The sequence below is a fragment of the Carcharhinus amblyrhynchos genome, chromosome 18, assembly GCF_965287045.1.
Source record: "Carcharhinus amblyrhynchos chromosome 18, sCarAmb.v2.hapA, whole genome shotgun sequence".
NCBI lineage: Eukaryota > Metazoa > Chordata > Chondrichthyes > Carcharhiniformes > Carcharhinidae > Carcharhinus > Carcharhinus amblyrhynchos.
This window is the reverse complement of record NC_137341.1, coordinates 32,342,328-32,397,226: the sequence shown is the minus strand read 5'-3', so window position 1 is coordinate 32,397,226 and position 54,899 is coordinate 32,342,328. Positions and strand designations below refer to the sequence as shown.

Below are 54,899 nucleotides of genomic sequence, written 5' to 3'. Positions count from 1 at the left end.
ATTAAATGAATTCTAAATCATTTGCTGGTGGGTTACACACCTGGTGCCTTTAAGAGCTCCATTCAGCTGGGTGACTGATTCATCCTTGTGGTCAGCTGAGCAGTGTATCATTAATGTTTTTCTAACTATGCAATGAGTTCTATTTTCGTACACCATAACTAAAGGTTGGAAAAGGGAAGGATTGCAGTGCTTAAAATTGGTGAACTGAATGAGACAGGACTCTGAAGGGAGATCCAGTGTTTGAAAGTCTGCCCTGTCCTGACTGGAAGGCAGGCGGTGCGGTTTGTGACCAAACCACAGTCCAGGTGTGACTCTTTAAAAGTGAACCTGCATCTCTTCTGAGCCTGTGTATGTGTAAAAATAAATCAAGTTGGATGATTAATCTGAAAAGAAATAAAATAAAGATTGTTTACCAAATCTAGTCTTTAAAGCAACTTTTAATCTGTGTAGATGGGTAGATATTGGTATGTATCTATCCTGCAATGTAAACCCACCAAGAATGTTGTGGAATATTGCAACTAGAACTTTACTTATCCCTAGTTGTACCTGCCCTGGGAATGTTTGATGGAATCGATGTAGAGCCGATCTGGGCAAACAATTGCTGCACTAGGAAAATCAAATAAGGTGCGTGAGCCGAGTGCACATCTGCAAATTCCTGGTACATGGCTGACTGGCATCCGGACATCTGAAAATAAGATGCAAATCTTGCAGAGCTTCAAGGAATGTCCTCAGGGTCAACTTCAGGGTATATTGAAGTTGGCCATTGGATCAGAGGCAGGCTTTTCTTGGGGAGCATATGTGGCTGCTATGCTAAAACAGGCAAGGGTACATGCAGTAACACTGAGGTAAGTGCAGCCATTACATTACTGTGAACATACTGGCAAAACCAAAATGAAAATAAAAGCTGCAGTAATGTCTGAATGTTTTTTTACAATTGTTTTAACACGATTTAGGAAGTCAAGTCAACTCCCGTAAGATTGTTCCTCATTTCTCTCATTCCATCATTGAAAGGGCTGATTCTTGTGATGTTTGTGTTACGACAGTCCTGAATTTGAACCTGGGAATTTTCAGGTGTGCACTGGCATAGTAATACACCTAAGTGTGCTTTTATCCAGTAGAATGATTCTATCTGTAATCTATTAAAAACTTGCATGTGCATCTGTCCTGTTAATCTTTTGTATTATGAATTCCTATATAGAACACTACAGCACAAACAGGCCCTTTGGCCCACAAGTTGTGCCAATCACATCCATACCTACCAAGCCATTGAACTATCTGTAACTCCCAATCCCATTAAATCCCACATACTCATCCAGAAGTCTTTTAAAAGACCCCAGTGAGTTTGCCTCTACGACCACTGACGGCAGCTGATTCCACTCACTCACTCACCACCCTGAGTGAAAAACTTACCCCTAACATCTCCTTTGTACTTGCTTCCCAGCACCTTAAACCTGTGTCCTCTCGTAGCGACCATTTCAGCCCTGGGAAATAGCCTCCGAGAATCCACCCTATCTATTCCTCTCAACATTTTATAAACCTCTATCAAATCACCTCTCAACCTTTGTCTCTCCAGGGAGAAGAGACCTAGCTCCCTCAACCTATTTCATAAGGCATGCCTCCCAATCCAGGCAACATCCTTGTAAATGTGAGGTGATGCATTTTGGCAGAAATAATGTAGGGAGGAGTTATATGATAAAGGGTAGGCCTATAAAGAATATAGAAACGCAGAGGGACCTGGGGGTGCAAATGCACAAGTCTTTGAAGGTGGCAGTACAAGTGCAGAAGGTTGTGAAGAAAGTTTATGGTATGTTAGCCTTTATAGGAAGTGGTATACAGTATAAGAGCTGGAGTCTAATGTTGCAGTTGTATAGAACGTTGGTTAGGCCGCATTTGGAGTACTGCGTCCAGTTCTGGTCACCTTATTACCGGAAAGATGTGGAGACCCTGGAGAGTGTGAAGAGGTGGTTTAGCAGGATGCTGCCTGGTATGGAAGGACTGGGTTATGAGGAAAGATTGAGCAAATTGGGGCTGTTTTCCCTTGAAGGACAGCGACTGAGGGGAGATCTAATAGAGGTATATAAGATTATGAAAGGTATAGATAGAGTTAGGGTGAGGGGGTCGAAGAATAATTCGGATGTTAGACGGAGATTTTTCACACAGAGGGTAGTGGGGGTATGGAATTCTCTGCCAAGCAAGGTGGTGGAAGCAGGCACACTGGAGTTGTTTAAGAGTTACTTAGGCACGTGAGCAGGATGGAGACTGTTTTAAATAAAGTTCAGGAGCCTTGGGACATCCCTGGGAATCAACTGATTCCTATGGACCTTCCAACATATTTTCTGGCTCACTTGTTTCACTTGGGGATTCCCTTGAATGTGTGTATAAGGATGTAGATGATACTGATGTTTTTCTCTTTTAATCCACAGGTGCTTCGGTCCGCCTTGTTGTCCAACAAGGGGCATATACGCGTTGGGTCGTATGAGGGCTGCTCTTGGTTGTTTCAAGAATAGCCTAGTACTTCACATTGCTGGTGTATGCTTAAACTGGACCAGATGCTGGGCAACACGACAGCTCAGTGACTATCACTGTTTGCTGTGCAGATACATGGATTTGGGCCAGTGTCTGCAGGAGTTTGCACATTCTCCCCGTGCTTGCATGAGTTTTCTCCGGGTGCTCCGGTTTCCTCCCACACCCCAAAGATGTGCTACTAGGCTGATTGGTGTAACAAATTGTCCCTAAATTTGTCTTCCCTCAATGTGGAATGCCATAAGCATAGACAAGGGTCACGGGTGGAGAGGGGACTCGTATTGTTAAAATGGCAGTGTGGGCTCGTTGGGCCTGTTTCCCAGGCTGTTTTGTTCTTTGTAAATCTCCTCTGCACCCTCTCAATAGCCTCCACATCCTTCCTGTAGTGAGGTGACCAGAATTGCACACACTACTCCAAGTGGGGTCTGATAAGGGTCTTATAAAATCGCAGCATTACCTCCCGACTCCTAAACTCAATCCCTCGATTAATGAAGGCCAGTACACCTTCTTGACCACATTCTCCACCTGCAAGGCCGATTTGAGTGTCTTATGGACCCGGACCCCGACCCCAAGATCCTTCTGCTCCTCAACACTGCTATGACTCCTACCCTTGATTTGGACTCCTTCATCCCATTAGTCCTGCCAAAATGGACCACTACACATTTATCCGCGTTGAAGTCCATCTGCCACTTCTCCGCCCAGTCTTGCATCCTATCTATGTCATGCTGCAACTTCTGACATCCCTCCAGACTATCCACAACACCACCAACCTTCGTATCGTCGGCGAATTTACTAACCCATCCCTCCACTCCCTCATCCAGGTCATTTATGAAAATGACAAACACCAAGGGTCCTAGAACAGATCCCTGGGGCACTCTACTGGTGACTGACCTCCATGCAGAAAAAGACCCATCCGCAACCACTCTCTGCCTTCTTCAGGCAAGCCAGTTCTGGATCCATAATGCCAAAGCCCCTTGGATACCATGCCCTCTCACCTTCTCAAGAAGTCTTGCATGGGGGACCTTATCAAACGCCTTGCTGAAGTCCATGTAAACCACATCCACCACTCTTCCTTCGTCAATGTGTTCAGTCACATTTTCAAAGAACAAATATCTATATTTATAATGATACCAAATAGGTGGAGCTTCAGTTAAGTGGGAAGATGAGAAAAGCTGGTTTTGTTTCCTTTGGGCAGAGAAGGATAGATTTAAGAGAGGTGTACAAAATTATGAAGGATATTAATTTGGTGACCATAGATAAACTGTTTCTGGTAGAAGATACAGCTTTAATGTAATTGACAAAAGAACACAATGTAAACCAGGAAAATCCTGATTGATAATTCTGCTAATGGACAATGGATTGAGATATTGAAACACAAATACTGCTATTTACAACAAGGCCTTAGAGGAAGTATGAACAAAGGTCATTTCTACAAGCAATCTTGGTTAAATATTTTGAAATTAGCATTTCATTTGATGCCCTTCTGAAAATTAGAATTGAAAAAGTATTTTCTGGTCATGCCAGGGATGCAGCTAAGATTTAGAAGGATGATGATGAACATAGTAGGAAGTGAAGAGTATGGGGTTTTAGGTTAGGATTGCATTTTTGAGAAAATTGTGAATAAGTAACATGTCCTCTAATGCGCATGGAACAAATTACAGACGCACTTGATAGCATCTCTTTTAAAACGTGCCACAAGATTTTTAAACTTCATGTTAGATTGGGAGGTATAGGGAAAGGATGTAGATCACTGCACTCCCCACAAAATGTGCCAACTGCCTCTGTGATACTTCTTATCTCTCTACATTTTCTTTCTTAGAACCCCTAAGGGGAAAAACAATAAAGCAGCATTTTCATGAGCAAGACAAAAGCAAAATATTCCAGATATTGGAAATGTAAAAAAAACACAATATTGGAAGCACTCAGATCAGGCAGCATCCCTGGAGAGAAAGAAAAAGAGCAACTTTGATGCCATAGTAAAGAGGGGTGACCAACTACACTTCATATGCAGTCAAGAAAAGGTGCAAAAGGTTTGGTCTCTCAAACGTAAATCATTAGGATGGTATAATTATGTGTATATTTATTTGCACCAAAATTAATCTTTGTAATTGTTTGTTCCTTGAGTGCTTATGGCCACACTTCCCCCATACAACTTCCATATCCAGAGATGGCCCTCAAGCCAAAAAGTTAGCTGACAGATGTAGTGTGAAGCTCTCTATGTAATCCACACTGACAGAGTGTTTAATACAACAGTACAGTGGAGGCCATACTGTGTATTGAACCTGTTCAGTAGGAATGTTTGATGGCCAAAGGTAACCAGCATCTGACCCACAAGGTTGCAATGCTTCACTTTGGTTTCTCAGATTTGAGGGTGCTCAGTTTTGAGTCATGCAAAACACGGAATGCAGTAAATGCACCAGAATTAACTTTACAGGACAAAAAAATGTTCATTTATTCACCTTTTAGATATAGACTGTCACAGAAGTGAACACACCGCTCAACTCAAAACAACAGAGAAATAAGGGCTTCAAGTGCAATATTCTTGTGTCCTTATTCAGATAGATGGTTAAAACAAGGTTCCAGTTTGAGATGAGGCAGTCATTTTCCTGCCTGTTAAACCTGCTCCTTAAACACTGAGAATGTGAAAATGTAACTGAGAACAAATGAAAATCAATAGCAATGGCAGTATGAAGAGTAAACAAACAGGAAACCTGAATTCTGCAGCAGCTTTTCCCATGTGCGCCCCCCCACCCCCACCCCCACCCCAATCCCCCTCACTGATTCTCTCTCTATATCCAATGGTGACACTGGCTTAGAATGAACAGCACTCAGAGCTTGAGAGTGGGGTTCTGGGAAGACCAGTCCTCAAAATACGTTTCCTAACTCTTATTTACATGATCTGCTTACCATTCACCAAAGCTCTCTAACTGGAAGAATGGCAACATCCCAATACATCAATCGCTAACTGGCAAATGCTACACAATCCACTTCCTGGACCTACATAAATTTGTAGCCCAGGTGCAACTGTCACAGTGGGAAATGGGTATGTCCATTTGCATGGTGAGTTTTGAGCACAAAGTTTGAGCAGGAAATTCCATGAAAGTGATTCTCAGGCACAGGTTCCCTGGCTCAGGAAGAAAACCCAGGTCTGTGATATAGATTTTCATCACATTTACTTCAATTACCGTACCGTTATTCAGAAGAAATTAAACCGGAAGTGACATTGGTGGTCTTGGTCAGACTCGCTCATACATTGAATTGCACTTCTCTCCAAATTCATGGACTCAGATTCAGTAAGGGCCCCATCCTTTGTCACTCTGCTCTCTGATTTTCGGAAGATTTTGCTCTTTGATGGCTTTTCAACTGGTTTGATGTTGGCAGATTTTGTAGCTGGAAGAAGTGAGAAAAGCAAATTGCTATTATGCCAATGTCCAGCTCATGACCCAATCATCCTCAATCCTACCAGTCGATCTCAGTGAATATCATAAACAATTTGCTCCCGACAGTTGGTCTCACAAAATCAAAACATACATTTAAACTCAATTATTAGTGCCCGCCCCAGCACAACACTGCTCACATTTCCCTCTCTCACTCTTTGCCCTTCCTGCTGGAGCTTTGATGACATCCCTAAACTGCACCTGAGTAGCTCCACTGACCTGCAAGCATCAATTTGAATTGTTTCTGCCACTCCTCCTCCATCTTTTTCCTGTAGTCTCCAAAAATGGACCTCATCACCTGCCGCTTCTTCACAAGTGGCGCTTTCTCACTGCGGAGGGTTCTCAGTGCACGAAGAGCCCCATCAGCTGCAATACAAAAAGCATCACGGTATTCATTCTCTGCGCTCACACACTGCCTATTCAACCCAACACAGTAAAGGGCCTGTGAGGCAGATGGTTATCTGACAAATCATTGGTCTAATTTGCACGCTGCTTTGGAGAACAAGGAGAGCAGAAAGAAATGAGGAACTGACTAAGCTAATGGATGCTGTGAGTACAACTGCTGTGTGTGTTGTTCTTTGATTGCAGTTTTGCATACTCAGCAGATTTGACAGCAGAGTTGAAGAAAGATTTAGAGTAAATAAAGTGAAACTGTTTCCAATGACCAAAGCACAATGTCCAGAGGGCACAATTTAAGGTGACTTGCAAAAAAAGGGGGTGACATGAGAAAAAACTTATTTATGCAATGAGTGGTTAGGTTTTGTAATGCATTGCCTGATAGGGTGATGGAAACAAATTCTATAATAACCATCAACAGGAAACTGGGTAAATACTTGAAGGAGAAGAAATTGCTGAAGAGTTCCTCTTTAAAATCTGGCGTGGACTTGATGGGCCAAGTGGCCTCCTTCTGAGTTGTATCATTGATTTATTGTATCTATCTTGTCTGTAACAGCCTGTACTGTTTGGATAACGTACATGATTTTGTTGGATACTGCACTCCTTACAGGGCAATTTATAGATGAAGAAAGGTTTGGGGAAAAGGCCACTGATGTACGTACAGAAGCTTTGAGAACACACCTTGTTTCTGTTTTGCTTTGTGAGTGCGCAGCCCAAGTTCGAGCTGCTCAATGCACCAGTCCAACTCCCGCTGCAGTTGCTCTTCTGAAGACTGAAAGAGAAAATATCAGCAAGTTACAGCAGCACATTGAGATCAGGTTGAGACATTCTAACAAGGAATACTCCAATAAGCATGTTCGTTATGACTTTGCTCCAAAAACTAGTAGTTTTTCAAAGTGGAGGCCTGTGACCAGCAGTGTGCCTCAAGGATCAGTGTTGGTCCCACTGTTATTTGTCATTTATATTAATGATTTGGATGAGAATATAGGAGGCATGGTTATTAAGTTTGCAGGTGACACCAAGATTGGTGGCATAGTGGACAGTGAAGAAAGTTATCTCCAATTGCAAAGGGATCTTGATCAATTGGGCCAGTGGGCTAACGAATGGCAGATGGAGTTTAATTTAGACAAATACAAGGTGATGCATTTTGGTAGACTGAACCAGGGCAGGACTTACTCAATTAATGGTAGGGCATTGGGGAGAGTTACAGAACAAAGAGATCTAGGGGCACATGTTCATAGCTCCTTGAAAGTGGAGTCACAGATGGACAGAGTGGTGGAGAGGGCATTCGGCATGCTTGGTTTCATTGGTCAGAACACTGAATACACGAGTTGGGACATCTTGTTGAAGTTGTACAAGACATTGGTAAGGCCACACTTTGAACACTGTGTGCAATTCTGGTCACCTTATTATAGAAAGGATATTATTAAACTAGAAAGAGTGCAGAAAAGATTTACTAGAATGCTACCAGGACTTGATGATTTGAGTTATAAGGAGACGCTGGATTGACTTGGTGTTTTTTGTCTGAAGCGTAGGAGGCTGAGGGATAATCTTATAGAGATCTATAAAATAATGAGGGGCACAGAACAGCTAGATAGTCAATATCTTTTCCCAAAAGTAGGTGAGAGTAAAACGAGAGGGCATAGGTATAAGGTGAGAGCGGAGAGATACAAAAGTGTCCAGAGGGGCAATATTTTCACACACAGTGGTGAGTGTCTGGGATAAGCTGACAGAGGTAGTAGTTCGGGGGGTACAATTTTGTCTTTTAAAAAGCATTTAGACAGTTATGTGGGTATGATGGGTATCGAGGGATATGGGCCAAATGCAGGCAATTGGGATTAGCTCAGGGGTTTTTAAAAAAAGGGCAGCATGGACAAGTTGGGCCAAAGAGCCTGTTTCCATGCTGTAAACCTCTATGACTTTATGACTATATGTAGATTATACTACTGTGTGACTGAGAAAGACATGAAAGTGCACCTTTCATCCACTGCACTGGTTTGGAATTACTGGTAGCCACTGCGTCATGCGCCACCCCCTCATTACAGCCTTGGCCCAAACAAGGTCAGAAGAGTTGATGTTAAGAGATGAGGTTGGAGCGACTCCCTTTGACATCAAGGCGACATTTGACCAAGTGAGGCGTCAAGGAGCTGAAGTCAATGGGAGTTGGGGGTGAAAACTTTCTACTGGTTGGGATCATATCTTGTTGTTGGATGTCAATCATCTCAGTCCCAGGACATCGCTGTAGGAGTTCCTCAGGGTAGTGCCTAGGTCTCAGCTACTTTAGATGCTTCAATGAGCCTTCATAAAGGTCAGAAGTGAGGATGTTTACTATGAATGAATACACATCATGCTCAGTATCAGAACTCCTCAGACTTGGGCTGATAAGTGGCAGGTAACATTCATGTCACATAAGTACCAGGTAATGACTATCAATAAAAAGAGAATTTAACTATCTTCCCTTGACATTTGGTGGCATTAACATTGCTGAATCCCCCATAATCAATACTCTGGGGTTACCACTGACCAGGAACTGAGCTGGACCAGCTACATAAATAATGCGGATATAAGAGCAGATCAGAGATTAGGGATTTTGTGGCAAATAACTCACCTCCTGACTTCCCAAAATCTGTTCACCATTTACAAGGCACAAGTCAGAAATGTGATCAAATTCTCTCCACTTGCTGGTTCAGCAAGGCTCAACAAAAAACTCAAAAGAAATTCAACACCGGCCATGACAAAGCGGCCCACTTGATCAGTACCCCATCACACTGTAAACATTTAAGTGTGTACCATACTCAAGATGCATCACAGCAACTCACTAAGCCTCCTCAGCCTTCCAAATCCACAACCTCTACCACCTAAAAACCAAAGAACAGCAAGCACATGGGAACCAGCAAGTTTCCTTCCAAGCCACATGTCACCTTAGCTTGGAACAATATCATTGTCCTTTACTATCACTGGATCAAATCCTAACAGTGCTGTTGGCATATCTGCACCACATGGACTGCAGCACTTCAGGAAGACAGTTCATTATCACATTTTCAAGGACAATAAGGGATGGGCAACAAATGCTGCCCTTGCCAATGACACCCACATCCTATGAAAGAGTGAATAAAAGCATATTTTACATTGTCCCATCAAGTACTCCCAGGGCAGATACAGCACAGAGTTAGACTCAGAAAAGTAAAAGCAAAATAATACGGATGCTGGAAATCTGAAATAAAGATAGAAAGTGCTGGAAAAACTCAGCTGATCAGGCAGCAGCTATGGAGAGAAACAGAGTTAATGTTTCAGATCTAAATGATGCTGCTACAGAACAAATGGATTGCCACAGGGATCAATGCTGGGACGTCAAATATTTAGGATCTATATTAATGACTTGAATGTACGATAGCCAAATTTGCTGATGACCTAAAGATAGGTAGAAAAGCAAGTTGTGAGGATACACACAAGTTTCTTCTCTGAGGGTTGTTAGTATTTGGCATTCTCTTCCAGACAGCAGTGAAGGCTGGGTCATTGAATATATTCAAGCCTAAATTAGACAGATTTTTGAATTGTAGCGAAATCAAGGGTTATAGGGAGTCAGGCAGGAAAATAAGAGTTATGTCACAGGCATGATCTTACTAAATGGTAGAGCAGGCACAAGGGCCAAATGACCCACTCTTGGCCCCTTTTTTAGTGGGATCGTAGCCATCAATCACTCCCAGGGAAGGTACAGCACAGGTTAGATACAGAATAAAGTTACCTCTACACCATACCATCAAATCAATCTGAACTCTATCCAAGAAGTGCCCTGTTATATTTCAATTTCTCACATCAAAATGGGAACACCTGCTGAGCAGGAGCTGTTTTATGGTGTGGGGGATTGTGATCTATAAAATAGCAGGCTGAGACCATGCTAAACTAATTTTCTAATCCGTTTGTTCAGCATGTGATTTCAACCTGGAAATCATAACATGCCTCCCTCCCCATAACAAGTCAAGAGTTGCAGGTTCCCAAATGGTTGCCCGTGTGTCCTTACCAGGCACTGTCCTTCTCTGTGAGCTGTGGAATTCCTCTCTCTCCCATCGCTCTCCCCACTTTGTCTCTCTACTCCTTTCACAGGTTCAGCTGTGCATTTACTGCTCCGTGATTTCCTTTTCTTTTTCTGAGAGGGCACGGAATCCACAAGCTGTTTAGCCTTTTGATGGCATAGTGGCATGGGATCTGCCTTTGCCTGCTCTACGCTCTGAACCACAGGCACAGGTTGTCTTATACACTGTCCCCGCTGCGGTTCAGTATCAGCCTCAGGGATTGCAAAATTAAATTTAAAATCAGACTCTTGGCTTTTAGCTTCTCTGAGGATTTTCAGCTGCTCCTCCTCTACAACCTGTTCAGAATCATTTACAGCATCACCATTGCCATCTTGTGGCTGCCTGTTGGAGTCAGTGGTGTCAAAATTCAGGCAGCCACAAGCTGGATGTGTTTCAGTGGAATCATCACTCAATCCCTTGGGTCCAGAGAAACTGCACTGAAAGTCACTGTGTGACTGGTCGAGGCCTCTGGTGCATCCCTCACGTGCTATGTGCCTACGGTCAGTAGAATCGACTTGTGGAATTGCTGCAACGAAAGGTTCGGGAGCTGTTGAAGTAAAAAACAACGGGTCATTCAACTACAAGGCATTTCATAAAGGAAAAGACCAACTTGTCCCTGAAACAATGCCGCATATATCCTGCATTTATTTTGAATTGTCTCCGAATCTCATTTTCAGGTAAATTACTCAATTTGTCTAATATATTTATTCTGAAATAGTTTTCCCACTTCCTGATTTATTCAAATCTGCCCTATGGTTAAACTCTCCAGCAGCTTGAACACTCCCTTGCTCTCTTGATGAATTTTCTCAATTCCTTTCAGTATTTTGAAAAGGAACAGTAGGTTTTTGGAATTCTCTTCCACAGAGAGTCAAAGGCCACAATCAGATCAGCCATGAACAAATTAAAAGGCAGAACAAGCTTGATGGACTAATGGCTACTTCTGCTTCTTCTGACATCAGGAAGATTTTGTTATTCAAGAAGAAACAACTTTGTTATTCAAGAAGAAACAACTTTGTTGTTTCCTCGATGAGGAAGTGGAGGGATGGGTTAGTAAGTTCGCCCATGACACAAAGGTCGGTGGTGTTGTGGGTGGTCTGGAAGGATGTCAGAAGTTGCAGCAGGACATAAATAGGATGCAAGACTGGGCGGAGAAGTGGCAGATGGACTTCAACGCGGATAAATGTGTAGTGGTCCATTTTGGCAGGACCAATGGGATGAACGAGTACACTATCAAGGGCAGGAGTCTTAGCAGTGTTGAAGAGCAGAAGGATCTTGGGGTCCGGGTCCACAGGACTCTTAAATCGGCCTCGCAGGTGGAGGATGTGGTCAGGAAGGCGTATGGTGTACTGGCCTTCATTAATCGAGGGATTGAGTTTAGGAGTCGGGAGGTAATGCTGCAACTTTATAGGACCCTTGTCAGACCCCACTTGGAGTACTGTGCGCAGTTCTGGTTGCCTCACTATAGGAAGGACGTGGAAGCTATTGAAAGGGTGCAGAGGAGATTTACAAGGATGTTGCCTGGATTGGGAGGCATGCCTTATGAAGATAGGTTGAGGGAGCTGGGACTCTTCTCCCTGGAGAGGCGTAGGTTGAGAGGCGACCTGATAGAGGTTTATAAAATGTTGAGAGGAATAGATAGGGTGGATTCTCAGAGGCTATTTCCCCGGGTTGAAATGGTCGCTATGAGAGGACACAGATTTAAGGTGCAGGGAAGCAAGTACAGAGGTGATGTTAGGGGTAAGTTTTTCACTCAGAGGGTGGTGAGTGAATGGAATCGGCTGCCGTCGGTGGTGGTGGAGGCGAACTCGCTGGGGTCTTTTAAAAGACTTCTGGATGAGTGTATGGGATTTAATGGGATTGGGGGTTATAGATAGGTCTATGGATTGGTGGATATTGATGTGATCGGCGCACCTTGTGGGCCGAAGGGCCTGTTTGTGCTGTAGTGTTCTATGTTCAACCCTGAGACACAGGCAACAGGGGGCATGAGGGCAAGGGGTAGAAAACAGTTTGCATGAGGGGCATCGGAGGAAGGAAAACAGTATGTAAGAAGGAATGTAGAGCATGCAAGGGGGCCGCGGGACGGTAAATGGCACATGCATGCCTGGAGAATGGCAGGGCATGCTGCAGTGCGAGGTCGGCTGGCTCAACAAAACACTCACATGTGCCGTGGCATGTTCCTTGACCGCAAAGTCTCATTGATCTCTTTCACTACATTCGAGACAGATAATCCAACACTAAAATGATTGTCCAAAGTTATAAGGATTGGATCTCCTCTGTCCCATATTGTATTGTTCACCTGCTGCAACATCATGCCAGATGTGTCCCCTCTGTCAGGGTAAATGCATGGAGTTATGGGAATAGGGCCTGGGTGAGATTGTGGTCTGTACAGACTCAATGGGCTGAATGGCCTTCTTCTGTATTGTAGGGATTCTATGGTTCTTTGATATTAATGTTTAATGGTAGGGTGAGTGGGTGATCAGTATCACACCCCATGAACAGGACCTGGTGCTGAAGTATTGGTAACTAAGCCTTCTTACCACTTACTGGCCCTGGGCTGTGGGCCAGGCCACACGCCTGACTACTTACCTTGTTCTGGTGACAATTTGAGCTGACAGATTCCAGTCTCCATCTGTTGGACACCCCAATCCAGCTCCTCCTGGATGGTCCTGTTGAGAGCCTGTAACAGAGAGAAAACTTTAGCAAACCAAGCTGTGGACAACAAATAGAATGGAGGAGAAGCTGTTCACCTCAAATCTCTCACACCAACCTAGCAACAGCTTAGCAGTGCCCATCGAACAGCTAGCAAGAGAGAGAGCCAGTCTCATGCTGATAAGCATTTGACTGTGATTGATCAAACTCATTTCACAAAGGATCATTACAGCCTTGTGAGATTTCCTCCCATCAGTCAGAGCTGGATATGACCTGGGGTCCTAGGTGAAATGCCTAACCCCCTGCAGTGCACAGTTCCCCATAGGAGGTCAGTATTGAGTCATGAATGTGTAACGTCAGAGATGAATCACATGGGGAGACTGTGGTGTAGTAGTAATGTCACTGGGCTGGTAATCCAGAGATTAGAACATAGAACATTACAGCACAGTACAGGCCCTTTGGCCCTCGATGTTGCGCCGACCAGTGGAACGAATCTAATGACCCTCTAACCTAAACTATTCCAATGCTATCCATACATCTATCCACTGACCATTTCAATGCCCTCCAAGTTGGCAAGTCCACAACTGCTGCAGGCAGGGCATTCCACGCCCTTACTACCCTCTGGATAAAGATCTTACTTCTGACATCCATCCTATAATTACCACCCCTCAGTTTAAAGCTATGTCCCCTCATGTTAGCCATCACCATCCGAGGAAAAAGGCTCTCACTGTCCACCCTTTCTAACCCTCTGATCATCTTCTATGCCTCAATTAGGTCACCTCTTAACCTTCTTCTCTCTAACGAAAATAACCTCAAGTCCCTCAGCTTTTCCTCATAAGACCGTCCCAGGCAACATCCTGGTAAACCTCCTCTGCATCCTTTCCAATGCTTCCACATCTTTCTTATGATGCGGCAACCAGAACTGTAAGCAATACTCCAAGTGCAGTCGCACCAGAGTTTTGTACAGTTGCAACATAATCTTACGGCTCCGAAATTCAATCCCTCTACCAATAAAAGCTAACACACCGTACGCCTCCTTAACAACCTTATCAACCTGGGTGCCAACTTTCAGGGATCTATGCACATGTAAACTGAGATCTCGCTGCTCGTCGACACTACTAAGAGTTCTTCCATTAGCCCTATATTTTGTACTCCTGTAACTCTTACCAAAGTGAATCACCTCACACTTTTCCGCATTAAACTACATTTGCCACCTTTCAGCCCAGCTCTGCAGCTTATCTATGTCCCTCTGCAAAGTGTAACATCCATCCTCACAGTCTACAACTCCTCCGACTTCGGTGTCGTCCACAAATTTACTAACCCATCCTTCTACACCCTGATCTAGGTCATTTATAAAACTGACAAACAGCAGTGGCCCCAAAACAGATCCCCGAGGCATACCACTAGTAACTGAACTCCAGGTTGAATATTTCCAATCAACCACCACTCTCTGTCTTCTATCAGCTAGCCAATTCCTGATCCAAACTACTAAATCACCCTCAATCCCATGCATCTGCATTTCCTGCAGTAGCATACCATGGGGAACCTTATCAAATGCTTTGCTAAAACCTATATACACCACATCAACTGCCTTACCCTTATCCACCTCTTTGGTCACCTTTTCAAAGAACTCGATAAGGTTTGTGAGGCACGACCTACCCTTCACAAAACCGTGTTGACTATCCCTAATCAATTTATTTCTCTCTAGATGATTATGAATTCTATCTCTTATAATTCTTTCCAAAACTTTGCCCACAACAGAAGTAAGGCTCACCCGTCTATAATTCCCAGGATGGTCTCTACTTCCCTTCTTGAACAAGGAGACAACATTTGCTATCCTCCAGTCTTCCAGCACTATACCTGTAGCCAGAATTAAAAACAGAATATACCTTGGAAAAAAGCTCAGGTCTGGTTGTATCAGTGCAAAAAGAAACAGGTTCACATGACTCACAGCTTCACAGCAGATCTCCTCTCCACAGCTTCCAACTTCACAATTCCCTAACTCTGCATGGCCCGCTTCTGCCTTCTTTCCAAAATCCACCAACAGGACTGCCCTGGTAGACCAATTGCTTCAGCCATTGACTCTTTGTCAAATCTCCCTCTCCTGAGCTACCCAGGCCTTCTGTTATGCTCTATCTCTCCCTTCAACAATATAAAACTCATCACATTTTTACCTCTCTTCAACCATGAAGTTGTCATACAGATTCAAAACATTAACTCTGTTTCTCTCTCAACTTATGCTGCCAGACCTGCTGAGTTTTTCCAGCATTTCCTGTTTTATTTCAGATTTCCAGCACCTGCAGTATTTTGCTTTTGCTTTAGTAGTCCAGAGATACAGACCAATGTCCTGGGTCATGATGGAATTTAAATTCAATTCATGAAATCTGGAATTGAAAGTGAGCTTCAGTAATGGTTATTAGATTAGTGAACATCCATCCATCAAATAAAGCAGCAGAAAACCTCTGACGATTCACAATAGTTTTATCACGATACAATACTTCAGCATGGACATGGGTCCTACTCTCCCTTCTGGATCCTCCCCCTCTCCAGACGCTCCCCTAACTGGGGAGAAGCCCGAAGCGCAAAGAAGAAAAATGACCAACTGATATGCAATAAGACCAGGAGAGGTAGAGAGAGCCATGAATAAGTGATTCCCAATGTGTCACTCACCTCCTCCATCAAAGTATCCAGAAGACCGTTGGCACTTTATCAGATCGGTGGTCAGCCTGGACACCTTCCCAGATCAATCAACGTCAGTGCCCTGAAGGGAAAGAAAAGACTCACTGTACAATTCCATTAGCTCTGTGCTCTCAGCGGTGAGTGACTCAGTGTTGTCACTAAGCTGTTGGTCAAGAATGGAAGAGTCAGTGTGGCATTTTGTTATTGTTTTTCTGCTCAGGATGATGTACTGTTCAAGTAAATACACAGCCCAGCAAATTTTTGTCATGACTGTAATTGTCAGCACTCAATACTAACCTCAGATCATCAAATCATGTCATTGGTCACATGGACATCCTCGAGGGCACTGGTTTAACAATTTTAAGACCAAGGACAGCCGACAGGAGGCAGCCAACCCTTCAATATGCAGCTCTGTGATCAGGAAAAATCAGAGAGGAGCGCGGTGCATCAGAGCGAGAAATCAGAGAGGAGGCACGGTGCATCACAGCGAGAAATCAGTTTTAAGTTTATTGATTAGTGTCACAAGTAGGCTTACATTAACACTGCAATAAAGTAATTATGAAAATCCCCTAGTGGCCACATTCTGGCATCTGCTCGGTTACATTGAGCATTACATTACATTAACATGGCCAATGAACCTAATCAGCACGTCTTTCAGACTGTGAGGGGAAACCAGAGCACCCAGAAGAAACCCATGCGAACTCCACACAGACAGTTACCCAAGTTGTGTGGTTGGAGATCAATCATTTCAGCTTCAGGATATCACTGCAAGAGTTCCTCAAGGAGTGTCCAACCATCTTCAGCTGCTTCACCAATGACCTTCCTTCCATCATAAGGTCAGAAGCGCGCATGTGCAGTCATCAGCGAACAAGTGTTCAGGCCATTCATGACTCCTCAGATACTGAAGCAGTTCATATCCAAATGCAGCTAAGACAATACTCAGGCTTGGGCTGACAAGTGACAAGTAGCAAATGTGCCACACAAGTGCCAGGCAATGACCATCTCCGACAATACAGGATCTAACCATAGCCCTTAACATTTAATGGCATTACCATCACTGAATCCTGTTGTAATGTAACCAATGGTAACATGCGGTGAGGGTCAGCTAACTAAATATAAATAAAAAGCAGATGGGAATGGTGGGGAGCTTGTATGGCCCAGGGTATGGCCTCAAGTGTTGGAGTAATGAAGTTTCTTTATTATTTACTTTCTGAAGTTAGCTCTTTTATTGCATGCTACTTAAGTATCCCTACTGCTGGATGAACAAATCCCCCACTATTAACACCCTGGGGGTTACCATTGACCAGAAACTGAAATGGGCTAACCACATAAATACTGTGGCTACCACAGCAAGTTAAAGGCTAGGAATCCTATAGTAAGTAACTCATGTCCTGACCCCGCTCAAAAGCCTGTCAACCATCGACAAGACGTAAGTCACGAGTGTAATGGAATACTCTCCACTTGCCTGGATGAGTGCAATTCCAACAACACTCAAGAAGCTCAATGCCATCCAGGACAAAGCAGCCCACTTGATTGCTACCTATTCCACATTTAAACCCTCCACCACCAAAGAACAGTGGCAGCTGTGTGTGCAATCTACAAGATGCACTGCAGGAATCTACCAAGATTCCTTAAGCAGCACCTTCCAAACCCACAACCATCTTGAAGGACAAGAGCAGCAGATACTTAGGAAAATCGCCACATGGACATTCCCTTCCAAGTCACTCACCATCTTTATCTGGAGCTATATCGCTATCCCTTCACTGTCACTGGGTCAATATCCTGGAATTCCCTCCTTAACAGTAATATGGATGTACCTACACCTCAGGGACTGAAGTTATTAAAGAAGGCACGTCACCAACACCTTCTGAAGTGCAAATATGGATAGACAATAAATGCTGATCTAGCCAGCGACCCCCCATATCCCGTAAAATGAATAAAAAATTAATTAACATTGGCCACAATTATTGCAGTATCTTTCTTAAAGATCCCCATTATTTCTTGCTTCATATGCCATCTTCTAGTGCAGCTGGAGGGAGCCTATAGGCCGCTTCTTTCCCTTGCTATTTCTTATCTCCACCCAAACTGATTCCTCCTCATGGTCCTCTGAGCCAAGGTAATTTCTCATGGCTACAATGAACTCATCCTTTATTAGCTGAGCCACCCTACCTCTTTTCCTTTCTGCCTTTCCTTCCAAAATGTCAAGTTTTTCTGAATATTCATTTCCCATTATATTAGCAAACAAGAAAGAGTGCAGAAAAGATTTATTAGGATGCTACTGGGACTTCATAGATCATAGCATCCTACAGTGCATAAAGAAGCCCTTTGGCCCATCGAGTCTGCACTGATCACAATCCCACTCAGGCCCTACACCCATATCCCTACATATTATACCCACTAATCCCTCTAACCTCCGCTACCCTGGACACTAAGGGGCAATTTCTTAGCATGGCCAATCAACGTAACCTGCACATCTTTGGACTGTGGGAGGAAACTGGAGCACCCGGAGGAAACCCATGCAGACACGAGGAGAACGTGCAAGCTCCACACAGAGTGACCCGAGCCGAGAATCGAACCCAGGACCCTGGAGCTGTGAAGCAGCAGTGCTAACCACTGTGCTACCATGCCGCCCTTTGATGGATTAAATTATAAGGAGAGGCTGAATAGACTGGGACTTTTTTCTCTGGAGTGTAGGAGGCTGAGGGGTTACCTTATAGAGGTCTATAAAATAATGAGGGGCTTAAAAAGGCAGGTAGTCAATATCTTTTCCCAAAGATTGGGGAATCTAAAATTAGAGGGCATAGGTTTAAGGTGAGAGGGGAGAGATACAAAAGTGTCCAAAGGAACAATTTTTTCACACAGAGGGTGGTGAGTGTCTGGAACAAGCTGCCAGAGGTAGTAATAGAGGCAGGCACAATTTTATCTTTTAAAAAGCATTTAGATAGTTACATGGGTAGAGAAGGATATGGTCTAAATGTGGGCAATTCCTCTTCAACCCTCCACAATTATTCAACTCTTTCCCTCTCTCCAACTTTCTCCCCCCTTCCCCAATTCTTCTCCAACTCTCTCCCCCCTTCCCCAATTCTTCTCCAACTCTCTCCCCCCTTCCCCAATTCTTCTCCAACTCTCTCCCCCCTTCCCCAATTCTTCTCCAACTCTCTCCCCCCTTCCCCAATTCTTCTCCAATTCTCTCCCCCCTTCCCCAATTCTTCTCCAATTCTCTCTCACCTCTGCTCTCACGCATGCACCACCGGAAGTTCTTTCGTGTCCAACGGTAAACCCTTCCTCCGGCCTGCGCCGGCGATAGACCACTTTCCGAGGAACACTGTGACGTACTTCCGGCAGCCGCCATGATTCCGGCCAAAGTAAATAAACAGAAAGGGAGAGCTGAGAACACTCTCTGATTAGTTCCAGCATTTTCTGATTTTATTTCAAATCTCCAGCGTTTGCTTTTGTTTTACTTCGGTATCATTCATCTAATTAGCTGCAGCTGGGAAACCAATATAAAATATTTAAATAAGGTCCTGCCGTTACATTTTGCAGAAGCTCCAAGGAGCGCTGTTATTGGGACATACAGCTTCAGAATTACTATCGTGGCCATTGACTACACTGTAAGCCAGAGTAATGCATGCCATGGTAAAATTAAATCAGGTAGGCCTCCGCCCAGCCCTACTTTAAACAAAAACAGAAAATGCTGGAAAATCTCAGCAGGTCTGATAGCACCTGTGGAGAGAGAATAGTTTACTTTGAAGAAAAACGGGCTTCTTACGCCCCTGAAAGACAGAGTAATTTATATTCCTCCAGCTAGGGTATTCTGCTGCGGGAAGCAACTTCAGCTCCGCAGTTAAAGAGATGGTGAGCGGGTGTTTCCTTGTAGAAGAAGTAATGTACGATCAGTTAATTAATGTATATTAACCCAGCTCAAAAAAGTGAGTAGTTGGGCATCTTTCAGTAGCTCTCATTACTGTTGGTGACATCCAGGTCAGTCATTTTTAGGTAATGACTTCAACTGCATCATTGATGTGGGCTGTGGACAAACTTAATTTGATTTGATTTGATTTACTATTGTCACATGTAGTAGTATATACCAAAAAGTATTGTTTCTTGTGCGCTGAACAGCCAAAGTATAACGTACATCGGGAGGGAAAGGAGTGTGCATAGATGTAGTGTTACAGTCATGGCTAGGGTGTAGAGAAAGATCAACTTAATGCAAGGTAGGTCCATTCAAATATCTGATGGCAGCAGAGATGAAATTGTTTTTGAGTCAGTTGGTATGTGATCTTGGACTTGGTATCTTTTTCCCAACGAAAAAGGTGAAAGAGAGTATGTTTGGGGTGCTTGACTTCCTTGATTATGCTGGCTGCTTTTCTGAGGCAGTGGGAAGTGTAGACAGTGGCTATGGATGGGTGGCTGGTTTGAGTGATGGATTGGGCTTTGTTCATGAACCTTTGTAGTTTATGATTTTGGACAGAGCAGGAGCCATATCAAGCTGTGATACAACCAGAAAGAATGCTTTCTATGGTGCATCTGTAGAAGATGGTGAGAGTTGTAGCAAATTTCTTTAGTCTCCTGAGAAAGTAGAGGCATTGGTGGGCTTTCTTAACTATAGCATCCACGTGGAGAGACAAGGAAAGATTGATGATCTTGACACTTAAAAATGTGAAGCTCTCAACCATTTCTACTTTGTCCCCATTGATGTCAACAGAGGCATGCCCTCCACTATGCTTCCTGAATTCAATGACAATCTCCTTTGTTTTGTTGACATTGAGGGAGAGATTATTGTCATTGCACAAGTTCACCAGATTTTCTCTTTCCTGTGCTGTGTCTCGTCATTGTTTGAGATCTGACCCACAATGGTGATGTCATCAGCAAACTTGAAAATTGAGTTGGAGGGGAATTTCGCCATGTAGTTAAAGGTGTATAAGGTGTATAATAAGGGGCTGAGGACACAACCTTGCAGAGTTCTGGTGTTGATGATGATCATGGAGGAGGTTTTGTTGCCTATCCTTACTAACTACTGTTTGTAGGCTAGGAAGTCTCCAACGTGGAGAACATACACATACAGACCTCTGATGGAAACAATGAATGATGCCAAGCTGCACAACTTCAGCAACACTGCAGAGGAAGTGCAGTGTAAACATACCTGGTCACAGCCAAATGGGTTCATCTATTCCAGGATAGACTTGGCCATTCGTGGTCAAATCCACTGACATCAGGCTTCTCTGACCACTGCCTCCTCCTGGCTGTCACTGCAGGAAGACCAGAGGGTTGGCCTGGGGACATGGAAATTAAACTTGAGTTTGCTTACCCCAGAAAGCATCTAGGAGCTAAAAGTAACTGCAAAGGTTGGACAACAACAAAACCACTCTTTGTCCCCAATGCTCTGGTGAAAGCCTATCAAGGCATATAAAGAGGTTCTTCATCCAAGTGTTCAGCAGATTAGAAACAAACATAGGGAAATGTCCCAACTCCAGAAAGCTTGCAGAATCTGCTCTGGCTGCAGCAGCCTGCAGCCACCACTTTCAACCATGTAGGCTGCAAGAACTTGCTGGGAAGCAAGTACAGAGGAGATGTTAGGGGTAAATTTTTCACTCAGAGGGTGGTGAGGAGTGGAATCAGCTGCCATCAGTGGTGGTAGAGGCGAACTCACTGGGGTCTTTTAAAAGACTTCTGGATGAGTATATGGGATTTAATGGGATTGGGAGTTACAGATAATTCTATGGCTTGGTAGGTATGGGTGTGATTGGTGCAACTTATGGGCCGAAGGGCCTGTTTGTGCTGTAGTGTTCTATGTTAACTTCACACCTGTTGGGACAGTTGCAAAGGACGAGGTTCCTCCAATTCTACCTTCTGGTCCCTGTACCTGCCTCACTCACAGTCTCTGATCAAATCAGGACTTAACCTAAGGAACTGCCTCCTGGTACAAAATGCTGGGTAACTTCCCCTTATTCTGATGCATCATAGTATCTGCAGTTCAGCCTTCAGCTCAATGAGTCTGAGTCAAAGCTTCTCAAACTGCAAACACTTGAGTTGACACTTCACTCTGAATCACCCTGGTTTCCAGGAATTCCTACAGTCCCCTCGAAATCAATTTTCAAGTTTGCTGATGACATTGCTGTTGTGGGTCAGATCTCAAACAATGACAAGACACAGCACAGGAAAAGGATAGAAAATCTGGTGAACTGGTGCAATGACAATAATCTCTCCCTCAATGTCAACAAAACAAAGGAGATTGTCATCAAATTTAGGAAGCATAGTGGAGGGCAAGACCCTGTTTACATCAATGGGGGCAAAGTAGAAATGGTCAAGAGCTTCACATTTTTAGGTGTCAAAGTCATCAACCTATCCTTGTCTTTCCACGTGGATGCTTTAGTTAAGAAAGCCCACCAATGCCTCTGCTTTCTCAGGAGACTAAAAAAATTTGTTACAACTCTCACCAATTTCTACAGATCCACCATAGAAAGCATTCTTTCTGGGCTTGATATGGCTCCTGCTCTGTCCAAAATCACAATAAACTACAAAGGGTCATGAACAAAGTCCAGTCCATCACTCGAACCAGCCACCCATCCAGGGGTACTGTCTACACTTCCCGCTGCCTCAGAAAAGCAGCCAGCATAATCAAGGAAGCCAAGTACCCCAGACATACTCTCTTTCACCTTCTTCCATTGGGAAAAAGATACAAAGTCCGAGATCACAACATAACACTGCCCTGCTATCTTTATATCATTAAACACTGCTACTCCCAAAAGCCTTTACTGCAAACAATAAAACCTTACAATTACAAATAAATTGTGTTTTGAAGATAAACAAAATATCCATCAATCAATCACTTATCCATTTTATTGTGTTGCCATTCTTCTTCCACCACTTCACTTGGTGCCACACTGAATTGGATATCTTTTCTAGGACATAATTACTGCCTCTAGGTTCTCTTTCCATGTGCTCTTCTAGATGCTGCTGACTGCCTCCAGGTCCTTTTTTCACCCACTCTTCTGGGTTGGCAGTTACTACCTACATCCTCCTTTAGATTGCCCCACAAATTGACACAGCATTCACCTTGCTTAACATAACAATCTCTAAATAAAAACGCTGAAAAATCTTATCCAAAATTTTATCCAACATAACAAACTGGTGGCTTAATGTAGTATCACTACAAGCAAAGAAACCACATTAGTATACTCCAGTTCCCTGGGAATAGCTCAATTTTAGACTGACAGCAACCAGGTCCAGCTTAGTGTGAGGCTGTGTGAAGGCTTCCCCAGGCCTGCTCTTGCCACATTACTGACAGAAATTCCTTCCACTTCTTTCATTTACTGCTTCTTCTCATCAGCCTCCTGGAGGATCATAGAATCCCTAGAGTGCAGTCATTTGGCTCAATGAGCCTGCACTGACAACAATCCTACTCAGGCCTTATTCCTGTAAACCCACATATTTACCCTGCTAATTTCCCTGACATTGAGACAATTTACCATAGCCAATCAACCTAACGCAGATGTCTTTGAATATTGAACAATATCTTGTGTGCTGAATGTCTCCTGCATAGTGGAACTGGCTAAAATAACTGCTTCAGCTCCTGAATTCACAGGTTCCCTCCCCTTCTCCTGAGATAGAACCTGATTGGGGAACAGTGAGAGAGGAAACCTGTAAATTGGGAGAGCTGAAGCAGCCAGCATGGGAGACAGAAAATGTGATTTGAAGGATCAGCTCTTTACAGATCTGGATGGAATTTACCATACAGCTTGCTGTGCGTTTCACAGCAGCTGGAGACAGCCTACCAGTGGCAGGATCTTCTGGTCCTGCCATTGTCAACTTGGTTCCTGTTGAATACATCCCTCACCGCTGGGATATGTACAACAAAGCTGCACTGTTAGCAGGACTGCAAAATCCTGCTCGTGTGAATGGTTATATAGTTCCGATCCCTGGCTCACCCACACCCACTGCTCTTCCAATCAAACCTCTGCAGTCTGGAGTTCCTGACAACAGAGGTGTTTTTTTTAAAAGCCCTGTACCATTGTTCTGTACAAATTTAACATAACCTACTTACATTGTACTCTCCACCCCTATTAATAAAGCCTAGAAAGATGTATGCTTTATTAGACACACTCTAAACCAGTCCTACCAGCTTCAATGATTCATGTACATGTACATACAGGTCCATCTGCCTCAGCATCCACTTCAGAATTGTAATTATCCAACAAAACCTTTAATAGCTGGGAGCACAGGATAAGATCTCATTTCAGACCTGGACTGATTCTTTCAAGCTGAGCTAATGCATTTGTGTTTACTTGGATGTCCCCTGGGGGTTTCAGCGTAGAGTTTTGATTAGGTTCATTGACAGAGACAGAGTCATGTGCTTAATGGGAGGAGCTAAGCTTGCAGGGAAGAAATACTGTTCAGTTTCGTTTTTAAAAATAAAAGCAGTTGCTGTTTTGGACTGCCAGGAGAAACATGCATCTGTCTCTCGTCACTGGAGGTATTCTGAAAGCAGGAGGCTGAGATAAGCAAGAATTCCTGTTTTGCTAACTAATTTTAAAGATACATTTGGGTTTACATCTGTAAGAGGAATAGAGTGATTTGTTAGCAATTAAGAATTATATCTCATCATGTTTAGTTTGTTATAGTTGAACTATGTTGTTAAAATAAAATTTGTTTTTATAAAAGCTCCCTAGTGTATCAGTGGAATCACACCTGGAGTGAATCATATCCTCACATTAATTCCAAAATAACTGGTGTCTAGTCTGACTTCATAATATACTGTGGGGTTTCTGATCTGGTTCCTTAACACCATCAACTTGTTTATGTTCTCAGTGCACACTATCCTCCACAGTTTACAAGACTTCCAAAATTTTGTATCATCTGCAAATTTTGAAATTCTGTCCTGTACACCAAGGTCTAGGTCATTCGTATATAGCACTAGTAAAGCCCAGGTTCATTGGGATTATCATCATATGGTGAGTTCAGGCAGCTTTCGCTTTGCTTGATTTACACCTCAAATCCTACAAAGTTCTGCTCAGTGGGTTAATGATGAACATGCTGAGTCATTTAATTGACTAGAAAAATGAAGCACGTACTGGAGAAAGTGTTATTTGTTAGAGTGGAGTGATTGTATCACAAGTCCACTTGTAAAACAATGAATGACACCACTGGTACATCTCATTTATTTCTCAAGAATATATTTCTTAATTTTCACCTAGTCAAGAATCTTCATTGTATTTACAGAGATATTTTCATACAAGTAAGAATCAACAAAAGAAAATTATAAGAACAAAGTTGGAGATCTGACAGTACTGACTTAGAATAAAAATCAGGCTTGGGAAGCTGGCAAGAGCTGCAGTATAGGTGAAGGGAGGGGGGAGTGTAAGAGATCTTTGATCTGGAGCTCCCATGTCAAGCAATCCAATCCACAAACCCAGGCAACATGATCCTGTTTATGCTTGTATTTGAGGAGGGGCTTCTATCTGCTTTGCTGTTTCATTGGTGGATAGATCCAAAACCAGATCTATTCATATCAGCAAGTTGAGCAATACAGGAATTAATGGAAATCAGAAATCAGAACTTTGATGGACTTTAATTGTACAGAGAACAATTAGGGAGATCTGATAACATACATTTGTTAACATTATGATTTATGGATTCACTAGGATAGATCGAACAGGGAGGTAAGCAGGGTGATGTTAAGAACAGTTCTGCACATTAGGATGGTGTAATTCTGGAATTCTCCCCCAAAACTTAATGAGGCTGGTAGACTATTGAAAATTTCAAAACTGAAATTGATAGTTTTTTTCTGGCCCAGGGTATTAAGGATTACAGACTATGGTGGGCAGAAAAAGTTAAGATTCAAATCAGCCAAGAATGAATGGTGGAACAGACTTGAGGAGTTGAATGGCTTCCTCTTGCTGTTAGCACAATGGAGGCAAAGTCCAGGACCATTTACTGAATAGGTGATATTCCTATCAGGACACTAAAAAAAAATACACCATAATTAACAGAAGTTTGAGCTGACTTTTCAAACAGTGAAATTTGCTCACATCTTCCCCCTCTTTGGTTTCACATGCTCCACAACATCTCCTGAACAGAAATCAGGAAATCAGCTCAAACTTTCATCAATGTACCTATATGATAGACCACTAGGAGTTGAGACTGTGTAACCTTGTCTGTCCCTTTTAGCACAGCCAAGATCAGAGAGATGTTCTTGGATGTGATGACTCATTAGACAAACCTTGTCACTTGTTGAGAATAAGTTGATGAATGAATGCAGTAAGCAGGATTGGCCAGTATGACAATGGCCTGCCCAATTAGTCATTTTACTGTCACTAACTAGTAATTACTCAGTCTCATCGCTGCATTGGAGGAATACATATCACTCCATCCAGCCTTTCTAAAATTTCTCCGAGAGTCTCTTTGGAAAGTTGCTGCAGTTCTTGGAGTTCTTTGGTTAACGCAATTGCTTCAGCTTTTAGCTGCGTGATCACTTCTAATGCTGTGACACTCCCAGAGTTGTGTTGAGTAGGGGGAGGTTTAGTCCTGACACTAGTGGAGTTGGCTTTTAATGCCAGTCTAACATGGCAGTGTCGTCTTCTCTCGTGATTCACTCTGGCTTGCACTGCTGCCAGTTTCTGCTCCAGATCGTGCTGTGTCAGGAATACTGCTTCACATTGTCCTGTAAGATCTCCCATAGCTCGCTCTTTGTCCTTAATCTATTTGCAATGTAAATGACAAATAGGTCAGTTAAGTGGACATGAACACAAAAGTCCCATTGGATCAGCAGTCCCTCAATACTGACCCTATGACTGTCCAACACTCCCTCAGTACAGAACCCCCCCTGAAAATGCAGCATTTCCTCAGTACTGACCTCCCAACCTTAATAGTGCCACCCTCCCCCACAACAGTGCAACATTCCTTCAGTACTGATTTCCTCACCTCCCCCATAGTGTAGTGCTCTCTCAGTACTTCCCCTCCTGACACTGCAGCACTCCCTTAGCACTGACCCTCCTGATAGTGCAGCTTAGTTTTTGTCCTCAAGTCTCTGAAGTGGGACTTGAACAAAGAAACTTTTGGCTTAGAGCAGAAATGATTCTCTGGATTTGAGCAGTTCCTATAGATTGGACAGTAGATAATGTAACCCCACTATTTGAAAAAATAGAGAGAAAACAGAATTATAGACCAGTGAACCTGACATTGGTGGGAGGGATAATTCTAGAATTCATTATCAAAGGTTTTTAGAAAAACACTTGGAAAACAGTGTAGGATTGAACAGAATCAGCACAGATTTATGAAAGGGAAATTATACTTGACAAATCTACTGCAATTCCTGAAGGATGTAACAAGGGTCGATGAAAGAGAGAGCCAGTGGATATGGTTTATTTAGAAGGCTTTCGACAAAGTCCCACATAAGAGATTAGCATGTAAAATTAAAGTGCATGGGATTGGCGTAGTGTATTGAGATGAATTGAAAATTGATTGGTAGACAGAAAGCAAAGACTAGGAATAAAGGGGTCTTTTTCCGATCGGCAGGCAGTGACTAGTGGGGTAATGCTGGGATCCCAGCTAGTCACTATAGATATTAATGATTTAAGTGAGGGAACTAAATGTAAAACATGGGATTTTACAGCTTTGCTCAGGCGAGACAGGAAAATCTCGCCCGAGGTCAACAGACATTTCCATTGTTTGCCCCTCACCTGCTCAGATTCCGTGGCAGAGAGGGCAGAAGAACTCCGGCTAATATCTCCAAATTTTCAAATGACAAAGCTGATTGGGAGGGTGAGCTGTGAGGAGAATGCTGAGATGCTTCAGTGTGATTTGGACAAGTTGAGTAAGGGACAAATTAATGGCAGATATAGTATTATTTGGATAAATGTGGTAGCAAAAACAGGAAAACAGATTACTATCTGAATGGCCATAAATTAGGAGAGGGGAATGTGAAACATGATCTGGCTTTCTTTGTACACCAGTCACTAAAGGAAAGAACACAAGTGCAGCAGGCAGTTTAAAAAGGCAAATTGTATGTTGGCCTTCATAGAAAGAGGATGTACAGGAGCAGGAATATCTTGCTGCAATTATACAGGGTCTTGGTGGGGATATACTTGAAATAATGTGTGCAGTTTTGGTCTCCTTATCAGTAGAAGGATATTTTTGCCATAGAGGGAGTGTAGAAAAGGTTTGTCAGACTGATTCTTGGGAAGGCTGGCATGAGGAGAGATTGAGTTGATTAGGATTGTATTTAGTGGAGTTAGAATGAAGGAGGATCTCACAGAAATCCTTTTAAATTCTAACAAGGTAGGTGCAGAGAGGATGTTCCAAATGTGGGGGTGCCCAGAACCAGGGGTCACTGTCTGAGGACACAAGGTAGACCATTTAGGACAGAGATCAGGAGAAATTTTTTCACCCAGGTCAGCCTGCAGAATTCGCTTACAAAGTAGTTGAGGGCAAAGCACTGCATGTTTTCAAGAAGCAATTAGATATAACACTAGGGGCGAAGGGGATCAAAGGATATGGGGGAGAAGGTGGAATAAGCTTTATTAATACTATTAATTACTATTAAAAGCATTAAGTTGGCTGATCAGACATGATCATAACGGATGGCGGAGTAGGCTCGAAGGACTGAATGGCCTCCTTCTGCTCTACTTTGTATATTTCTATGAGCCAAGGTTGGTTCCAACTTGTACTGTGTCCACTAACCGAACAGAAAACCCTTGACACTGTTTCAACTCCTGCCTGATCATGTGTTCTTCCTTGATTTTAGAACTGCCTTCATCCCACCTGCTGTGACCTGCTACACCTTGAACATCAACAGAATCGTGGAGAGACCTTCTTTTCCAAGGAAAAGAATGATTATCCATCGACTTGCCCACTCCTTGTGTAAACTTTCAACTGTTCAGTGATGCAAGTGGGTCAAAGTTTTGAATCCCTACGCTGCCAATACTATACATCATCCAGCTCAAGGGCAATATTAAAATGAACAAAGTGTTGGTGCTATGCAGTCCATAGTTATTAAGAGGTAAAAAAGGGTTAGGCCTCAACAAGAGAGTGGGCTCCACCCAGAGGCAAAATGACACCCTACATAAACCACTGAAAGCAATCATGCCTCTCATTGGAACCCACTGAGGTAGCAGGAGGCTGAAGGTATTGTTTGGAATTTGAATGCTTGATGGCACAGGACCAAGAGTGGTATATTGTAACTGCTGACATTGAATAGCCTTGATTATAGAAAGTAGGACATAGATTCACCAGGATTACATGATTACAGTAGGGAGAGAAACCTTCGTGTGAGGGGGAATAAGAGATCCAGGAACCATTTCCAGAGGCAGGGAAGGATGTGGGTCATCAATTTAAATGGTCACAAAGAGTGTCAGGAGACAGGTTAGGAGGGCTATTCAGTGTTTAGGAAGGACAGACAGAAAGGAAAAGGTGGTGGAATTGCATTGTTGATCAAAGATTATATCGATACAATATTGAGGAAAGAAATAGATGATGTGAAATCTACATGGGTCAAGTTAAGGAACAAGAAGCAAAAACCGTTGGTGGGGATGCTATACAGATCACCAAGCTATAGTGGTAATGTTGGGAAAAGCATCAGACAGGAAGTCAGAGACGCATGTGTTAAAGAACACCTGTGATTATGGGCGACTTTAATCTGCACATAGATTGAGAGTCAAATTAGTCACAGTACAATAGGAGGAGGAATTTCTGGAATGCAATCAGGATAGTTTTCTGGAGCAATACGTTGAGAAACCAACAAGGAACAGACATCCTGGACTGAGTGTTGCGCAATGAGAAAGGATTAGTTAGCAAGCTAGTTGAGGAAACTCTTGAGGTTGAGTGACCATAATATGGTAGAATTCTTTGTGAAGGTGGATAGTGACGTAGTTGATTCTGAGACCAGGGTCCTCAATCTCAATAAAGGTAACTATGATGGTATGAAGTATGAATTGACCATGACGGACTTGGAAACATTACTGAAAGGAAAGACAGTGAACAGGCAATGGAAGGTATTTAACGAACAAACAGGTGAACTCCAGAAGTTGTTTATTCCTGTTTGGTGCTAGAGTGGTAAATAAGGGATATTAGAGTGAGTATCAGATTCAAAGAAGAAGCATACAAATTGGCAAGAAAAAGCATAAGCCTGAAGACTGGGAGCAGTTTAAAACTCGAAGGAAGACTAAAGGATTGATTAAGAAAGGAAAAAATAGAGTATGAAAATACACTAGCGGGGTATAGAACTGATTGTAAAAGTTTCTGTAGGTATATAAAGAGAAAAAAGGTTGACAAAATCGAATGCGAGTCCTTTACAGTCAGAAATGGGAGAATTCATAACGGGGAATAAAGAAATGGCCAAGGAATTAAATTCATACTTTGTTTCAGTCTTCACAAAGAAAGTCATGAATAATGTACCAAAAATTCTGAGAGAAACAAGTTTTAGCGAGAACCTGAAGGAAATCAGCATTAGCACAGGATGGTTTTGGGAAAATTGCTGGGATTGAAGAATAAATTGCTAGGTCCTGATAATCTTCATCCCAAAGTACTTTAAAAAAAAGGGGCCCTAGAAATAGTAGATCCATTGGTGGTTATTCTCCAAAATTCTTTGGATTCTGGACTGGTTCCTACACAGTGGATGGTGGCTAATGTGAGCCTGCTATTCAAAAAGCAAGGTAGAGAGAAAATAGGAAACTACAGACCAGAGAGCCTGACGTTGGTACTGGGGAAGTTACTAGAGTCCATTAACTCAGCATTTGGAAGGCAGTGATATAATCAGACAAAGTCTGTATGGATTTACAAAACGGAAATCACATTTGACGAACCTATTGGACGTTTTTGAGGATTTAACTAGTAGAGTTGACCGAGGAGAACCAGTGGATGTGGTTTATTTAGACTTTCAGAAGTCTTTCAACAAGTTCTCAAAGACCACTATGTAAAATTAAAGCACATGAGATTGCAGATAATGTCATGAGATGGATAGAAAGCTGGTTAGCAGATAGGAAGCAAAGAGTTGGCATAAATGGGTCTTTTTCTGATTGACAGTCAGTGACTAGTGGGGTTCCGCAGGGATTTGTGTTAGAACCTCAACTGTTCAGATTATATATTAATGATTTGAAAGAGGGAACTGAATGTGTAATCTCCAAATTTGCAGATGATACAAAATTGGATGAGAGGGTGAACTGTGAGAAGGATGCAGAGATGCTTCGTGTGATTTGGACAGGCTGAGCGTGTGGACATATGCATGGTAGATGCAGTATAATGTGGATAAATGTGAGGTTATTCACTTTGGTAGCAATAATAGGAAGGCAGCTTATTACTTGAATGGTGTAAACAGAGAGATGGAGACTCAACGAGACCTTGGTGTCCTTGTGCATCAGTCACTGAAAGCAGGTAGGTACAGCAGGCAGTAAAGAAGGCAAATGGTATATTGAAAGGATTAAAAAATAGGGATAGGGATGTTTTGCTGCAATTGCATAGGGCTTTGGTGAGGCCACGTCTGGAGTACTGTGTAGTTTTGGTGTCCTTGTCTGAGGAAAGATGTCCTTGCCGTAGAAGGAATACAGGAAAGGATTACCAAGCTGATCCTACGATGACAAGTCTGTCATATGGAGGAGAGATTAAGTCTGTTAGGATTATATTTACTGGAGTTTAAAAGACTGAGAGGAGATTTCATAGAAACTTATGAAATTCTAACAGGGTTAAACAGAATAGATTCAGAAAGAATGTTCCCAATGGTGGGAGAGTCCAGAACTAGGGGTCATAGCTTGAGGGTAAGGGGTAAACCTTTTAGAACCGAGGTGAGGAGAAATTTCTTCACCCAGAGGTTGCTGAATTCACTACCACAGAATGTAATTGAGGCCAAAATGTTGTCTGATTTCAATAAGAAATTAGATATAGCTCTAAGGGCTAAAGGAATCAAGGGATATGGGGGGGAGTAGAGATCAGGATATTGGATAAGATCAGCCATGATCAAAATTAATTTTAAAGGGCCAAATGACCTACTCCTGTTTCCAGTTTCTATGTTTACACAGAAGGTTATTGGAATGTAGAATGTTTTGTTGTTGGGAGCAGTCAAGGTAGAGGTCATGATCCTTTTCCATATGACAAACTTATAACATATTCTATGTTCCTCACATTGTGAGTTTATGTCAGTTTTTCAGCTGCTCTGAGTTATGGCAACTATACACCTGATTGGAGGTGGCTGTCCAAACATTATTGAGTGGAGTATTTAACTCCGAAGTACAACAAATGGTTACCCTTTCATCTTTCACTGTTCTTCGGTCCTGCAGCTCCGATTGCAGTTTCAGCAGCTCACCACAGAGTTTATCTATTTCTCTGAAGAGATCACTTTCCCTGCAGTTCCCTCTCTGGTCTAATGAGTGGCCAGTGACTGGTACAACATTTACATTCAGCAGCTCCTGGGTAGCCTGCAGCTTGGCAGACAGCACACTTTGCTGAGAAGGAACAAACATTTGTTATTAATCTCAATCTGGGTTGCTGATCACATCCTTTCCTCCATGTTTAAGACCAGGCCAAAAAACCCAACAATCTCACTATCTCAAAGGTCATCTTTTAAACCATAACCTTGTAACATCAATGGAGGACATTTACTATCATTATGAATGCTGGCAACAGAAATAGTGGGAATTCCTGGAAAAGGGAAAAAAGGGGCAATAGGAAACCCTATGCAAGTCTCTTGCTGAATGTGGGAACATTGGTTAGCCTGATAGTTAAAGAATGCCCTCCATTTGGATGTGTATTTTGCAATGTGCCTTGATGTGGGTTCCAGCAGGACTGGAGAAACAAGACTGTGGCTGGTACATTGTGCAGGTTCTACCTCATCAGGTATAGCTGTACAGTAGAAGGAACAGGGCTGCTTTGCCTTTCAAATTCCAAAAACAGAGTGAAGTCTTGTCCCTTCTCTATAGGTTACTTCTACAGTTCTGTATAATCTGCCAGTGTATTCAGTCTGCATGAAGGTCTGACCATTGAAATCAATGGAATAAAATCAGTCCTTTAATTTCAAACAGTGGGGCAAACCTGTACAAACTCATTTCAACAGCAAGTGCAATAATTTGTAGAGTTACACCGTGTCTGTACTGTTACGAGCATACTGTGCAGGATTTAACCTAAGTAATGTTTCTGGCAACACTGCTCAGTAACACAATTGTTCTCTTACCATCCACTGCCAGTATAAGGGTTCCAGCCGCTTCCACTCCAGATAAGCCTCCAATTGCATGTTCTCATGCTCCAGGCGCTGCACAAACTATGGTATTGAAAATGGCATTAATAAAGGAACAGAAAGAGACAGACTTGTTTTGATAACCTGAAACAGTAGTCATATCTGTAGGGCAGGCACAGAAGACAGAACAACTTGACAAGATAAATCAAATTCTCAGAGATAGCACAGTCAGGTACAGTTAGCTGGTGTCAAATTGAGGAGATAAATTGGGAGAAATTATTTGTCTGTTGCTGTAAGATCCAATGTAGTTGCTGGATCTTTATATCCTGTATTCACACTACTGAATTAGTCTGGGCAGCATTCATCAGTACCTCTGGTTAAGGCAGCGGGCTGGATTCTCCGGCTATTCATATTAGCAGGATTTTCCCATCCCACTGCAATGGATGGACATTTGGCTGAGCACCAAATTCTCCATCCTCTCTGGCAGCAATGGTGAGGTGTGAACAGTCAGAATTCCAGCCAGTGAGTTGCTGAGCCAGACAGTAGAATTATTTTCGGTTTGAGCCCAAGTCTGGGCTGTTTTTTGATCTTAACCAGTGAGACTTAAGAGCGGTTAAATCTGGCCTCAGATCCAAGTGTTGAAAAATGAAAATATGATCAGTATTCCCATTCTCCATCACTATCCAGCAATCCCTGAAGTGCCCTGTACATAAACTGGTTTAGCTAATTTCAGCCTCAGCTGTGATGCTTCCAGTTAAATATTCTTCCAGTGCCAAATTTTTGTGTTCTTGTATGAACAGTTCAGTGAATGAGCCATCAGACAGTTCCCATTGAATTCCCCACCAGATTGTCATCACCCTCAAGAGTTGATATTTAAAAGCCTGAAGGGCAACCATCGCAGTTTGGTGCAGAATGTAGCTACCATTCAGTATTAGACAGTAGCAATGGTCACACATTCACTAACTAATGGGAGTCACATTCATGTAGTAAGGGAAAGTCTTGGTTTGGCAGTTACTATTAGCCAAATAGAGAGCACTGACAATCAATTAGTTGTGACTATGTTGCAAGTATTTGCATTCCAACTGTAGATACGAAATAGGTGAAAAAAGTAGGCCATTTGATCCCTCCAGCTTGCTCCATTTAATAAGAACATGGTGGATTTGTTTGTGTTGAGATCCCATCTATACCAAATAACCTTTAGATCCTTTTGCCCAATAAGAACACATCTACCTCCATCTTAAAAATATTCAGTTTCCCTGCTTCTACTGCTTTCTGAAGCAGGGTTCAGTGTTGCACAACCCTCAAATATCTCAGTTCCATAAAGCATTCCCTAATTTTAAGTGTGTCCCTCTCTCTGGACTCACCCACAAGGGGAAAACATCGTTTCAACATTTGCCTTGTCAAGACCATTCAGGATCTTAAGTAGGTCAATCAAGTCACCCCTCACTTCTAAGCTCTAGTGGAAACGATCCCAGTCTTTCCAACCTATCCTCATAAGACAACTCGCTCATTTCACGTATCAATCTAGTAAACCTAATCGTCTCCAATGCATTTATATCTTTTCTTAAGTAGATTTATTGACTACAGCTCAGCCTTTAACACCATTATCCCAACAAAATACATCTCCAAATTCTGTGGCCCAGAGCTTGGTTCCTCCCTCTGACTGGATTCTCAACTTCCTAACCCATAGATGGCAATAAAGATAGATAATGACACTTCCTCCACAATTATCCTCAACACCAGTGCCCCACAAGACTGTGTCTTCTTACTACACTCCTGCGTGGCCAAATTCCAATCCAACACTATTTTGAAGTTAGCTGATGACATCACTGTAGCAGATCCATCTCAAACAACGACAAGATGAAGCACAGGAAAAGGATGGAGAAACTGGTGAAATGTTGCGGTAACAACAATTTCTCCCCCAGTGTTAGTAAAACAAAGGAGATAGTCATTGACTTCAGGAAACGTAGCAGAAAACACGTCCATCTACATCAATGTAGGTGAAGTGGAAATGGTAGAGATTTTCAAGTTTGTAGGTGCTCAGATCACCAAATATATGTCCTGGTCCCTCCATACCAACACTACAGTTAAAAAAGTCCACAGAAGGCTAAGGAAATTTGGCAATTCCACTATGACACTCTCTAATCTTTAGAAATTGAACATAGAAAGCATCTTTTCCAGATACATCACAGCTTGGTGTGGCTCCTGCACTGACCACAATCATGAGAAACTACAAAATGTTGTGAATGTAATCTAGTCCATCACACAAACCAGCCTCTCATCCATCAACTCCATCTGATCTTCCTGCTGCCTCAGAAAAGCAGCCAGCATATTCAAGGGCCCCATGCAGCCCAGATATACTCTCATCTACCTCTTCCATCAGGAAAAAGATACAAATGTCTGAGATAATGTACCAACTCAAGAACAGTTTCTTTCCTGTTGCCAGACTTTTAAATGGTCCTATTATATATTAAAGGTGATCTTTTTCTTCGGTTATCTGTAATTCCAACAGTATATTCTGCACCCTATCCTTTCCTTCTCCCGTGTACTCTATAGACAGTACATTTTATCTGTGTAGCATGCAAGAAAGAGTACACGTATCAGTAAATTAAATAATAAATTAATACTGCATACAGTATTCATGATGCAGCCTCAGCAATGCCCTGGATAACTCAAACATAACAGTCACTTTTATATTCAATTCCTCTTGTAATGAAGGATAGCATTCCATTAGCGTTCTTGACTACAGTCTGCACCGGCATACTAATTTTGTGACTACTACACAAGGACATCCAAATCCCTTTACACTTTTGGTATTCTGTCACCCTCTATTTAAGTAATAGTTTTTTATTCTTCCTGTCAAACTTCAAATTTTCCCACATTATACTCCATCTGCCATATCTTGCCCAGTCAATTTTAAGTTTATTCATTAGTGTTACAAGTAAGCTTACACCAAGTTGTAATGAAGTTACTGTGAAAATGCCCTAGATGCCACACTCTGGCACCTGTTCGGGTATACTGAGGAAGATTTTAGCAAGGCCAATCCACCTAACCAGCACGTCTTTTGGACTCTGGGATGAAATGAAAGCACCTGGAGGGAACCCATGCAGACACAGGGAAAATGTGCAAACTCTGTACAGATAGTGACCCAAGCCAAGAATCGAATCTGGGTCCCTGATACTGTGGGACAGCAGTGCTAACAAGTATGCTACAACCTATGTCCATCTGCAAACTCCATGTGTCTTTTTTACAAGATATTTTCCTACCTACGTGTCATCAAATTTGTTACCATGCCTTTGCTTCTTTCATTTAAGTCATTGAGGTAAATTGTAAAAAAGAGTTGAAACCCCAGCACAAACCCCTGCATGACTGCCACTTGTTACATCCTGCCAACCACACCAAAGGCACATTTTTGTACACTAGTTTTCCGCTTGCCATCTAGCCAATCTTCAATCCAAGCTAATATATTACTCCTTATATCATGAGCTTTTTGTTTGCAATCACCTTTGATGTGGCACCTCATCAAATGCTTTCTGGAAATCCAAGTACGTTACATCTGCAGGCTCCCTTCTATCCACAGCTACTCCTTCAAAAAACTCTTAAATAGGGGAAGAAATTTAACCATTCATAAAATCATGTTTGACTCTTCTCAATTACCTTGAGCTTGTCTAAATGCCCAGCTAGAACCTCTAATTCTAAAACCTTCCCCAAGACAGACAACAAGCTAACTGGCCTATAGTTTCTGTTTTATGCCTCGCTCCTTTCTTGAAGAGGGGTTATATTTGCTACTTTCCAGTCTTTTGGAACCATTCCAGAATTAAATGAAGTTTTGAAAATTAACACCAACACATCTACCATCTTATTCACCACCTCTTTTAAGACCAAGGATGAAGTGCACCAGAATCTGGAGGCCTGTCAGTCCACAGCTTCATCAATTTGCTCAGTACAGCTTCCCTAGTTATTTTAATTTCATCAAGTTTCTCTCTCCCCTCAACCTACCAATTTACAGCTATTACTGGAAAGTTTCTTGTATCTTCTATAGTAAATAGAGAAGCAAAACATTTGTTCATATCATCTACCAATTCCTTATTATCTACTATAAATCTCCCATCCTCACCAACATTTACTTTACTTACTCTTTTCCTTTTGTTTTGCATTCCTAGCTACCTTCCTCTCATACTTTAATTTCTTTCTCCTGATTAATATTTTAGTCATTCTCTATTGTTCTTTATATTCTGACCAATCATCTGACCTCCACTCATTTTTGTGTAGTAAAATGGTTTTTCCTTAAGTTTAATGCTTTCTTTAACTTCTTTGGTAAACCACAGATGGTGGCTCCTTCTATTTTTAGAATTTTGATTTGCAGCAAGAATACATTTATTCTGAGTATTCTGAAATATCCCCTTAAATATCTGCCACTGCTTCCCAATTGATCTACCCTGTAGTCCAGAATCCCAGGTTCACTTCACCCGGCTCAGTATTTGTGGCCACAAAGTTTTCCTTATTTAAGTTTAAAATACTAATCTTAAATCCACTCTCTCCCCTTTCAAATTGGACGTAAAACTCAATCATATTGTGGTTACTGCTACCTAGAGGTACCTTTACCTTAAATACTAAGTCTAAAATAATCTGCACTTTGTTAGGTGTTATTCTCAGAAGCTACATCCAAGAACTCCTCATTCAGGCTATTATTGCCAATCTGACTTTTCCAACAGATTAAAGTCACCCATTATTGCCATTCCTTTAGCACAAGCCCCCAATGTTTCTTCTTATATACTTTGCCCCTCCACGTGGTTACCATTAGGGGACCTGTAAAACACTCCCACTAATGATTCCTTTCACCTACTATTGCTAATCTCACCCAATCTGATACCACATCCTAATCTCCTGAACCAAAATCATCTCTAACTATTGCACCAATGCCATCCTTGATCAACAGTGCTACCCTTCCACTTTTACCTAGCTTCCTAGCCTTCTTGAATATCATATACCCCCTGATATTCAGGACCCAATCCTTGTCCTTCTGGGGCCAGGTCTCTGTAATAGCTATTAGAATATGTTTATTTACTTCAACGTGTATTATGAACTAGCTGTACAAAGAAAACCATAGGATTATACTTTACCACCTGTGTAGAAAGGGAGATCTTTATGTAGTCTGGGCCACAACCAGCTCACCTCAGTATACTGTTTAGGATCTTGCATCAGGTGTGTTTCAGTTGCAGACAAGTGATCAAAGTTCTGGCTGCTGCTGCATCCTCTGGTGTACAAATGGATCTGAAATCCAACATCACAGATCAGAGCAAGAGTTGTTTCACTGGTCCTGTAATGGACTTGCAAACAGAAACAAGCTTCAACTCACATAGTGGCCATTTGTCTTTTGCTGCCTGTGTTTAATTTATGCTCTCATGACTAATTTATGCAATCCCATTCTCCTGTGTTCTCCTAAAACTCCACTGTAAAATGTGAAGACAAGGGAGAAATTAAGCAGGAAAGTCAGAGAAGATCAGGTTCTCATGTGGAGAGAAACATTGGCAGAGATTCAATGGGCAGTATGGCCCATTTCTGTTTTGGAACAGAAAATGATTTTATGCTACATCCAGGGTTTTCTAACTGCCAGTCAAACTAAGTCTATACAGCAATTGTCCTGCCTACGCAAAAGAGACTTGGATTGTGTACCAATGTCATGCCAAGAAACTCAGCCTCTTTCATTTGAGCTGCTTCTGGAAGCTTCTGAAGAGCAGATGGCAGGACAAAATACCAGATACCATGGGGCTCACCCGAGCAGACATCTCAAGCAGTTACACCATACTGAGACTGTCACAACTGAGTTGGGCTGGTCATGTAGTCATAATGCCACTTAAAGTGATTAATCTATGGAGAGTGCGAGTCTGGAATGCAGTCTCATGATGGTCAAAGTAAGCTTACAAGGACATTCTGAAGGCTATGCTTAGGAGCTCTAACATCAACTTTGCATCCTGGAAGAAGTTCCTTCTGGATTGCTGCACTTGGTGCAACCAAATAAAAAAACTGTGATTTTCTTCAAAAGCAAGCACAGATCGATACCAGAGAAAATTCAAGTGAAAATTCCAAGCCAGCAGCCATCCAAAACTCAATCTGCTATATCCAGTCCCATTTGCAGCAGGAGCTCCCAGATGCACTTCAGCCTTAGCAGTAACTTGTGTACTTCCCGGAACCCCACTAAACACTCCAGGTGATGAACATAGTCATCTTCTCCTCAAAGACCGAACAAGATTATTAACTGCATCATCATCATCATCGCTCTGCCTAAAGGCAAGTTCTTGGCTCATTTTTTATTATGCTTTATTCTAAGTTGATTCGTTGGCACTTTGTCAGTGGTGATTTGCCTTTGCTTTGCACTCATTGGAGCAGGACAAAATATTCCTCAGCTGGAATGAGTTTGGAACCTGCACTGTTAGCATTATACTGAACCATACACTAGCCATCCAGGCAACACACACAACCACTTCGTTCCCTTTCAACAGACAATGGGTTTTCTAGCCTTTTAATTCAGATTGCAGGTTTGATTGTGGAAGCCTGGTCACCCTAAATAACACCTCCACAATGCACAAATTGTGACACACATCTGAGTTGAGGCAGCACTGACAATCCATGATCGCTTAGTACACAGCATTAACCCAACCTCAATGTGCCACTATCTTAAACTTCAGCTGCATCTTATCTGATGAAGCACAACTCAGATGCAACTGGTCCTGATGCTTATGAGAGGTTGAGAGTGATGACGTATAAAGGTCAGTGTCAATGTATACCTTGTAGAGAGCAGAACACCTCTCCTGCTGAACACTGTAAAGACTTCGCCAGCGGAACCGCAGCTTCCCTTGTAAACACTGCAGGTATCGCACATCCATTCCCATTGGGTGTCTACCATCCTGAATGTCCAGTCTCTCCATGGAGCGGATGGGTATAGTCTGTCTGCACTAAAAGCAAACATCACCACCACAATTACTAATGGTCAATTCAGTCAAGCGTTCCATCACAATGCTATCTCAGATTTAAAAAAGTTCTTATTGAATGATTGCTTCAAGATGCTGAAGTAGTTTTAGTACAGTGTGTCTGTGTGCTCTTACGTAGAAACACCAAAGATAGGGCCAAATGGCCTCCAGCTCCTCCGGGCCTGCTCTTCCACCACAATCATGGCTGATCATCCAACTCAATAGCCTAATCCTCCTTTTTCCCCCCAATACCTTTGATCCCATTCGTCCCAAGTCCTATATCCAGTCAGCCCTTGAACAAATTCAATATTTTGGCATCAACTACTTCCTGCGGTAATGAATTCCACAGGCTCACCACTCTCAGGTGAAGAAATGTCTCCTCACCTATGTCCTAAATGGCCTACTCTGAATTCTCAGACTGTGACCCCTGGTTCTGGACTCCCCTGCCATTGGGGGCATCCTCCCTGCAACTACTCTGTCTAGTCCTGTTAGAATTTTAAGATTCTATGAACTCCCTCCTCATTTGTCTGAACTCCAGTGAAAACAATCCTAACCTAGTCAATCTCTCCGATACGTCAATCTCGCCATCCTTGGAATCAGCCTGATAAACCTCTGCTGCACTCCCTTGAGAGCAAGAACATCCTTCCTCAGAAAAGGAGGCCAAAAACTGCACACAATACTCTAGATGTGGCCTCAAGGCCCTGTATAATTGCAACAACACATCCCTGCTCCTGTATTCGAAACCACTCGCAATGAAAGCCAACATGCCATTTGCCTTCTTTACCACTTGCTGCACCTGCATGCTTACCTTCAGTGACTGGTGCATGAGGACACCCAACTCCCACTGCACACTCCCTCTCCCAAATTACATCCGGTTCAGGTAGTAATCTGCCTTCTTGTTTGTGTCCAAACTAAATAACCCCAAGTTATACTGCATCAGCCATTGATTAGCCCACTGACCCATCCAGATCATTCTGAAACATCTCTGCATCCTTGTCACAGTTCACCCTCCCACCCAACTTGGCATCATCTGCAAACTTTGAGATGTTACATTTTGTTCCCTCATCCAAATCATTAATATATATTGTGAATAACTGGAGTCCCAGCACCAAGCCCTGTGGCAGTCCATTAATTGCTGCCTGTCAATTTGAAGACCACCCATTAATTCCTACTGTTTGTTTTCTCTCTACCAGTTTTTTATCCACCTCAATACATGTCCCCCAGTCCCATCCACTTTAATCTTGCATGATAATCTCTTGTGCGGGACTTTGTCAAACGCCTTCTGAAAGTCCAAATATACCACATCTTCTGGTTTCCCTCTTGTCAACCCTTCTAGTTACATTTTCAAAGAATTCGAACAGATTTGTCATGCACCATTTCCCCTTCCTAAATCCACACTGACTCTGTCTGATCCTGCCACTGCTTTCTAAATGTTCTGCTATAAAGTCCTTGACAATGGATTTGAAAATTTTCCTCACTACCAATATTAAGCTTACAGGTCTATAATTCCCTGTTTTCTCTTTACCTCCCTTTTTGAATATTGGAGTAACATTCACTATTCTCCAATCTGCAGGGACTGTTCCAGAGTCTAGAATCCTGGAAGATAACCACTAATGCATCCACTATTTCTTGAGCCACTCCCTTAAGTGCCTTTGGATGTAGATTATCAGGCCCTGGGGATTTATCTGCTTTCAATCCCATCAATTTTCCTAATACTGATCTCCCTCAGTTCTTCCCTCTCACTAAATCTTGCATTCTCCAACATTTCTGGCATTTGATTTGTGTCCTCTTTTGTGAAGACAGAACCAATGTATTCAGTTGCTCGGCCATTTCTTTGTCCCCTGTTGTACATTGCCCCCGTTTCTGTGTCAGGGGACATATATTGGTCTTCTCTAACCTCTTTCTCTTCACCTACCTATAAAAACTCTTAGTGTCAGTCTTTACGTTCTCTACAAGCTTATTTTTGTACTGTATTTTCCCCTTCTCAATCAATCCCTTGGTCCTTCTTTGCTGAATTCTAAACTGCTCCCAATCCTCAGACCTATTTTTTTTGGCAATCTGTACGTTTCTTTCTTAGATTGGATACTTTCTTTAATTTTCTTTGTATGCCATGGATTGGCCCTCTTACCCATTTTGCTTTTGTGCCAGACAGGAATAAACAGTTGCTGCAGTTCCCCCATGCATTCCTTGCATGTTTGCCATTGCCTATCCACTGTCATTCCTTTAAGTAACTCTTCCCAATCCATCAAGGCCAACTCACAGCTCATATTCTCAGTTTCTTTTATTAAGATTCAGCACCTTAGTCTCCGAAAGAAACTACTTCACTCTCCATCTAAAAAAAAATTATTCTATGTAATGGTTGCTCATCCCCAGGGAGTCTCGTACAGCTAGATGGGCAATGATTCCCTTCTCATTACACTGTACCCAGTCTAAGATGGCCTGCTCTCTAGTTGGTTCTTCCACATATTGGTCAGGAAAACCAACCTGTATTTACTCCAGGAATTCCTCCTCCACGCCATTGTAGCTAATTTGATTTGCCTGAATGTATGTGCAGATTAAAATCACCCACGATCTCCAATATTCCCTAACCTAATTTCATGTTTAACACCATTCCCAACATCACCAGTGCAATTTGGGGTCTATATGTGACATCTATTAATGTTTTTTGCCCCTTGCTATTTCTCAACTCTACCAAACAGAATCCATGTTGTCAGAACTAATATCCTTCCTCACTATTGTGTTAATTTCCTCTTTATCCAGCAGAGCCACTTCACAATTTTTTCCTTTATGCCTGTCCTTCCAAAATATTGAATACCCTGGGACATTCAATTTAGATCCCTGGTCACCCTTCAGCCATGTCTCCGTAATCCCGATTACATTGTACCTGTTTACATCTACCCGCGCGATTCGTTCATCCACTTCATTGCAAATGCTCCACGCATTAAGGCACAGAGCCTTTAAGCTTGTCTTTTTAAGGTTGTTTGTCTTGTTCCCAATATTTTTTTCTATACCTCTGTTTAAACTTTGTCCTTGGTTTCTCTGCCTATCACTATTCTTATTCCCTCTTCTACCTTCTGTTTTTGTCCTTGCTCCCTCATTCTCTGACTCCTTACGTAGGTTCCCACCTGCCCCGGGTATATTAGCTTAAACCCTCCCCAGCCGCTCTAGCGAACAGTCCCCTAGGACATCAGTCCCAGTCCTTCCCAGGTGTAACCCGTCCGATTTGTACAGGTCCTATCTCTCCCAGAACCTTCCCAATGCCCCAGGAATCTGAAACCCTGCCCCTTACACCATCTCTTTAGTCACATTTATCTGATATATTCTCTCATTTCTACTCTGACTAGCATGTGGCACAGGTAGTAATCCTGAAATCACTACCTTTGAGGTATGATTTCTTAACTTTCTTCCTAGCTCCCTTTTAGGGCCTTATCCCTTTTTTTAAACCTATGTCGTTTGTGCCAATGTGTACCACAGCTACTCAGCCTCCCCCTCCAGAATGTCCTGTACCCGCTCTGAGACATCTTTGACCCTAGCACCAGAGGTCAAACATACCATCCTGGAGTCTCATTTGCAGCCACAGAAACACCTGTCTATTCCCCTTACAACTGAATCCCCTATTCTTATTACTCTGGCACACTTTGTACCCCTCCCCCCTGCAGCAGAACCAACCATAATGCAACGAGTTTGGCTGCTGCTGTTTTCCCCAGAGTGGTCATTCTTCTTAACAGTATCCAAAGTGGTATATCTGTTTTTCAGGAGAATGGCCACAGGAGATTTCTGCATTACCTGCCTATCTCTCTCTTGCTCTGCCTGGTGGTCACCCATTCCCTTCCTGCCTGCGGAATCTGAGCCTGTGACCACCTCGCTATACATGCTATCCACGATACTGTTTGACTCGCGTGCTACCACGCTTTATTAATAGCCAGTTGAGGGTGTGATTGCCATGAACACTGTTCTGTGCTTCTGCACACTGAAACATCACTTTAGAAATGCCATTTAAAAATATCTACATTCAATAACAATTTGGGAATAATGTGGGTTCCACGCCAAACAACAGTGAGACTGTCAATAAGGAAATGGCATACATGATAAATAATTAGACTCAACGGATACAGTGGCTACTGCTCTCCTACATTCAGCAGTATGGATGGAAATATAAAATTACAGTGACTTCGATAAATTTCAAGTGAATGAGCAAAACAATGGCAAATTAATTTCAATCTAGGCAAATATCAGTTTATCCACTTTGAACCTAAAATAGATAGAATAACATTCTTTCTAACAGTGGAGGTCCAAAAGAGATCTTGCGGTCTGGGTGCAGAAAATAATTAAAGAGACTAATAGAATGCTGGCCTTTATATCTAGAACAACAGGGATAGAGTCACCTTTCAACTGTGCAAAGCCATGGTTAGATCATACCTGCATTACTGTGACTAGCTCTGGGTACCGTACCTTGAGAAAGATGTGCTGGCCTTGGAGGAACTGCAGCAAGAGTCACCAGAATGATACCAGGATTCTAATGGTTAAATTACAAGGAAGAGTACAGAAACTATGGTCATATTTCTTAAAATTTGAAAGGCTGAGGGGTGATTTTATCAAATATTTCATGGAGTCCATGGAGCTAGTGGCCTCCTTGTAATGACTCAATATTAAAAGGAACAGGTAGAGTAGATTAAGAAAAACTATTTCTGCTATGGAGTAAGGGCCATAATCTGAAAAATCAGAGCCAGCGTTTTCAAGAGTGAAATTTGGAAACAGTTTACAAAGGGTTGTAGAAGTTTGGAACTCTTCCACAAACAGCATTTGATGCTGAATCAGTTGCAAGTTCATTTCTAAGATCGATGGATTTTTGTCATCCTAAGATAAGATACAGGGGACAAAGACAGACAAATGGAGTTAGGTTGCAGTTATGATCACGTTGAATGGTTTTAGCAACTTCTATGGTCTCCTCCTGTTCTGGAAACAGCAACCCAAAATAATATCTCATCTTTCCGATGACTTTCATTCAAAATAAACCATAAATATTTTCAGACAGAGAGCAAGGGATACAGCAAATGAGAGAAAGCAAGAACTGGAATAGTGAAAGAAGGAGCACCTAAAACAACATCCAATTAAGATAGAGAGCAAAAAAATGCAGGAGACAGAAAGCAGCAAGAAGCACAAAAAGAAACAAGAACACAACATAAGAAACAATGTGAGAGCATCCACAGAAAGACAGTGAAACAGGAAGCAGGACAAAACTGAACATAAGAAAGAAAGCACAGCACCTGTGTGTTTAAGAAAGCACCTGAAAGAGAAAACAAGAAAACAGGAAAGACTGCCCAAGAAAGTCAGAGAGACATAGGCAGAGACATCCACAGATATGAAGATAAGGAGCGTGAGAGTGAAAATTAGTGACTGGAGGAGAGGCCTTGCCTCTCCCTGCAATCCCCTCCAAGCCCTCTGGGATATCTGCATTCCTCGTATTCTGCTCTCTTACGCATTCCCAATTATAATTGCTCCATTGGTAGCTGTGCTTTTAGCTGCCTAAGCCCCAAGCTCTGGAACTTCTTCCTCACTCCTCTCCTATTTTTTAACCTTGCTTTCGTTCTTTAAGCCACTTTTTAATACTCATCCCTTTGATGAAGCCTTTGGCCACCTGATTCAATATCTCCTTATGTGGCTCACTGTCATACTTTTAGACTATTCCTGTAAAGTGCCTTGTGATATTTCATTATGTTAAAGATATCGTTGTTATTTACAGAGCTAATCTCCTGTGACTCCTGGGCATGCCCCACTCTTTAATATCGGTAAAGTATAGAAATGCTCATCGCCTACACTGAACAAATGGCTGTCTGTAAACATCGCCACTAAGGCTTGCACTGCTGCATACTGCAAGATGTTCATACCGTGCAGAGTGATGCCTGGTCGTCCACATGCATCCTGTGCAGATTCAGAAGCTGCTCCAACAGGTGGATTTTCTGCAGTAGCCAGGAGAAAACCAGAAGGAGTTCCTGGCTGCCCCGAGTGCCATCTGCAGGCAACTGGTAGAAATCCATGAATCCGTAACCATAGTAGCAAACTGCAGCCTTCACGTATTCAATCTGTTCTGCTGTATGGGGTGGGGGAAGAGAGAGAGAAAATAGACAAGGCAAACTATTAAAGGTAGCTTGTTGTACAGTGCACTCCTTCACTCAATTACTAACCATTTAAACAAGCCTTGCTCACAAATTATTTATTATTAGGAATGTGGCTGCAGAAATGGATTCTCATCAGACACACACACACACACACACACACAGAATGACGAAGGATCAGCCAAACTCAAAACATTAAGTCCATTCTCTCTCCACAGATGCTGTCAAACCTGCTGAGATGTTCCAGCATTTTGGTGATAGTGATCATAACTCTAAGGTTTAATGTAGATATGGAAAAGGACAAAGATGGACCAGAAATAAGATTTCTGAATTGGATGAAGGTTGATTTTAAAGCCTAAGGCAGAATCTGGCCAAAGTGGTCTGGGGGCAGCTACTTGTAGGAAGATCCACAGAGCAGTGGGAGTCATTCAAAAATGACAGAGACAGAATAATACCAACATGTTCCCACAGAGGTAAAGGGTGAAACCAACAAGTCCAGAGAACCCTGGCTATCAAGGGATCATTAGCATTAGATAAGGGGAAAAAAAATGAGACTTATGACAAATTCAGGGGGGTTCAAAATAGTGGATGCCCTAGAGGAGTATATAAGGCGCAGGAGGGTACTTAAAAGCAAAGAGAGTGCAAAAAGGGAAATCCCAAGATATTTTAAGTATATTAAGGGTAAGGGGATAACCAGGGAAAGGATAGAGGCAATTACAGACCGAAGTGGCAACCTATGTTTGGGGCTGAAAAATGTAGGTGAGGTATTAAAATGAGAAATTTGCACATGTTCATGATGGAGAAAGACAATGTAGATATAGAAAGCAGGGAAGGGGAATGTGATAATTGAAAGATTAGCATAGAGATGAAGTAGTGCTGGCAGTTTGAGGGCTTAAAGTAGATAAATTCCCAGGCTGCTGTGTGAGGTAAAGGAGGAGATTGCAGGGTTCAGGCACTAATTTCCAGATTCTTTCTGGCCACAGGAGAAGACATGTGGAGATGCCAGCGTTGGACTGGGTTAAACACAGTAAGAAGTCTCACAACACCAGGTTAAAGTCCAACAGGTTTATTTGGTAGTAAACATCACTAGCTTTTGGGGTTTACCCCTTCATCAGTGAGTGAGAGTTCTGATCATAAACAGAGCATATGAAGACGCACACAGTTTACAGAATACTGATTAGAATGCGAGACTTTATAGCTAATCAAGTCTTAAAGGTGCAGGCAATGTGAGTGGCGGTAGCATTAAATAGAACATAGAACATTACAGCGCAGAACAGGCCCTTCGGCCCACGACGTTGCGCCGACCAGTTAAAAAACAATGACCCTCTAACCTAAACCAAACCCCTACCATCCATAAACCTATCCACGGATCTCTTAAATGCCCCCAAACTAGGCGCATTTACAACTGCAGCAGGCAGGGCATTCCAATCCCTCACCACCCTCTGGGTAAAGAACCTACCCCTGACATCCGTTCTGTAACTACTACCCCTTAATTTAAAGCTCTGCCCCCTCGTGCTGGCTTTCTCCATCCGAGGAAAAAGGCCATCACTGTCCACCCTATCTAAACCTCTAATCATCTTACATGTTTCAATAAGGTCCCCTCGTAGCCGCCTTCTTTCTAACGAAAACAACCTCAAATCCCTCAGTCTCTCCTCATAGGACCTCCCCTCCATACCAGGCAACATCCTGGTAAACCTCCTCTGCACCCTCTCCAAAGCCTCCACATCCTTCCTATAATGTGGGGACCAGAACTGCACACGATACTCCAAGTGCGGCCGCACCAGAGTTTTGTACAGTTGCAACATGACGCTGTGGCTCCGAAATTCAATCCCCCTACCAATAAACGCCAAGACACTGTATGCCTTCCTAACAACCCTATCTACTTGATTCCCAACTTTCAGGATCTATGTACACATACACCTAGATCCCTCTGTTCATCCACACTATTCAGAGTCCTACCGTTAGCCCTATACTCTACACATCCGTTATTCCTGCCAAAGTGAATTACCTCACACTTTTCCACATTAAACTCCATCCTCCACCTCTCGGCCCAGCTCTGCAACTTGTCCAAGTCTCCCTGTAGACTAAGACACCCTTCCTCACTATCTACCACACCTCCGACTTTGGTGTCATCAGCAAATTTACTAATCCACCCAACTATACCCTCATCCAGATCATTTATAAAAATTACAAACAGCAGTGGCCCCAAAACAGATCCCTGAGGCACACCACTCGTAACTGAACTCCATGTCGAATACTTACCATCAACCACCACCTTCTGTCTCCTATCTGCCAGCCAATTCCTAATCCAATTTCCTAGATCACCCTCAATCCCATACATCTGCAATTTCTGCAGAAGCCTTCCATGGTGAACCTTATCAAACACCTTACTAAAGTCCATATATACCACGTCAACTGCCTTACCCCCATCCACCTCTTTGGTCACTTTCTCAAAAAACTCATAAAGGTTAGTAAGGCACGACCTACCCTCCACAAAACTATGCTGACTATCTCTAATCAATTCATTACTCTCCAAATAACTATAAATCCTATCCCTAATAATTTTTTCTAAAACCTTGCCCACAACAGAAGAAAGACTCACCGGTCTATAATTCCCAGGGAAGTCTCTGTTCCCCTTCTTAAACAATGGGACCTATTAAGCACAGGTTAAAGAGATGTGTATTGTCTCCAGACAGGACAGTGAGATATTGCAAGTCCAGGCAAGTCACGGGGACAGCCTCAACCAGGATCTTGGATTCACGTCACACTATTTGTAACCCTTGCCTGGGCTTGCAACATCTCACTTACTGTCCTATCTGGAGACAATACACATCTCTTTAACCTATGCTTAATGCTATCTCCACTCATTGTCTGCACCTTTAAGACTTGATTAGCTGTAAAGACTCACATTCTAATCATTTTTCTGTAAACTGTGTGTGCCTTTATATGCTCTGTTCGTGATCAGAACTCCCATTCACCTGACAAAGGGGCAAATCCCAAAAACTAGTGGCATTTACTACCAAATAAACCTGTTGGACTTTAACCTGGTATTGAGACTTCTTACAGGAGAGGTCCCAGAGGACTGGAGGACAATTAATGTGTTACTATTGTTCAAGAAGAAAATTAGAGAAAAGCCAGGTAATAATAGACTAGTAAGTCTAAAATCAGCAATAGGAAAATAAATCAGCTCTAACAAAGGAACACCCTGCCTCGAAATGTTAGTTCTATTCCACAGATGCTGTCAGACTTACTAAGATTTTCTGTGTAGGAAAATTATTCACCTCCCAAGATGTCTGAAAGCCACTTTTAGCAACACAATACTGATCTGAATTTGCTTTATAGCATTTTAAACTGAATGTTCCTTTTTCTCTCCTTGCCCCAATTTTTCTACCCTGAAAACTGACCCAAGGGCTAATTTCTACCCCAGATTCTGACACCATTTATCATCAGGGTGAAGACAGCAACAGACAACAAGCAGATTCATTGAAATGACCAGTGTAGTAGTTTTAACACAAGGGTTTGCAGTCAGGTAATAATAGGAACTGCGTCAGCAACACGAGCATAAGTCGATGAGTACAGCCACAACATTGAGTCTAGATGCGAGACTGAAAAGTGTACAAATCCTCTATTTCCTACAGCAAATACACTTGAAAAGTACTTTACGAAAGACCAGAAGTCATGAAAGACATCACATTAACATGTTTCTTTAATAGATTTCAATTTGGGAACTGAAATAGACAACTGATTTGATTTATTATTGTCACATGTATTAACATACACACTATATAGACAAAACATACCATTCAGAGACAGAAATGAGACAGCACAGAATGTAGTGTTACAGTCATAGTTAGGATGTAGAGAAAAATCAACTTAACGCAAGTTAAGTCCATTCAAAGTCTCACAGCAGCATGAAGAAGCTATTCTTGAGTCAGTTGGAACGTGACCTCAGACTTTCGTATCTTTTTCCCGAAGGAAGGTGGAAAAGAGAACGTCCAGGTTGCGTGGGGGTCCTTAATTATGCTGGCTACTGAGTGATTGGCACAGTGGTCAGCACTGCAGCCTCACAGCTCCAAGGACCCAGGTTCAATTCCCAGCTTGGGTCACTATCTGTGTGGTTGTTTAAGAAGGGTGGCAGGCAAAAGGCGGGGAATTATAGGCCGGTTAGTTCAACGTCTGTTGCAGGTAAAATGTTAGAATCCGTCATCAAGGAGGAAATAGTGAGGCATCTTGAGGGGAATTGCTTGATAGAGCAGACGCAGCACAGTTTCGTTAAGGGGAAGTCGTGTCTGATGAATTTATTGGAGTTCTGTGAGGATGTGTCTAGGGCGGTGGATAGAGGAGAGCTGGTGGATGTGGTCTTTCTTGATTTTCAGAAGGTGTTTGACAAGGTACCTCACAAGAGGTTATTGCAGAAGGTCAGGGGACATGGAGTTGGGGGTAGGGTGTTAGCGTGGATAGAGGATTGGTTGTCAAATAGGAGGCAGAGAGTGGGGGTTAATGGGTGCTATTCGGATTGGCGGTTGGTGACTAGTGGAATGCCCCAGGGGTCGGTGCTGGGGCCTCACCTATTTACCATTTATATAGATGATCTGGAGAAGGGAACCGAGTGTATGGTGTCGAAATTTGCTGATGACACCAAGATTGGTGGTACGGCAAATTGCACGGAGGGTGTGGAGAGTCTGCAGAAGGATCTAGATAGGCTGGGCGAATGGGCCAGGAACTGGCAAATGGAATTTAATGTTGGCAAGTGCGAGGTGGTCCACTTTGGTAGGAATAATGGTAGGAAGGACTATTACTTATGTGGCGAAAAACTGCAGCAGGCGACGGTGCAGAGGGACCTCGGGGTCCTTGTGCATGAATCACAAAAACCCAGCCTGCAGGTGCAGCAGGTGGTCAGGAAGGCTAATGGGATGCTGGCCTTCATAGAGAGGGGAATTGAATATAAAAGTAGGGAGGTCTTGCTGCACTGTATAGGGCATTAGTGAGGCCGCAGCTGGAGTACCGTGTGCAGTTTTGGTCGCCACACTTACGCAAGGATATTTTGGTCTTGGAGGGAGTGCAGAGGAGGTTTACTAGGCTGATGCTGGAGTTGAGGGGGGTTGAGCTATGAGGAGAGGCTGAATAAACTAGGCTTGTACTCGTTAGAGTTTAGAAGAATGAGGGGAGATCTCATTGAGACATACAAGATGAAGAATGGGATGGATAGGATAGAGGTGGAGAGACTCTTCCCGCTCAGAAAGGACAGTAGGACTAGAGGGCACAGCCTCAAGATAAAGGGGGGGGGCAGTTTAGAACAGAGTTGAGGAGGAACTTCTTCACTCAAAGGGTGGTGAATCTCTGGAATTCTCTGCCCGTTGAAGTGGTGGAGGCTGCCTCGCTAAATATTTTTAAGACGCGGGTTGATGGGTTTTTGATAACCCTTAATCCCCTCGCTTATGGGGAGAGGGCGGGAATGTGGAACTGAGCCACGACAGATCAGCCATGATCTTATTGAATGGCAGGGCAGGCTTGAAGGGCTAGATGGCCTACTCCTGCTTCTATTTCTTATGTTCTTATGGTGTTTGCACATTCTCCCCATGTCTGCATGGGTTTCCTCCCAGTGCTCCAGTTTCCTCCCACAGTCCAAGAATGTGCTGGTTAGGTGCAGTGGCCATGCCAAATTCTCCCTTAGTTTACCTGACTAGGCATCAGTGTGATGACTAGGGGACTGAAACTTCATTGCAGTGTTAACGTAAGCCTTCTTGTGATTAATAAATAAAACAACACCAGCATTACTGCTAATATTGCCAGAAAAGGAGTAGACAAGAGAACTGCATGACAAGTGGCATTAGACAGATAAATATCATGGGATCAGGATTTAGAGAAGTTATTTTGCAATTCAGATAAAATTCACACCACAAACATTTTGCACACCTCTGCTGGTTTTAAATAAATTGTACAGGTATAGGACTGATTCTTACATAAATTTGTGACCTCACAGGGCCAGTCCTCATTGACCAATCTCAAGAGCCAATGTAGCAACTTCCAAAACTCAGCAGTCTGCAAATAAAACACAAATGAAACAGGGACCCAGCAAATGTGACCTGCATTGCATCATGTGCAATATATCTCTCCCCTACCCACACCATCCCCCTCATCTCACCACTATGATGCTCTCTACACCTTGTAATCTGTTATCCCTCACACCCCATGAACCTCCATGATTGCCATAATCACAGCAACCCCCCCCCCCCAACCTTGACATCCTTCACAACTCCCCAGAGCCCTGGTTCCCCACTTTCAAGAAGCCTCCAATCATCACTCCCCATTACAAGACAATGCTTTCCTTTCCATGATCCCCCTTTCAAACATCCACAATACCTCAACTCCTGTCCATGATCCCCTCCCCTCATCCATGGTTCCCCCTTTCTTATCCTGTCCTCCACTCTCCCCAATTCCCCTTCCTTGCATTACTTCCCTTTTCCATATCTGACACAATGATTTCCACCCCCCCCCCCCAAAATCCTCAATTACCCCATCTGTGATTCCAAAGGGGCAACACAGTGGCAGTGGTTAACACTGCTGCCTCACCAGGGACCCAGGTTCCATTCCCAGCTTGAGTCACTGTCTGTGCAGAGCCTACACATTCTCCCCATGTTTACATGGGTTTCCTCCATCAGCTCCAGTTTCCCCACAATCAGAAAGACGTGCTGGTTATTCGGATGCTAAATTCTCCCTCAGTGTACCCAAACAGGTGCCACACTGAGGTGACTAGGGGATTTTCACAGTAACTTCATTGCTGGGTGAATACAAGCCTGCTTGCGACTAGTAAATTAACTTTAAAAATTTTATCTCCCCTGGAAATCCTCCATCCCCCTCAATGATAGGTCCAGTTATAAAATTCCTTGTTAAAGAGCAGCAGCTTTTTATACACAACTCCGGCGCATAGAGACCAGGTTCGCGCTCCAATCGGCCCCTAGTCCCCGGTGACTCAGTTGTGTTTGTGCCGCCTTCAAGTGTAGTCTCTCACCGCTTCATTTCGGTCAAACTTGGCCTTACGGAAGATCTCCGGGCTGAGCGTAGCGGTGACTGCTCGCTCTCGGCCCAGCAGGCGACACAAAACCGTTATCACCTCCTTCACGCTCATTATTTAAAGGCTCCTCGCGCTCGGCCGCTCTCCGGCAGTTAAATAAAGAGCTCGCAATGGCGGCAAGAAGCTCCACAACACTCTGGTCCTCTCCCTGCAGCGCCATCTCCTGGAGAGACCGCAGCCCTGAGCTGGCTGACCTGATCTGGCCCAGGCTGCAGGCGAGACAATAACAGCTGTCTTCTTGACCATACAGCATTTATAACACGGGAAATGATCGAACACCGAGTCGATATTAGGAGGGACAATCAAAAGTTTGGTCAGATGTAGGTGTTAAGCATGTTAACAGTGCACGAATGACATAATCACCAAGGGAGGAAAAGGTGTTTCATTTCAGGTGTAATTCTATTGACACAATAGGAGGCTTTTAGAAGACAAACTTTATTTTTACAATATAGTTTAATTGTAGCAAATTAATTAACTTTTTACCCATTTGAAATACTTAAACATGAAAAGATTTAATCCTTAATGCTAACCTATCTCTGTTAATTCCAATTCAAGTAATATTCCTCCTATAGACTTAAACTCCTCTTCAAAATCAATTAGTAAACAACACAGGCTTATGTATTTTTATTTGTTAACATGGTGGGACAGTGGTTAGCACAGCTGCCTCACAGTACCAGGGTTCATGTGAATAGTTTGCCGGGTGTTAGAGATGGAAAGGTGGTAGGACTGGAGGGTCTCAATGACATTACTGTTACTAGCGAGGTGGTGCTCGACAGACTGGAGGGGCTGATTGTGGACAAGTCCCCAGGACCGGATGGAATGCATCCGAGGGTTCTGAAAGAAATGGCGGAGGTGATAGTGGATGCCTTGGTGGTTATTTTCCAGACGTCGCTGGATTCCGGGGAAGTGCCGGAAGATTGGAAAACGGCTAATGTTACGCCATTGTTTAAGAAGGGTGCCAGGCAAAAGGCGGGGAATTATAGGCTGGTTAGTTTAACATCTGTTATAGGTAAAATGTTAGAATCCGTCATGAAGGAGGAAATAGCGAGGCATCTTGAGGGGAACTGCTTGATAGAGCAGACGCAGCACGGTTTCGTTAAAGGGAAGTTGTGTCTGACAAATTTACTGGAGTTCTATGAGGATGTGTCTAGGGCGGTGGATAGAGGAGAGCCAGTGGATGTGGTCTTTCTTGATTTTCAGAAGGCGTTTGACAAGGTACCTCACAAGAGGTTATTGCAGAAGGTCAGGGGACATGGAGTTGGGGGTAGGGTGTTAGCGTGGATAGAGGATTGGTTGTCAAATAGGAGGCAGAGAGTGGGGGTCAATGGGTGCTATTCGGATTGGCGGTTGGTGACTAGTGGAGTGCCCCAGGGGTCGGTGCTGGGGCCTCAGCTATTTACCATTTATATAGATGATCTGGAGAAGGGAACCGAGTGTATGGTGTTGAAATTTGCTGATGACACCAAGATTGGTGGAACGGCAAATTGTGCGGAGGGTGTGGAGAGTCTACAGAAGGATCTAGATAGGCTGGGCGAATGGGCCAGGAAATGGCAAATGGAATTTAATGTTGGCAAGTGCGAGGTGGTCCACTTTGGTAGGAATAATGGTAGGAAGGATTATTACTTACGTGGAGAAAAACTGCAGCAGGTGATGGTGCAGAGGGACCTCGGGGTCCTTGTGCATGAATCGCAAAAACCCAGCTTGCAGGTGCAGCAGGTGGTCAGGAAGGCGAATGGGATGCTGGCCTTCATAGCGAGGGGGATTGAATATAAAAGTAGGGAGGTCTTGCTGCACTGTATAGGGCATTGGTGAGGCCGCAGCT

The 54,899-nt window shown here is 42.9% G+C and overlaps 2 protein-coding genes across 11 annotated transcripts; both read right to left on the bottom strand.

Moving 5' to 3' along the window:
* Window positions 1-5,287: 5,287 nt before the first annotated feature.
* c18h8orf33 (chromosome 18 C8orf33 homolog) lies at window positions 5,288-19,024 on the bottom strand. Of its 6 annotated transcripts, XM_080206682.1 has the most exons (8): window positions 18,986-19,021; window positions 16,055-16,168; window positions 15,749-15,920; window positions 13,016-13,106; window positions 10,378-10,976; window positions 7,038-7,128; window positions 6,180-6,326; window positions 5,288-5,913 (listed from the first exon to the last, which is right to left on the bottom strand). In XM_080206682.1, exons 3-8 carry the CDS (start codon window positions 15,755-15,757, stop codon window positions 5,720-5,722), a joined length of 1,131 nt encoding a protein of 376 aa, XP_080062808.1. In that variant the 5' UTR covers window positions 15,758-15,920; window positions 16,055-16,168; window positions 18,986-19,021; the 3' UTR covers window positions 5,288-5,719. The 6 variants fall into 6 exon arrangements, with proteins under 6 accessions (XP_080062808.1, XP_080062810.1, XP_080062809.1 ...); XM_080206684.1 differs by lacking the exon at window positions 16,055-16,168 and having other exon boundaries at window positions 15,749-15,839; window positions 18,986-19,024; XM_080206683.1 differs by lacking the exon at window positions 16,055-16,168.
* Window positions 19,025-24,890: 5,866 nt separating this feature from the next.
* tedc1 (tubulin epsilon and delta complex 1) lies at window positions 24,891-53,169 on the bottom strand. 5 transcript variants are annotated; one of them, XM_080206675.1, is made up of 8 exons: window positions 53,015-53,169; window positions 51,966-52,044; window positions 45,775-45,977; window positions 39,704-39,871; window positions 38,091-38,189; window positions 32,913-32,999; window positions 31,990-32,187; window positions 24,891-26,454 (listed from the first exon to the last, which is right to left on the bottom strand). In XM_080206675.1, exons 1-8 carry the CDS (start codon window positions 53,129-53,131, stop codon window positions 26,092-26,094), a joined length of 1,314 nt encoding a protein of 437 aa, XP_080062801.1. In that variant the 5' UTR covers window positions 53,132-53,169; the 3' UTR covers window positions 24,891-26,091. The 5 variants fall into 5 exon arrangements, with proteins under 5 accessions (XP_080062801.1, XP_080062803.1, XP_080062806.1 ...); XM_080206677.1 differs by lacking the exon at window positions 31,990-32,187; XM_080206680.1 differs by lacking the exon at window positions 51,966-52,044 and having other exon boundaries at window positions 45,775-45,974; window positions 53,015-53,098.
* Between the last annotated feature and the right edge of the window lie 1,730 nt (window positions 53,170-54,899).

Excerpts from the sequence above, each read along its gene's own strand:
- c18h8orf33 (XM_080206684.1), bottom strand. Across the intron at positions 6,327-7,037 it reads CAAAGCAAAACAGAAACAAG|CTGATGGGGCTCTTCGTGCA; the intron begins GTGTGTTCTCAA and ends TTTGTATTGCAG. Across the intron at positions 5,914-6,179 it reads ATTCAAATTGATGCTTGCAG|CTACAAAATCTGCCAACATC; the intron begins GTCAGTGGAGCT and ends CACTTCTTCCAG.
- tedc1 (XM_080206675.1), bottom strand. The coding sequence starts at position 53,131 with ATGAGCGTGAAGGAGGTGATAACGGTTTTGTGTCGCCTGCTGGGCCGA. Across the intron at positions 52,045-53,014 it reads AGTTTGACCGAAATGAAGCG|ACTGCTGAGTTTTGGAAGTT; the intron begins GTGAGAGACTAC and ends TTTTATTTGCAG. Across the intron at positions 38,190-39,703 it reads GGTGTTCTGCTCTCTACAAG|ATCCATTTGTACACCAGAGG; the intron begins GTATACATTGAC and ends GTTGGATTTCAG.